Source organism: Giraffa tippelskirchi, chromosome 2, assembly GCF_054371585.1.
Source record: "Giraffa tippelskirchi isolate mGirTip1 chromosome 2, T2T-mGirTip1v1.2.pri, whole genome shotgun sequence".
In the NCBI taxonomy this organism is placed as follows: Eukaryota; Metazoa; Chordata; class Mammalia; order Artiodactyla; family Giraffidae; genus Giraffa; species Giraffa tippelskirchi.
In genome coordinates this window covers 147,725,378-147,788,524 of record NC_137276.1, presented here as the reverse complement: position 1 = coordinate 147,788,524, position 63,147 = coordinate 147,725,378, and the positions used below count along the sequence as shown (strand labels likewise).

The 63,147-nt window shown below is 39.1% G+C and overlaps 1 protein-coding gene across 11 annotated transcripts; it reads left to right on the top strand.

The window, feature by feature from the left end:
* Positions 1-2,883: 2,883 nt before the first annotated feature.
* On the top strand, positions 2,884-36,391 carry ZMAT3 (zinc finger matrin-type 3). Of its 11 annotated transcripts, XM_081570986.1 has the most exons (8): positions 3,764-3,925; positions 4,407-4,495; positions 6,699-6,800; positions 7,441-7,767; positions 27,223-27,342; positions 30,622-30,788; positions 30,911-31,011; positions 33,072-36,297. In XM_081570986.1, exons 4-8 carry the CDS (start codon positions 7,498-7,500, stop codon positions 33,278-33,280), a joined length of 867 nt encoding a protein of 288 aa, XP_081427112.1. In that variant the 5' UTR covers positions 3,764-3,925; positions 4,407-4,495; positions 6,699-6,800; positions 7,441-7,497; the 3' UTR covers positions 33,281-36,297. The 11 variants fall into 11 exon arrangements, with proteins under 11 accessions (XP_081427109.1, XP_081427104.1, XP_081427108.1 ...); XM_081570983.1 differs by lacking the exons at positions 3,764-3,925; positions 4,407-4,495; positions 6,699-6,800 and adding exons at positions 2,884-3,239; positions 3,415-3,504 and having other exon boundaries at positions 33,072-36,391; XM_081570978.1 differs by lacking the exons at positions 3,764-3,925; positions 4,407-4,495; positions 6,699-6,800 and adding exons at positions 2,884-3,239; positions 3,415-3,504 and having other exon boundaries at positions 33,069-36,297.
* The last annotated feature ends 26,756 nt before the right edge of the window (positions 36,392-63,147 follow it).

Here is a 63,147-nt window from a genome sequence, read left to right as displayed (position 1 = left end):
CTCCTCCGTCCATGGGATTCTCCAGGCAAGAGTACTGGAGTGGGGTGCCATTGCCTTCTCCTCACCTGTAAAAACAATTGCCTTTTTGCTTAGTATGTTTAACAGGATGGTAAAAATGACCACTTGTGAATGTTTTTACTGAAAAAAATACTATAAAATGCTTAGTTATAAACCAACCTAATGAAGTAAAAGACTTGTTTGTACTCAGAAAACTATGATGCTGATGGAAGAAATTGAAGACAACACAAACAGATGGAAAGATATACTGTGTCCATGGATTGGAAGAATCAATATTGTTAAAATGGCAACACTACCCTATGCAATCTACAGATTTAATGGAATCTTTATCGTGGGATTCGCCAGGCGAGAATACTGGAGTGGATTGCCATGCCCACGTCTCCTGCATTGCAGGCAGATTCTTCACTGCTGAGCCACTGGAGAAGCTCAAAGTATGTATGCATAAACAGAAAATTAATTCAGAAAAACTGTTAGTTGTCTACCTAGGCATGATGAATTATTCTCCTCAAAGGGTCTGCATACACTAGCTTTGGGTGATTGCTAAGCAACCATTGTATTTATTAAGTCATTTCTAGAAAATAGTCAATTTTGTTTGTCCTTGGTAGTATTGGATGGTGTGTTTCAGCCAAAGAAACTGCCTTAATTTCCTGCAGTTATTTGCTTACTACTAGGGTACATCTTCTTTCCAGCCCAGAACGCTGGGCTGGAAGAAACACAAGCTGGAATCAAGATTGCCAGGAGAAATATCAATAACCTCAGATATGCAGATGACACCAGCCTTATGGCAGAAAGTGAAGAAGAACTAAAGAGCCTCTTGATGAAAGTGAAAGAGGAGAGTGAAAAAGTTGGCTTAAAGCTCAGCGTTCAGAAAACTAAGATCATGGCATCTGGTCCCATCACTTCATGGCAAATAGATGGGGAAACAGTGGAAACAGTGTCAGACTTTATTTTTTTGGGCTCCAAAATCACTGCTGATGGTGATTGCAGCCATGAAATAAAAAGACGCTTACTCCTTGGAAAGAAGGTTATGGCCAACCTAGATAGCATATTTAAAAGCAGAGACATTACTTTGCCAACAAAAGTGTGTCTAGTCAAGGCTATGGTTTTTCCAGTGGTCATGTATGGATGTGAGAGTTGGATGGTGAAGAAAGCTGAGCGCCGCAGAATTGATGCTTTTGAACTGTGGTGTTGGAGAAGACTCTTGAGAGTCCCTTGGACTGCAAGGAGATCCAGTCAATCCATCCTAAAGGAGATCAGTCCTGGGTGTTCACTGGAAGGACTGATGTTGAAGCTGAAACTCCAATACTTTGGCCACCTCATGCAAAGAGTTGACTCATTGGAAAAGACCCTAATGCTGGGAAGGATTGGGGGCAGGAGGAGAAGGGGAAGACGGAGGATGAGATGGTTGGTTGGCATCACTGACTCGATGGACATGGGTTTGGGTAAACTCCGGGAGTTGGTGATGGACAGGGAGGCCTGGCATGCTGCGATTCATGGGGTGGCAAAGAGTCGGACACAACTGAGCGACTGAACTGAACTGAACTGAGGGTACATCTTGCTATAAATAGGTCTCCTTGACATTTTAATTACAGTAAATCCCCTACATATGAACAAGTTCCATCCTGACAGCAAGTTTGTAAGTCCAACAAAGTTAGCCTAGGTACCCAAAGAACACGATCAGCTATATAATACTGTACTGTAATGGGTTTGTAATACTTTTCTAATAATACATAAAAATAAACAAACACAAAGAATAAAGAAAACATTTTAAATCTTACAGTACAGAACCTTGAAAAGTAAGGTAATACACTATAATAGCAGCCATACAGGGCCTGGCATCCAGTGAACAGACAAGAAGAGTTACTGACTAAAGGAGGGAGAGGAGGTGGGAGATGGAAGAGCTGAAAGATCCTCAGCAATAGGAGATGGAGCACAAGCTACAATTTCACCCAAACCTGAGGCTGATGGAACCCATGTTGGCATCTTTGAAAGCTCTCAACTTGAATGTTCATATATAGAGGACTTACTGTAATGATTAAAAAATAAGCACACAATGTTGTGAATGTACTTAATGGTACTGAACTAAACACTTAAAAATGGTCAAAAAGGTCAATTTATGTTACGAATATTTTACCCCCAAATATTCCTATGGAAAAATTTACAAGTTAACAGAATTTTAATGTTAATACTTGGCTCAGCTCATCTCTCAATGTCAACCCTGAATGTGCTGAGGTTGACTATGAGAGGATGTGACATTATAGTCTTAGCCAATCTCTTCCTAGTCTTTCCTGTCATGCAGGTGAAATTGAGGGTGGGGTGGGGAGTGGTGGTGTGCCAGAGAAGGTCTCTGCTGCTGCTGCTGAGTCGCTTCAGTCGTGTCCGACTCTGTGCGACCCCATAGACGGCAGCCCACCAGGCTCCCCCGTCCCTGGGATTCTCCAGGCAAGAATACTGGAGTGGGTTGCCATTTCCTCTTGCCAATTCTGATGTTGTGTAGAGGGCAAGTCTTGTGTGATTGGAGACCTCTGAGTTGGCAGCCCCGCGTTATTCTTCCTTCATCCCGGAGAAAGGAGCAGTTTAAAGGTTCTGTCGCAGCAGGTGGGACGATCCTGGATATTCTGGCAGCTCCACTCAGCCACTCATAGCAGGCAATCAGCGGACAGAGGGCAGGGCTGGAATGAAAAAGGGTTTGGATCTCAGCGACAGGAGATGAAAGTTGCGAAAACTCTGCCCAGGTTTCTGCTCTGGATCAACGTTCCAGGTTATAGGATGAACAAACTCTTAGGACCGGCGGTGGTGCGTCCTCCCTGTGACTCGTGCCTTTGTTCCCCACGCCGGCTCAGAGCCGCTGCGCTCACAGTCCCCGCACCTGCCGGGTGCGCACCCCACCCTCCCGGCGTGCTGGAGCCGCCTCCGCCGCCGCGGGCCCTGCTCCACCAAGCACATGCGCACTGGCGACGCCGAGCCGGCGCCTTCAGTCTCCTCCTCCGCCGCCTCCCGATTCCGCAGTCACTTCCTGCAGCTGTTTCCCTGTGGGTCCGGTTGGACTGACTTTTGACAGTCAGCCTTCAGCTGTGGAGGGGGCTCTGCCGGGCCAGCCGAGAAAGTTGCGCGGAGGGAGGCGGAGTAGAATCGGGCTGAGCCGGTCGCGGAGGACGGACGGCGGCGGGCGTCCGGGGTAGGCGCGGCGCCCAGACTCACGGCGCGTCCCGGGGGTTCCGGTAAGTGCGGGCGATCGCGAGCCTCTGGGCATTTAGGGCGAGCACCGGAGCGACCAGGCTAGCAGTTCTTTTCTGGTGCGGTCTTTCCACCTGCCCTCCACGTGACCGGCTTGCGGTGCTTTTATTTATCTGTTTGTTTTTAAAGCATTTCACGTGTACTGTTTGGATCCTCTAGGCGTGCGGCTGCCTTGGCCCTAGCGCTTGCCCCGGCCCCGTGGGAGACCCGGGATTCCATCTTTCGTGATGGCATCCTCACGGGATTGAGGTGCGTGCGTGTGTGTGTGTGTGTATGTGTGTGTGTGTGCGTGCGTGCATGTGTATGTGTGTATGTATGTATGTATATGTGAGTGCGCGCTCTTGTGTATGCATGCACGTTTTAGAAATGTAAGATATATGTGGGCGATGCTGAAGTATATGTAGCTCTGATTCAAATACGTGAAAGGTTTCCTAGGATTCGGACCCGTCATAACTGAGACTAGAGAACATTCGCCAATTCACCAAGGCCTCTTCTTCCCCGGGTTCTTGCGTTCTTTTGGGTCCTCCTTCTGTGATATACCTTACAACTGACAATTTCCTATTTTCCTCTCTCATTCCTTCTCGCTGCGTTCTGATGACCTCTGAATAATGCCCACCGTCTTTCCCTCATTTTCGGAATTCCCAGTTACAGACTTCCCTCGATTCCTGAGGTGCCAGTAACCTGTTCCCTTACTGTGTTTCCTTTCCTCCGAAGATTTCTCCAAATGAGAAACTGGTTGTCTTTAATGCAGTATGTGAAGAGTAGGCCCCAGTTCGATCATGAAAACTATGCTATATGATCATTCCTTTTCTTTAAACAGAGTAGACTGAGAAGCTTTTCTTTTCTTTATTGTCCCCTCAACCCCTTCCATACCAGGACATTAATCACCATAAATCCTTCATTTATGCTACTTCAAGCATCAAATTGAATGGCTTTTATGATCTGAGGAATATTTTATTTACATCAGGCATCAAGTTAGTTTCTTTTAATCTAAATGCAGTAGTTGAACAGACCTGAGTTCTTTATGCTTTGAATCTCTTTATATTCCACCATACGTGCTTTCACTGAAGGCTTCCTTTTTAGATTTTTATTTTATGCTAGTTTTTTTTTTTTCCAAGTATAGTAATACCCGATGTAATTGTCTTGGATAGATACTTTTGGGGGAGTTGACATCATTTTGAATGTTAAATATTACAAGAAAGAATTTTGGACTATCTAGCTATTCTTTAGACATTAAAAGGTAAAATGTGATAATGGGTAAGTCTGTACTGTATGAGAATTTTTTCTTCAATTCAGGAGATTTTATCAGGCCTTTATTTTGATGGAAGCCTGTAGACAGCGCTGGGGGAGACATGCTGGTATTTCCTCAAGTGGGAGTGAACTTTTATAAAACAAGTCCAGACATGTCTAGGCCGTTGGTAGCACTTGATTTTCTCTTTATATTGCTTATTTCCTTTATCTAGATGTTTTAACATCCTCCTCCACCATTTCTCTATGAGCTGGCAGCTTGTCATTGGCACTTTGGTATCCTTTTGTCTCTGTACAGGTGGTATATGTAGTCTTTTAATATTACTAATTGTTATGATTAGGTAGTTAGACTTTTTAAAAAGGGGTCTTTGTCCCCATAGTTTTCTTTTTTAAAATATCCGTATTTGCCTTTGCTTTCTGAATGTCTTCACTTGGTTTAATTGAGAGGAATAATGTGATTATAGAGAAGCTGCCTTTTTAAATGTTCTAAATCTGTATTGCTTTTTAAAAAATATTCTCAGAGGTATGGACAGCATACTTCTGCTTGAGAATAAAATAGCATTATTGTTTTTCTAAATATTATGCTTAATGAGAAATATTGTTGAATACTATGACTAATGATGTATGTACTTTGCCATTTAGTACATTATTTTCCCATTGCACTGATAACCTCTGCTGCTCTATGAGCCTGAATTTAGTACAAAAACCGTTATTTGGTTGCAATTTACAGGTGTAGATACTTATCAAATGTGGTCTGCTGCTGCTAAGTCACTTCAGTCGTGTCCGACTCTGTGCGACCCCATAGACGGCAGCCCACCAGGCTCCCCCACTCTGGGATTCTCCAGGCAAGAACACTGGAGTGGGTCGCCATTTCCTTCTCCAGTGCATGAAAGTGAAAAGTGAAAGTGAAGTTGCTCAGTCGTGTCCGACTCTTAGCGACCCCATGGACTGCAGCCTGCCAGGCCTCTCCGTCCATGGGATTTTCCAGGCAAAAGTACTGGAGTGGGGTGCCATTGTCTTCTCCGATTAAATGTGGTAAAAGAGACTTAACTTTTCAAAATTGTTCTTGGTTGGTTTTAGTAAATCTATTACTGTCATAAAACCTACACTTTTCTATTGCAGATGGAAAATTTCGGCACTTATAATAGCTATATTCTATTGACCAAAAAGAAGTTTTAATAGTACTGAAAGTGGAAGGAATAGAGGATTTTGAGATAAGGATTTTAATTTGGGTTAATTAGAATCGTGGGAACTCAAAGCACATAGTATGGTTCATTTTGAGATACTCAGGGTTAGGGGCTTCCCTCATAGCTCAGTTGGTAAAGAAATCACCTGCAATGCAGGAGACCCCATTTCGATTCCTGGGTCAGGAAGATCTGCTGGAGAAGGAATAGGTTATGCACTCCAGTATTCTTGGGCTTCCCTTGTGGCTCGGCTGGTAGAGAATCCGCCCCCAGTGCAGGAGACCTGGGTTTGATCCCTGGGTTGGGAAGATCCCCTGGAGAAGGGAAAGGCTACCCACTCCAGGATTCTGGCCTGGAGAATTACCTACATCAAATAGTGCATGAAGTAAGCATCCAGTGGGGTACTGGATCATACTGCCAGGGCCCCAGTATAATTCTAGTTCCTCAGTCTTTCAACTATTTCCTTTCCCTTATAGTCTCTACTGTTTCCCTCAGAAAAGACCCAATATGTTCCAATCCCACTTCAGTTTTACCCATTTCACCTGCCTCCGGCCCAGATGACAACTTCTAATCCTGGGTATCTCAAAATGAACCACATTGTGCGCTTTGAGTTCCCACAATTCCAATTAACCCAAATTAAAATCCTTATCTCAAAATTTACCTCTAGAGAGAGAAAGAAAATACTCTGATTTTATAGGAGACTAATGAATACAATCTACGGCTACATGAAGTGGGGTCTTAAACTCAAGCCTGTAGGGCACAGGCACATAATATGAATAGAAGCAGCAGGCTGAGTGGGGACTTGAGGTGGCCTAGAGAAGACAAGCTTGAGTACCCAGGACAGTGCCTCTCAATACTAATTAACTGTTGTTGCCCATGTGGGACTATGGGCCAAGTGTTGTCAGATCCCCCTTTTATCAAGAGGAGCCACAAATCTTTTGATTTTAAAATGTTGACAACCAATTCAATTTAAAAATGAAAGCAAAATGAAACACTCTATATTCTAAACAGAGCACCTCTGTGGCTGCATGTGGCCTTCAGGTTGTTTGTTTGCAACTTCCACTTTGAAGATTCACTGGATCAATTATTTCAGTACTACTAGTTGATCAGAAGGTACACGTTTATTTATTTTTGTCACATAATGACTCAAGAGTTTTTCCAAGATATTAGAGTGTATGTCTAATATTAGCTATTAGATATATAGAGTTCCTGGATAGTTAAGCTCATTCTAGAAGTGTTTGCAGTAGTTTGAGCAGTGACACTCTTGATTTCACTGTTTTTGATATTAATTGGATGGAAAGACTAGTTTGCATGGAAAGGGGATATTTGCTAAGGTTCTCTGCTGGTGTTTTTTTTTTTTTGTCTATGCATGATTATTATCAAGAGTGTTTAAGTGTGCCTGAGGGAAGGGGTCTGGACTGGGTGACCTTTGATGTTCATTTCAGTCATGTGACTTTTAGATTTAATTAGCCATGGATACAATGCTATTAATGTTCATGGGCCAGAGGGACTGCAGTTGGAGCTGTGCCAGGCAAAATCAAGCCAAATCCATAAAGCTCTTCTCAGTGGAAGAGCGTTGTGTCAATGTGGATTAACAGACGGGGGAAGTGTGCTGGATGAGGGAAAGGAAAGAGAGTCCCAAAGATGGTTTGGAGAAGTAGAGGAAGGAACCCATGATGTGGTCATTTACGTGTCATATTGCTGATAATACATTTTTAAGTTTTTTATTTTTCAATTTTTGCTATTGATTCAGATTTGAAGACCCGACTTCTCCTCATCCTTTGGATGATGCCCAAGGCTTTCCTACCCAATGATTCTCTTGCAACACGCCGGGCTTCCTCTGCCTAAGCGGCCCTCATCCTCTCCTCCTATGTCAGTGGCCGCCAGGTCTACAGGAGCCTTGAAGCTTCCGCCGCAGAAGCCTTTTGGGCAGGAGGCTTCCTTGCCTTTGGCTGGCGAAGAAGAGCCACCTAAGGGAGGGGAACAAGACACTGCCCTGGAGGAGCTATGTAAGCCTCTGTACTGCAAGCTCTGCAATGTCACCTTGAACTCAGCGCAGCAAGCCCAGGCTCATTATCAGGTAAGGGAAGAAAAGAAAAATCAAGCATCTAGTGGGAGAACATTTCAGGGCTCTGCTCAATTCACAGGTGTCTCTGAAATGACCATTTGTGCCTGGAATAATAGGGTGGCTAAGTGTCTGTTTGGCTAAAAGCACGGTGTTGCAGCTTTAAAAGAAAACATCACTTTTAGTGGAATGGGATTTCTTTCAACTTCCTACGCTTAGCTGTGTGGCATCAGTTTACCTTGGGTTTTGTGTGCACGTGTGCTAAGTTGCTTCAGTCACGTCTGACTCTTTGTGACCCTGTGGACTGTAGCCCTCCAGGCTCCTCTGTCCAGGGGATTTTCCAGGCAAGAATACCAGAGTGAGTAGTCATTCCTTTCTCCAGGGGATCTTCCTAACCCAGGGATGGAACCCACGTCTTTCACATTTCCTGCATCGGCAGACAGATTCTTTACCACTGGTGCCACCCAGGAAGCCATCTGTTGTTTTAGCTATGCGTGTTTGAACCTGTGGTCCTAAGGAGAACAGGTGTTTGAAATATGGTGTACCATACTCAGTGTCAAAATTGTCTGAAAGAATTAGTTTTATAAATATTCTCTTCCAGCTAATGCAGATTGTATCAGTTCAGAATATTCTTTGTCTATGAATCTTAAGCTTTTCCTTTTGACCTCTGTCACTGCTAAGGAAAGCACAGGTATGTTTCTTGATTGTTTTCTGTATATAAAATTATATCCTTTTTTTTTTTTTTTTTGAGAAAAGAGATCCAAGAAGCAATTGAGGCCAAATGCCATGGAATGAAAGTGTGTTTTCTGGGTCATCATTGATTTGACTGTTTATTCTCTGCATGAATATCTGAAATAATAGGACAATATGGTAGAAGGATGACTGTTAGGAAGATGTTTCTCCTGTTGTGCCTCTGTAGCTTCCTTCAAGTTTTTATTTACTCTGGGTGTAAGTCTTTCCTGTTTTGTTTAGGGTTGATCTTCAAGGTGGCTAATTGCATCACTTTGTGATTGTACATCAGAAACATTTTAATGGTGAATTGTTTTCTTTGGGATTTAGGGAAAGACATGTTACTTTTATGGAGTTCCTGTTGTTTGGGTTTGTTTTGCCCTCCCGACGCAAAGAGTTGAGTCAATTATATGATCCAGATCTTGGCGAGTGTCGCTGTTGGTGATTGACCAGTGTGTTAGTCGCCTGTCATGTCCGACTCTTTGATCATTATTGGTTCATAAAGGCCTCTTCTGGTTTTATTTTATGTTTCTTTCTTTTCCCCCACCCCCTACTCTCATTCCCTCTGTGTGTCACTTCCCATGACAATGGTTTGACATGGGTTCTTCTTTTGCCTGTTTTACTTTTCAGTTGTGGTCTGTTAGGATGATCCATGTCAAATTCAACACACAGTGCTATTAATAGCTTTTGTCTTCATTTGTTTCTATGGAATGTTTGGTTTTATGGCTTATGACTCATGAAGATCAAGCCTGGTTTCTAAAGTTTTGATTTTTAGCTGTTTAAACCATTAACTTGGGAGCAAGTTAATTGTGTGTCATACACACATGTAAGTACCATTTACAGAAAAGTTGTTTACTTTTATGAGGGAAACCTCTTGGGCAATATGTAATTTTAATATATGTGCGTGGATTGTACATACACCTCCTGCCTTTTTTCCTCCTGATATCTCTTTGTGACTTTGTAGACAGTGATGGATGCTTCTGGTTATGTATAGAGAGAGTTCAATTTGAACACAGTCATTGGATTATAAGGCTTAAACTAGATAAGAAAGAGAACCAGCATTTATTTAGGTTTTTTCTTTTCTTCTACACTTGTGTGTATGTGTGCTCTGAACTTTTTAGCTGATGAGTAATATATACTTAATTTCAGCTTCCTCAGTGATACAGTGAATATATGAATTAGAAAATATAAGAAAATGGAATTAAATTTTAGATAATCAAAATTTTTAAGTGGAAAAGTTGGAGAAGGACAGCCTGTTCTAGAAACAATTTAATCAGCCAAGAACTGAGGTAAAGTAGAGTAGAGAAGAAGCAAACTGGTATCTAGAGAGTGGAACTAATAGAAAACAAAAAGTTTGAGTGTAATAAAAGCCAGTTCTTAAGAGCTCAGAAGCAAAGATTTGAATGAAAACAGTGTTACTGGTAATTCTTAGGGGAAGAAGTTTTCTTCCTCTAAGAAACAAAGCAAGCAGTTCATGTATAAAAGTACAGAGCAGTTTCATTAGGATAGCATAGAAGAAAGCTAATCCAGAAGTGAAATCTGGATTTCAACCTGAGAGAAATGTCAGCATGTGAGAGTGTGGATCAAAGAGTAGATCAGAATGATAAATAATCAGGGTGTGAACACAACATATGTGGGTGCACCAACATAGGAAAAAAAGCATGGAAATGTTGTCCCAAAGATTCATCGAAGACTATACCAAGGGTACATGAATAAGCTGTGATTTAGGAAGTCTACTAGAGACAAGGGTATGACTAATGAGTAAGGCTTACTGAGGACCAGAAATAGGCAGAATGGCAATGATTGTAGACTGATACAGCAAGGTGGCTGATGAGATGATGGAAATAAAGTTTTATTTCAACTCTAAAACATGCTTTGTAATTTTTAATACTGACTGATACCAAGACCATAGATTGATTATTTTAATTATGTGTGAGATAAAAGAGATCAGTGGTAGCCTATTTATAAGCTAGAAACACATTCATGTGAGGTAATAAATCACAGTTGATTACATTACTCAAAACGTTTTAGTCAGTTGATGCCATTGTTGAAATCTCAAAGTTTCAAATTGCCCAGGGTATTGTAAACAACCTTCAGTCTGGTTTGCGTGGTGTTATAGTAGAGACTGACCATATCATGTTCCAGTAATCCAGAACACACAATGGAAACTGCTCAACAAATACTTCCCTTTAAGCTCACTGAGATTTTTCCCTGCCATCCTCGTGTTCCTAAGCTGGGGCTGCCTTAGTGATGACCCATGCATGTCAGTGGTCATCACAGATTTAGTTCTATTCCCAGGACTTTTTAACCCAGTCAGCTTGATTCAAAATACCCTTTGCTGTTGTTTCATTTTTTAATGATGGTACATATTTTTGTGATCTCAAAATGATGACTTTAGTTATAAGTTAAAGTAAAACCTTTGGAGGAAGAATATGTATTCATTTTATTAAAATCTGTCTGTAGGCTTCAGGTTACTTAGGGTAAGCCAGACATGGAGTAACATAATACTGTTTCAGCAGCATAATTGCCCAGAGGAAGAATCACTTTAGGATAGGTCATTAATAGAAATTTAAAAAGCAAAAAACATGGATAAATTTTGCTAAGGCCTCTACATTTTGAAATAATGTCAACCATTTTTTCCTGTTAATTCATGTAACTCATTTGAAAAAGAACTAGTTATTCAAGGTACATTTAAAAAATCTGTCATCAACATAGATTTCTATTTGTAATATTTAGTAGCCAAAAAACAACCTACTATAGTAAGTAGATTAATTTGAAAAACACAGAATACAGGGGAGAAAAGTAGTTCTAGAATTGAAATACAGAAGGTAGTGGCCTTAATTCATAATTCAGAGGATACAGCTGATGTTATCCCCAAATTTAAGGTACTGATTTTGGCACATACATTTTCATATTGGTCACTCAGCTTTGGATGGGATAATCTCTAATGCCAGCTAATTTTTATGGTTTTTTTTTCCCCCCAAAATTTCCCATTTGATTGTTTTCCAGTTGAACTTGCAGTGTGCTGAGAGTGGTCAAAATAAACTTTGTTGGTGGATAGAAGCTCTCTGTGACCCTGTTAGCTGGATCTCACCACCTTTCTGCTTCCCTGTCTCATCCTGCCTACCTCTTGCACACTTAGTCACTCAGTCATGTCTGACTCTTTGTGACACAGGGCAGGCGGGTTCTTGACTGCTGAGCCACCAGGGAAGCCCCCTCCCTACCTGGTTTCTTTGCATTTCACAATAGATATCCTTTCTTCTCTACAAGGTTGATTCCTCACCCTGTACTCTGGATTTCATCACCTGTCATCCCTTCTTCACCTCAATCAGATTAAAAACATGCTCAGGTTTTTTTCCCATGTCAATAAAAATAGCAACAACAACCTTCCCTTTCCTTTTAATTCCTCTTGTTAGCAATCTTTCTTTTCTTCTGTCCTTAGAGTTCTGCTGGATATACTTGTCCTCTTCAGGTTTTCATTTCCCAAACCACTATACTCTGGTTTCCATTCTGGTATTCTAGTGAAATGGTCCTTTTCAAGGCTCTCTGTGACATTAGAGGTCAAATCGAGCTCCTTCTCACTTAGCCTCTTTGTAGCATTTGCTAAGTCGCTTCAGTCGTGTCCGACTCTGTGCGACCCCATAGACGGCAGCCCACCAGGCTCCGCCGTCCCTGGGATTTTCCAGGCAAGAACACTGGAGTGGGTTGCCATTTCCTTCTCCAATGCATGAAAGTGAAAAATGAAAGTGAAGTCGCTCAGTCGTGTCCGACTCTTAGCGACCCCATGAACTGCAGCCTACCAGGCTCCGTCCATGGGATTCTCCAGGCAAGAGTACTGGAGTGGGGTGCCATTGCCTTCTCCGAGCATTTGCACTGGTAACAGTTTACTCCTTAAAACATTCGAAGATATTTTTCTCAAAATAATGCTTATAGAATAAAAGATTTATCATGAAGAGCAGTAATCACCTGTTCTCACTTCCACAGCTATGCCCTACCTTCTCTTCTCTATTCTTCTTTCTGCCTCCCATCTTGGGTTGGCTCTAGTTTTATTTTGACAACATCAAGTTTTATAGCATTTTTGTTTATTCTATAATCAGATTAAGTTTCCTGTGCTTGATATTTGCAAATTGACTTGAATTGTTAAAAATTTTTATTTAGCTTTTGTATTATTAGTAGGGAAATGTTGTTCAGTGCAAAGCTTTTTCTTTCTTTCTGTTTCCAATGTCATGGTTCCATGCTACTTAAAAGAGATGTTCAAATGGATAGCTCTTTCTTGAAAGTCACCAGTTCCTCAAAATCATTCCCTTTTAGTTTTCTTCAGATGTGTATTATAACTTTGAAATAGATTTTTGTTTCTCCTTGAGTTTCTCACATTTTCTTAAAAAAAAAATAGAAGATTCTTATGCCTTAAAAAAATCTACTAGCTTGTTAATCTTTCTTTTTATTGTTTATAATCCATTTCACTTATCTTCATAAAACCCACTGATTTCTTGTTCTGATTTGAACCAGATACTTTACATTTGGATCATGACTTCATTGTGTAGCTTTTTTTGTTTCCAGTAGTTTTTCATTGCGTTCATTTTTCCCCTTCTTTTTCTTACATGATATATCTTTATCATATCCTCATTTTCCCCTCCAAACTCTTGATCACTCTATGTATTGTGTGGAATCCCCTTTATGCCCCCAGATCCTTCTGTCTTCTTGCTCCATGCTCAACTGGTTGCCCTCTGATTTTGCAGCACAGCTGTTAGTTTTGAATTTCTCTTCATTGCTCTATGGCTTAGGTTGTCATTTTCTAAATATGCATGTTTTCTTTTTTTAATCCTGTTTTGTTGGAGCACATCTTCACATTACTTGAAGGAAGAAAGGATAAATATAAATGTATATTACAGCACATTTCTCTCTCTTTAAAGTGAAGTAGTAATGAATGGGAAATAATGTTTTTCTGAGATACCTTAATGTGTCTAAAAATGTCTGTATTATAACTTCATACTTGACAGTTCAGTTCCAGGTTGACTATTGTTTTCCTAAAAGGTTAAAAGCTATACTGCATTGTGTGTGCATGTATACCTATGTGTTTTGTTTTGTTTTTGTCTTCCTAGTGTTGCTGAAGAGAAATCTTATTCAGATTCTTATTCTCTTGTGGGTGACCCACTTTAATTTTGGGCTTTTTTTTCTGAAAGTTTTTAGGCTTTCTTTTTTATCCTTGGTACCTGAAATTTCACAGTGATGGGTGTGTCTTGGTCTAGATCTTTATTCATTTGTCCCTGTCAGCACTGGTAGATCCTTTCAGTTTGCATACTCTCGTTTCTCTTGAGCTCTGGGAAATTTTCTTTGATATGATTTCCTTGATAATATTCTTCTCTTTATTTCTCTTTTTTTCCCCTGGTAATTCTGTTAGCACTATCTTGGATTAGCTGGATTGATTCTTCATATTTCTTATTTCTCTCCTTTATTGAATTTCTGAGAGATATTCTTGAATTCTAATGCTGTGTTGAATTTTTTAATTTTGATAATCATATCTTTAATTTTTAGGGGTATATTGATTTCTTATTATTTTCCTTTCTAGCATCTATTTTATAGGATATTAGTTAACATATCATGGGGTCAGACTAGTGTTCAAGTTCTAGTACAAAATAGTTACTAGATGTATGATATTGAAAATATATCCTAATTTCTCTACGCCTCATGAAGATGATGATGATAATGATGATACTTATCATACCTGCAAGTTAGTAGGTATAAAATATTTAGGACAGCTCCTAGTACTTGAGTGAGTCCTTAATTGTGTTTAGTTGTCCTAAGGTGCAGTGGAGCAGGGTGGCATGGACTCTGGAACAAGAGTGTTCTCAGTTCTGGCATTTACTTGTGGCTTTGGGCAACTTTTATTTTATTTTATTAACTTTTAAATGTGAATAATTTATTGTATAAAACACTTCTTAAAAATTTCTGCATGTATCTCATCAGATTCCCCAAATATTAATATTTTATATAACTATAGTATAGTTATCAAAATCAGGAACTCAATACTGATAACAACAATATTATCTGATCTACAGACTGTTTTGTTGTTGTTCAGTTACTAAATCATGTCTGACCCTTTGCGACCCCATGGACTGTAGCACACCAGGCTTCCCTGTCCTTCACCATCTCTCAGAGTTTGCTCAAACTCATGTCCATTGAGTTGGTGATGCCATCCAGCCATCTCATCCTCTGTCATCCCCTTCTCCTCCTGCCTTCAATCTTTCCCAGCATCAGGGTCTTTTCCAATGAATTGGCTCTTCGCATCAGGGGGCCAGAGCATTAGAGCTTCAGCTTGAGCATTGGTCCTTCCAGTAAATATTCAGGGTTGATTTCTTTTAGGATTGACTGGTTTGATCTCCTTCCATTCCAGAAGAGTATCAAGAGTCTTCGCCAGTGCCATAATTCAAAAGCATCAATTCTTTGGTGCTCAGCCTTCTTTATGGTCCAACTCTCACATCTGTACATGACTACTGGAAAAACCATAGTTTTGGCTATACAGACCTTTTACATTTCATCAGTTGTTTACTAATGTCCTTTCTCTGGTTCAGGGATCCAATCCTAGATAAATTTTTGCATGTAGTGTTATGTGTTCTTTAATGTGGATGGGTTAAATTTTTCTATGCTTTCTACTATCTTGTAATTTTTGAGAAGTTGTTTTGTAGAATGACCCAATTTGGGTTTTTTTGTTGTTTTCTCATGATTGAATTCAGGTTATGTGGGTTTTTTGGACAGGAATACCACAGAACTGATGTTATGTCTTTCCCATTTTTTCATATTGGAAAGGACTTGATGTGAATGTTTCCGTCACTGCTGCTGTTAACTTTTGATCACTGATTAAGCTGGTGCCTGCCGGGGCTCTCCTTTGTAAAATTACTGTTTTTCTTCTTATGTTTAGTAAGTATCATATGGGGAGATACCTTGAGACTATGTGAATATTTCTCATTATATTTTTTACTTAGTGATGTACATAATAGTGATAATAGCATCTATTAATGATTTTTCCCTGCAGTAATTATTACCATGGTGTTTGCCAAATGGTGATTTTTCTGCTTCAATAATTCTTTCTATATTTATAGTTAGAATTTTGCTTTAATGAAGAACTTTCCCAAATAATTAATATCACTATGGATTGTAGATTCTTATATTAATTCAGGGATATAAACACTTACTATCATTTATTTTGATGTTTTAACTGTCTCACATTTGACCAGTGTGTTTCCCTTCAGGCTGGTGCTTATGCTCATATGACATGTCCCCATAATTTTTTGTATAGTTCCTTACTTTCTGACAGTACAAAGTATTCCAAGATTTTTTGGTACCTTCCCCATGTCAACCATTTCTTCAAGGCGCCAGGCTTTTTTTTTTTTTTTTTTATTGGAGAATGGTATTTAGAGACCAAAATCTCAGTGTTGGGTGTGCCTTTTGGTACTCGAGGGTCATTGCTTCTAGATCTTTTCATGACAGAGCTAGTTATATATGTATCATTATTCACAGTACACACATTCACACACACAAACACGTGCACACTCACAGTACACAAAAAATAATTCTGGGATTGATAATCTATGTCCTTTTGAAAATAAGCATACTAATGAGAGGATAATATTTATGTCTTGTTCTTTTGGTATCTAGCATTATAGTATGTAGTCAAAATACTGTTTTACAAAGTTACTTAGGTTACAAAGATGCTGTCTGCTAGTGTTGTCCTTTGTAAAGTTATTGTTTTTCTTTTTGTGCTTAGTAAGTATTATGGGAGAGATACTTTCAGACTGATGATGTGAATAGTTTTTTCCTTCCCTCCTCCTTCAGTGTGGTTATGTTATTTTTTCATACAGTTAGGCTTATTTCTGTTTGTACTTATTTCACTTTGGGTCTTCCCCAATTCTTGTTGACTTTGATTCTTTTTCTAAGCCTGTAGAATGTTAATATAGTTCTAAAAGTCAGAATCATACAAAAAGGTATATTTATTTAGAGTTTTAATTGATTTTTATTGGAGTATAGTTGCTTTACAATGTTGTGTTAAGTTTCCACTGTACAGCAAGGTTAATCAGCTGTATGTGTACATATATCACCTCTCTTTTGATTTCCTTCCCTGTTAGGTCACCACAGAGCACTAGTAGAGTTTCCTGAGCTGTACAATAGGTTCTCATTAGTTATCTCTTTTATACTTAGTATCAATAGTGTATGTATATCAATCCTAATCTCTCAATTCATCCCACATCCCTGCTCCCCACCGTGGTGTCCATATGTTTGTTTTCTACACTTGTGCAAAAAGATATATTTAGAAAGGTGTCACACCATATCATCCTTTGTACTCCTTTTTCATTTTCTTCTTATTTACACTATTTTATATGATTTTACCAACCTGTTCAGTTATTTACTGTTTTACTACCTGATTTGTCAGTTTTTAATGGTATCCCAACTGTTGCCTATTGCAGAATCAATGAGCTTATTCTACTTTCCCTTTCCCATTTTTGTTGCATTATTTCCATTGTGTCATAATGTATAATATTTGAACATTAATCTTTCACTGTCATCTTCACCTTTTATTTAGTGTTTGATACAGTTCAGTTCAGTTCAGTTGCTCAGTCGTGTCCAACTCTTTATGACCCCATGGACTGCAACATGCCAGGCTTCCCTGTCCATCACCAACTCACAGAGCATGCTCAAACTCATGTCCACTGAGTTGGTGATGCCATCCAACCAGCTCATCCTCTGTCGTCCCCTTCTCCTCCTGCCTTCAATCTTTCCCAGCATTGATAGTTTAGACACCTGAAAATACTTAACATCAGTCCTTTTGCTGGTTTCCCCAGTCATTTCTTGGGTGAATGAAGCGTTAATAGATTTTAAAAGAGTGACTTTTAAGTACCAAATTCCTAAGGTCTTATGTATTTAGAAATATTTTTCTATAGTCTTCACATTTGGTACAGGAATAGTTGGCTGGGCATAAAATCCTTGGTTCACACCTTTATTTTTTAAAAAAGGCTGTTCCATTATTGCCTTGCTTTGTGTATTGGGGATGCCATTCTAATTCCTTTGCCTTTGCAAGTTATTTGATCTTTTTGCCTGGAGAGTTTAAGAGGACTTTTTTTTTCTTTTCTTTGAAGTTTCATACAGTTTAAAAGATCTACTGCAGATTTGATTGTTCCAGGTTAATTTTCCCAGATACCTGGCATGCCTCTTCAATATGTAGATTCAGATCTTCATTTACTTTTGGACAATTATAGACACTTTTGAACAATTATAATTTCAAGTATTAGTTCTGTTTGATTGTTTTGCTTTTCTTCTCTGGGGACTCCAGTTTTATGTAAGTCATTCTTTCTTTACTTGTCTTCTACTTCCATTGCTTCCTCTCTTGACCCTTTAAATTTTTTTGTTTTTACTATTTTTATTTTCTTGACTGCTTTTCTGTCTTTCTTCAATGCCTCTTACTACATTTTCATTTGAATCTATTCTTCTTTGACACTTGGATTTACTCCTCATTTTGGATATAATTACCTTTTACTTTCTAGAATTTAATTATCCTTCTTTTCATTTCTCATTATGTTTTGCCTAATTTTTCTTTGTACATTTTGAATTCCTGTTTTAAGGTGATTTTTTTATATCCTCAAGGTTTTGTTTGAATACTATATATTTAATTCTGTTTGGAGTGTTGTTTTCTTTTGTTTCTTTTTGTTTGTTTGTTTTGGAGGTGTGGTTCATTTGCTGAGATGTATTTTTTTTTTTGGTGGTGGTAACTTTGTGTAGAATTGATTTCTTTTTGCCTATTCATTATGTGGGTTTTGGGTAGTTTATGAGAATCATAATGCAATGGCAATCTCTTCTATCACTGTAGCAAAGTCCAGTTCTATAATAATTTTTTTTTATAGTGGTCAGGAGAGTGTTTGTATGTCCTCTGATTTTTTTAAAAAATTCATTTTTGACTGCACTGGGTCATTGTTGCTGTGCAAAGGCTTTCTCTAGTTGTGGTGAGCAGGGGCTACTCTCTAGTTGTGGCACGCAAGCCCTAGAATATGTGGGCTTCAGTAGTTGTGGCTTGTGGGCTCCAGAGTACAGGCTCAGTTGTTGCACATGGGCTTAGCTGCTCTGAGGCATGTGGAATCTTTCTGGATCAAGGATTGAACCTGTGTCTCCTACACTGGTAGGCAGATTCTTTACCACTGGACCACCTGGGATGTCCTGTCTTCTGAATTTTGCTTTTTTCTTTCTTGTACTGAGGATGCTAACTTTTCCCATTTTGCTTCTCTTCCTCTTCACCTGCTTGTTGCCAAAGGGTGCCTCTCCCTTCCTTTTTGCCTTTTTCTCCTCTAAAAGCCACTTTGAAGATAGCCACTTCAGATCACGTGTACATTTAAGTCCCTGTCCAGCAGTCAGTGACTGGATCATGCTTTAGTATTTATAAAATTGGGGGATTAACTTTTTCTGGTGGTGGTTATAAAGCAATCTTAGCTTTATAATCTAGCTGCAAGCTCCTTGTCTCTGTTCTTCAGTTTTTGTTGGACTGCTCTTGCTTACTGTGAAGGCTTGTGGCAGGAGCATGAGTGATTACTCATTGGGATTTGATGTCTTTTCTTTTTTACTTACGGTTATTTTGGAGTCTGGGCATTCTGTGGCTTCTAGTTGTATGGAGGGCATGGGTTTTGTGCAGTTTTGTTTTTCTTATTATTCTGTGTTGTTTGTGGAGGATATATGGAGAAATGCAAATCTAGGCAGCCTCTATGGAGCTATCTGAAAACTCTTGGGTAAATGATTAACTCATTGAACTTAGTTTCCTAATGTGTAAAATGGGGACAATAATTTTACCTACTTGATAGAGATTTCATGATGGTTAAATGAGATAATATTTATAAAGTGTTTGGAACACTACCTGTCACATAAGTGCTCAAAATTGTTAGTTGCCATTATTATCATTAACGTATGGATGCAATATCTGCTCAGATACTACTGTAGATACTGCTTTGGAATTAAAATGCCCGACACTGTCTACGGTTGATCCCTCCTGTAATCCTGTGTACCTCATTTTCTTCTGCCTTTTTATGGACTATGGTTCTGTAACTGTGCTGTAGTTCCTGCATATCTGTTCTTTTGTTTTACTGACTTCCTCCTGTTGCCATGCAAACAAGCCTAAGCCATCTTAAATTTTTTTCCTACTAATTCTTTTCCCCTTCAAACTCTGTACTCTGTTTCTCTGCTCCATGTTGTAGTAGAACTTGTCCGTATAGCTGCCTATATTGGTCGTCTCCATTTTTACCTCTCCTGTTCTTTCCCTTCAGGCGGTCTTTTATCCTCCGCTACTCTACTGAAGTGATTCTTACCAAGGTTATTCTTTATATCTGTTATATCTGTATCTGTTGTATCTATATCTGTTATATCTGTATGTATGTTATATCTGTTATATCTATATCTCTTATATCTGTATCTTTTCAAGTCCAGTATTACTTCTCTGTCCTGACCTGGTAGAACTACTCCTTTTTTTTGTTTTTGGTGTTTTAAAATCATTTTGAAGCCCCCTCAGACATAAAAAATATTTGAAATAATGTAGTGGACGTGTGTATTTGTCATGTAGCTTGTAAAATGAAAAGGTAGAGTCATCTAGCTTCAGTTCAATTGAAGTTATGTCCTTTCTCACCTAAGCTGCCCCTATCTGAAAGGTCAGTTTTCATTCCAATCCCAAAGAAAGGCAATGCCAAAGAATGTTCAAACTACCACACAGTTGCACTCATCTCACATGCTAGCAAAATAATGCTCAAAATTCTCCAAGCTAGGCTTCAACAGTATGTGGATCAAGAACTTCCAGATGTTCAAGCTGGATTTAGAAAAGGCAGAGGAACTAGAGATCAAATTGCCAACATCTGCTAGATCACAGAAAAAGCAAGGGAATTCCAGAAAAACATCTACTTCTGTTTTATTGATTACACTAAAGCCTTTGACTGTGTGAATCACAACAAACTGTGGAAAATTCTTCAAGAGATGGGAATACCAGACCACCTTACCTGCCTCCTGGGAAATCTGTATGCAGGTCAAGAAGAAACAGTTAGAACTGGACATGGAACAACAGACTGGTTCCAAATTGAGAAAGGAGTATGTCAAGACTGTATATTGTTACCCTGCTTATTTAACTTATATGAGGAGTACATCATGTGAAAGGCTGGGCTGGATGAATCACAAGCTGGAATCAAGATTGCAGGGAGAAATAGCAACAACTTCAGATATACAGATGATACCACTCTAATGACAGAAACCAAAGAGGAGCTAAAGGGCCTCTTGATGAAAGTGAAAGAAGAGAGTGAAAAAGCTGGCTTAAAACTCAACATTCAAAAGCAAAGATCATGGCATCCGATCCCATCACTTCATGGCAAATAGATGGGGAAACAATGGAAACAGTGACAGACTTTCTTTTCTTGGGCTCTAAAATCACTGCATATGGTAACTGCAGCCATGAAATTAGAAGACACTTGCTCCTTGGAATGAAAGCTATGACCAGCCTAGACAGCATATTAAAAAGCAGAGACATTACTTTGCCAACAAAGCTCTGAATATTCAAAGATATGCTTTTTCTAGTAATCATGTGTGGATATGAAGGTTGGACCATAAAGAAGGCTGAGTGCCACAGAATTAATGCTTTTGAAGTGTGGTGCTGGAGAAGACTCTTGAGAGTCTCTTGGATGGATAGCAAGGAGATCAAACCAGTCAATCCTAAAGAAAATCAGTCCTGAATATTCATTGGAAGGACTGATGCTGAAGCTCCAATACTTTGGTCACTTGATGCAAAGAACTGACTCATTGGAAAAGACCCTGATCCTGGGAAAGATTGAAGGCAGGAGGAGAAGGAGATGACAGAGGACAAGATGGTTGGATGGGATTACTGACTCTTGGTTGGATGGCATCACTAATGCTAAATGGACATGAGTTTGAGCCAGCTCTGGAAGTTGGTGATGGAGAGAGAAGCCTGGCGTGCTGCAGTCCATGGGGTTGCAGAGTTGGACACGACTGACTGAACTGAACTGAACTGAGCTGCTCCTATGCTCCCAGATGTAGCCACTATACTAAATTGGTATTTTTGTCCTCCACCTCCCCATCCACCACTTTTTTGTATTTTTGCTACATATATATCTTCCTACATAAAATATAGTGGTTTCATATTTTAATGCTCATATTAAAGTGATTATGCTTACATATCTTCTTTTCCAATGTGTTCTTTTTATTCAACATTTTGTTATAAGAATCTTTTTTATTGTCACACAGGGCCTAGGATTTGTACTTTCACCACAGTATAGTGTTACATTGTATAAACAGACTACAGTTTATCCATTATCCTGTAGTTGGACACCTAAGTTGTTTCCACTTTTCAATGGTTACAAACCTTCCTTCTGTGAACAGTTCTTATAGGTCAGTTAGTCAGTTTGGTCAGTCAGTCATGTCGGACTGTCCTGTCTGACATTTGGCAACCCCATGGACTGCAGCATGCCAGGCTTCCCTGTTCGTCACCAACTCCAGGAGCTTGCTCAAACTCATGACCATCGAGTCTGTGATGCCATTGAATCATCTCATCCTCTGTCGTCTCTTTCTTCTCCTGCCTTCAGTCTTTCCCAGCATCAGGGTCTTTTCCAATGAGTCAGTCTTTCTATCAGATGGCCAAAGCATTGGAGCTTCAGCTTCAGCATCAGTCCTTCCAGTGAATTTTCAGGACTGATTTCCTTTAGGATTGACTGGATTGATCTCCTTGCAGTCCAAGGGACTCTCAAGAGTCTTCTCCAACACCACAGTTCAAAAGCATCAATTCTTCAGCACTCAGCTTTCCTTATGGTCCAACTTTCGCATCCATACATAACTATTGGAAAAACCATAGCTTTGATTAGACAGACCTTTGTCGGTAAAGTAATGTCTACTTTTTAATATGCTGTCTAGGTTGGTCATAGGTTTTCTTCTAAGGAGCAAGCATCTTTTAATTTTATGGCTGCAGGCACAATCTGCAGTGATTTTGGAGCCCAAGAAAAGAAAGTCTGTCACTGTTTCCATTGTTTCCCCATCTATTTGCCATGAAGTGATGGGACCGGATGCCATGATCTTTGTTTTCTGAATGTTGAGCTTTAAGCCAACTTTTTCACTCTCCTCTTTCACTTTCATCAGGAGGCTCTTTAGTTCCTCTTCGCTTTCTGCCATATGACTGGTGTCATCGGCATATCTCAGGTTATTGATATTTCTCCTTGCAGTCTTGATTCCAGCTTGTGCTTCATCCAGCCTGGCATTTCGCATGATGTATTCCTCATATAGGTTAAATAAGCAAGGTGGCCATAAACAGCCTTGACGCTCTCCTTTCTCAATTTGGAACCAGTCCGTTGTTCCATGTCCAGTTCTAACTGTTTCTTCTTGACCTGCATACAGATTTCCCAGGAGGCAGGTAAGGTGGTCTGGTATTCCCATCTCTTGAAGAATTTTCCACAGTTTGTTGTGATCCACACAGTCAAAGGCTTTAGTGTAATCAATGAAACAGAAGTAGATGTTTTTCTGGAATTCTCTTGCTTTTTCTGTGATCTCACAGATGTTGGCAATTTGATCTCTGATTTCTCTGCCTTTTCTAAATCCAGCTTGAATATCTGGAAATTCTTGATTCTCATACTGTTGAAGCCTAGCTTGGAGAATTTTGAGCATTACTTTGCTAGCATGTGAGATGAGTGCAACTGTGTGGTAGTTTGAACATTCTTTGGCATTACCTTTCTTTGGGATTGGAATGAAAACTGACTTTTTCCAGTCTTATGGTCACTGCTTAGTTTTCCAAATTTGCTGGCATATTGAGTGCAGCACTTTCACAGCATCATCTTTTAGGATTTGAAATAGCTCAAGTGGAATTCCATCACCTCCATTAGTGTTGTTTGTAGTGATGCTTCCTAGGCCCACTTGACTTCACATTCCAGGATGTCTGGTTCTAGGTGAGTGATCACACGATCGTGGTTATCTGGGTCATTCAGATCTTTTTTAGTATAGATCTTCTACGTATTCTTGCCACTTCTTCTTAATATCTTCTGCTTTTGTTAGCTCCATACCATTTCTGTCCTTTATTGAGCCCATCTTTGCATGAGATGTTCCCTTGGTATCTCTAATTTTCTTGAAGAGATCTCTACTCTTTCCCATTCTATTGTTGTTATAGGTAGATCCTTATATGTATGTTTTCTTGAAGAGATCTCTAGTGTTTCCCATTCTTTTGTTCTTATACGTAGCTCCTCATATGTATGCTTTTGTTTGAAATACCTGGAAGTAAATATCCTGGGTTATAATGTATCTAATTAGACTCTTTTTTTGAAACACCTTGTTCTAGACTTCCATAATGCCACAGTTGTCTGGTTTCCATTTTATTTCATTAACCAGACATTCTCAATCTCTTTTTCTGGACCCTCATTCCCTAGGCTCTTTTTTCTGTCTTCCCATTTCTTATGATCTTTATCAAATGCAATTCAGTCATGTCACTGCTGTGCTTAAAGCCCGTCAGAGCCGCCTGCTGCCTCTAAAGTCCAAAGTCTATGTCATCGACAAAACCATACACAATTAGCTCCCTGTGTGTATCAGCTCCTACCTCTTTTTCAAAGGATCCTGGAGACCATCTCAAGCAGACTGGCCTTTCCTTACACTGTTCCTCTGTTAACAGATATCTTTCCCCTAATTCCTTACCTGCCTAATAAACTTGCTCATTTTAAAAGATAACTCATATGTCCCCCTTTCAGGAAAGCTTTCCCTGGTACTCTCAGGCAGAAGTAAGCCTTCCCTTCTCTTTGTTCTCTTAGCAGTTTGTTCCTTATTTCCACTCTAATAGTGATTCGTTCAGCCAACAAATATATAGTGATTGCCTGCTATGTGTTAGAAATTGTTCTAGAAACTGGGGCTAGAACAGTGCACAAGATGGACAAGGTCCTTATTTTCAAGGAGTCTACATTCCAGAGGGTAGAAGAGAGAAAAAAATAAGCAAAAAAACCCCCACATTATTTCAGTTAGTTATAAGCAGTACTATGATGAAATAAAACCAGACAGTGTGGTAATGTGATTCATTGTGTGTATTTTGGGTGGGGGAGGTGTTGGTCGATTGGGGTGACACCTCAGATTGAGTGAGATGCTGTTTGATGTTGTTTGAATTGAGACTTGAAAGGTAAGAAGGAGCCAGCCATGTAGAGATTGGAAAGAAGAACATTTTAAGCAGAAAGAATAGCAAGTGCAGTGGCCTTAGAGTCGATGTGTTTGGCATGTTTTAAGTGTATGTGGTTGGTTGTGAGGCAGGAACATAATGAGGAGGAGCATGGGGGGCTGTGTGAAATCAAATCTGAGAAGTAGACAGGGCCAGATCAAAAAGGGCTTACAGGAAAGATTTGCTGATTGTAGTTTAAGTGTAGTAGGAGGCCATTGGAAAATTTTAAGTAAGACAGTGACTTATCAGTTTGTCTGATAAGAGGAGAATAGTAGGAGGATGAGAGGGATACCAGAGACCATTAGGAGTTGTTGCCTACCACAAGTGAAAAGAGTTGGTAGCTTGGAATACTGTGGTTTTTCAGTGTCCATGGAAGGAAATGGAATGACTTAGAATACATTTTAGAGGTAGGCTGACAGGACTTGCTGATGGATTGAATGTGTTGGTTTAAGGAGGGATGGCATCAAGGAAAGGACTCCTCGGCTTTTCTTGAGTAACTAGGTGGAGAGTAATGTCATTTACTGACATGTGGATGAATGGTGCTGGTGGCAGTGATGAGATCGTTCTGTGGTGGGGAGGGAATTAAAATTTATGTTTTAGATGTTTTAAGTTGGATATGCCTCTTAAGGGGCTTCCCATGTGGCACAATGGTAAAGAATCTGCCTGCCAGTGCAGGAGATACAAGAGATGTGGGTTCGATCCCTGGGTCAGGAAGATCCCCTGGAGGAGGAAACAGCAACCCATTCCAGTATTATTGCTTGGAAAATCCCATGGACAGAAGAGCCTGGCGGGCTACAGTCCATGGCGTCGCAGAGTCGGATACAGGTCAGCACAGCGCGCGCACACACACACACACACACACACACACGCCTCTTAAGGCTGCAATGTATGGACAGCAAGGAGGCAGTTGGCTATATGGCTCTGAAGGTCAGGGATTGTCTTAGTCTGTCTTAGGCTGGGTGACTCAAACAACAAACATCTATTTCTCACAGTTGCAGAGGCTGGAAGTCTGAGATCAGGGATCTAGCATGGATGGGTTCTGAGGTCCTCTTCCAGATTGCAGATAGCCAATTTCTCCTAAATCCTTACATGGTGGAAAGTGGGCAAGAGAGCTCTCTGATATCTTCTTTTAAAGGCACTAATTAGACTCTACCCTTGTGACCTCATTACCTCCCAAAGGTCCCACTTCCAACTACCATCCCATTGGGATTTGATTTCAAAATAGGAATTTTGGAGGGACATAAGCAATCAGTCTATAACAGGAATAGTGATAGGTAATTTCGGGAATCACCAGCTTACTGATTGTATTTTAAAGCTATGAGACTGAGTAAAATAACCTAGGGTTTGTATATGGATGGAGAGAAAAGAGGCTGAGGGTAGTGCATTGGACACTGCAGCCTTTAGAGAATGAGAGGCTTGGAGGTAAGAGGGAGTCATAGATGATAGAAGGAGGGAGTATCAATAGTATCGTGCTTCTTAGAGTTACAGTATAATGAAGGCACAGATGTGACCACTGGATTTGACTCCCTGGATGTCACTGTGATAATGGTAAGAGCACCTTTATGGCATTTCAGGGGCCATAAGGTGGAATTTCACTCATTCCTTTAACTGCTTGCATATTTGTCTCCTCCTCTAGACCATATGCTAGCTAGTCCTTTTTATTTCTAGGGTTTAGCATATAGTAGATGGTATATAAACATTTGCCTACATGTTTGGTTTTTACAGTGCAGTTTAAAGAATAATATACAGTTTAACCCTCATTTAGGATGTTTTTGGACTGCCCCATCCCACCAGTTTTTATCAGCTCAGCCATAAACTTGAGAATGATAAATTAAAGGAAACATAATGAGAGAGGCAAATCCATTTTGATAGAGGTTCACAATGTATCCTGAAGCCATCATGCTGTATGAAAAAGGGCCTTGCTTTGGATTCAGAAGGCTTGCCTCAAGCTGCGACCCCACTGCTAGGCCTCCTGAAGATGTCGGAGGCAAGTTCTCTATGCTGCCTGGATTGCAGTGTCTCAGCTGTCATATATGGATAACATTAACAAATTCCTCTTTCAGGATTTTTGTGAGTGGCAAATGAACTAATGCCCAGGAGAGTTCTTTGTAAGTAAAAAGATACTCTGTAAGTGCTATTTTTGTAAAAGTAACTGGATTATCCATTTCATTACTGACTTATAAAGTAGATTAGATCAGAGTGTGATAAAATTCATATTTAGGCAGTGGCATATGAATGGCAACAAGTTGGGAGGGGACACAGATCACTAGAAAATGGTTGTTTTCCAGAAATATATAGGAAATTAATGTCTTTTGACTTTGTTCGCTTATCTCTCCCAGATAAATTTAATCATTCTGTTAGAATCAAAGAGTAGAGTCTTCTACTTTAAGATGTAATAATCAAACCTCCCTACTGTTTACCCCACTGTTGCATATCTCTGAAAGAATAACATGTATTTTTTTCTCTTTTCTTTTTTAGTAAATACGTTAACTCAATTTGATACATCTTCCTCACAGTAATTACTCGTTTCATTTTACTTTTAGGGTAAAAATCATGGTAAGAAACTCCGAAATTACTATGCAGCAAATAGCTGTCCTCCTCCTGCCAGAATGAGCAGTGCAGTGGAAGCTGTGGCTGCTCCAGCTGTTTCAGTCTCTCCGCAGGTGAGACTCGAGTTTCAGGGTGGGAGCTGTCCCGTGCACAGGTGTTGTGGATGAAATTTGTCCTCTGTGTGTCCATCGAGGTACAGCTGAGCCAATACTCCTAAAACGCCCTTCTTGGTGCTTTTAGCTCATTGATAACTGGATTTAATGCAAAAATTCATGAATCCTGAGACTTCTCATTGGATTTTGTTATGGTTCTTGAAATGATGAAACGAAATTATTTCATGAGGCTTTCTGTATGCATATTTGAAAATTCTGGGTTAAATGGCCCTAAATGTCTACAGAAAGCCCTGAATGAAAAGAAAGATTTTTAAACATTTATCCCGATTGTGATCAATCCTACTGACTTTTTTTTTTTTAAGATTTTTTTTTTTTGATGCGGACCATTTTTTAAAGTCTTTATTGAACTTGTTGCAATATTGCTTCTGTTTTATAAAATTTTTTTGGCTATGAGGAATGTGGGATCTTAGCTTCCCAACCAGGGATCAAGCCTGTGCTTCCTATATTGGAAGGCAAAGTCTTAACCGCTGGACCACCAGAAAGAAAAGGTCTCCCATCGACTTTACATATTGCCTTCCAGCAAGATCAGTTTCTTGAAGCTGCCCCTTTCTTACTTCTATACAGAGAGCCTGTATACACTCTTCCTGGAATTTGGTATCATGACCCACACTTGAGAGCCAAGTTCCGTTTACTCTTTGGGAGATAGGTGTTTGAGGCAAGATATTCCTGTACTTAAGTACTTTCTGAAATATGGATTCTAATCTGTCTTTGAAGTATTATTTTTTTTATAGGTCATAAATGAGTGTGCTCAGTACTCAGTCTCTAAGTTGTGTCTGACTCTTTGAGACCTCATGGATTATAGCCTTCCAGGCCCCTCTGTCCATGGCATTTTCCAGGCAAGAGTACTGGGATGGGTTGCCATTTACTTCTCCAGGTGATCTTCCCAACCCAGGGATTGAACCCATATCTCCTGCATTGGCGGGCAGGTTCTTCACCACTGAGCCATCAGGGAAGCCTCTTAGGTCATAAATAATAATAACTAATAATCCCTTTGATCTCTTACTATGCCAGGTACTCTGCTAAGCACTTTTCAGACATTACTTCATTCAGCCCTGGGACGAGGGTGAGATGAGGGCTGTACTTGTCTTAGGCATAGAATTTAAGAGGGAGCTAAAATACTCAGTAATCAAGATAAATAATGTGATATTTTTAAAATGCAAAATTAATGTGAAAAAGTCAGTGGTGAACAAAATGGCAAAAACTTAAAGATAGGATAAGTGTTATTGATTTTCCTTTTGCCTTAGGCTGCAATATGGTTTGGCATGACACTGTTGCTGATCCTGTCTTTATTTAAAATTTTGATATTTTGTTCCTCATTGATTTTTTTGGCTGTGGGTTTGATTTGTGAAAATATTCCACTAAGTATTTTTTCATCCTGATTGCTAAGTTTTCTGATGCTCCCTTATATTGGGTGCCCATGGCTCCTTCCTTGCCTCTTTCTTGGCTTGGGTCCTAACTTCATTTAATGCTTGCAACAGCTCAGAGGTATTGACTTATTTCTCAAAGTGTGATCCATGGGCCAGCAGCATCAATCTCACTTGGAAGTTTATTATAAGCCCAGGTAAGCCAAATAACAGAGAAGGCAATGGCAACCCACTCCAGTACTCTTACCTGGAAAATCCCATGGACGGAGGAGCCTGGTAGGCTGCAGTCCATGGGGTCGCTAGGAATTGGACACGACTGAGCGACTTCACTTTCACTTTTCACTTTCACGCTTTGGAGAAGGAAATGGCAACCCCCTCCAGTATTCTTGCTTGGAGAATCCCAGGGACGGGGGAGCCTGGTGGGCTGCCGTCTATGGGGTCGCACAGAGTCGGACATGACTGAAGCGACTTAGCAGCAGCAGCAGCAAGCCAAATAACTTGTCCATGGTGTTACAAATTTTGTAAAGTGGGGCAATGATTCTTCTTGACCTTAGACCTCTACTCCTAAACACCATGGTATAATTTTACTTTTCTGATTGTCAGTCCTTACGATCTGGATAGCAGTATCTGCTGTTCTTCTATCCTCCCGAATTTGTGGGGTAAATGAGATATGTTAAAAACAGAATCAGAGAACAGCGGAATACCCAGAGAGATCTTCAGTCTGAGGAGTTGTCCCAGTGCTAGTTCTTGAAGGCTGCTCTAGAATTGGATGGCTCCTTCCTGTTAGAGACTGTTTTCAGCTGGTTCCACCCTCCTGGGCAAACAGCTGTGGGCTTCTTTCATAGCACAAACCTTTATGATTTTTGAAAACAGTTATTCTGTCCCCAGAAAATCTTCTCTTCCAGGTGAAACAATGCTGTTTGCTTCAGCTGGTCCTGATATGATACACTTTCCAGATTTTTTATTGTATATTTAATTCTTCTTTAGTCAAAATCTAGTTTGGCGTGTTTTGTTAACCCAGTAGTAGTTAACTGAGTGCATACTATTTTCCAGGGACTGTGTTTGGTTTCCCTTAACTCATTGTTTCCCAGCCTGAATACAGTTGTCTGGACCTGCTGGTTATTTCCCCCGAATTATACTGTGTCTGTGGGTTTCCCTATTGACTCAGGTGGTAAAGAATCTGCCTGAAATGCAGGAGACCAGGGTTTGATCCCTGGGTCAGGAAGATCCCGAAGGGAACGGTAACCACTCCAGTATTCTTGCCTGGAGAATTCCATCAACAGAGGAGCCTGGCAAACTACAGTCCTTGGAGTCCCAAAGAATTGGACACGATTGAGCAACTAACACACACACACACACACATGCACACACATACTATATCTGTAGCTAATTTATAGGCTCTGAGGATAGAGGTTTAGTTTTTAATATATGTCTGTGTGTCACTTTTGCATTAGGTTGCAAGCTATAAATAGTAGGTATTTAGTACATGCTTATTAATGGATTCTGGGAAGACTTTTTCTCTCTGGTAATGTGAGTTTAGACCTTACCTGTGCTGCCCTAAATTTTCCTTGCTGGATTTTTAAACTTCTTTTCTGAAATTTCTTCAATGAAAATAGCAATGAGGCATTCATCGGCTTGATACACAGGTGATTGTAATGCAAAACCATGATTAAGTGTCTCCCAGCCTTTTTTTCCTCTTTCTTTTTGAAACAAATAATTTTCTGTCCTTATAAAGCTGAGTGCTCATGGTCATGCCATAATGGGTTATTTTTCAGCTCTTAGAAGGAAGGAACTTTGAGGAGAAGAGAACAGAGTCCACACTTTAAAACCTTGTTTATTGTGTCTTTGCTGTCAGATGGGCTCCTTTAAGCCAGGAGGCAGAGTGATCCTGGCCACAGAAAATGATTACTGTAAGCTCTGTGATGCCTCCTTCAGCTCTCCGGCTGTGGCCCAGGCTCACTATCAAGGGAAGAATCATGCCAAGAGGCTGCGGCTGGCGGAAGCTCAGAGTAACTCATTCTCGTAGGTATTGCCGTTTTCTCTTAGGCCAGAGTGTTATGTGAGACTCACTGTCTCTAGAGAAAAAAGAGTTGAAAGGGAGCCTTGTTTAGAAGTCTCACTCTTTTAAAATGTCTCTTCTCCAGAGACTCCTCAGAGGTCGGTCAACGGCGGACCCGGAAAGAAGGGAATGAATATAAGATGATGCCTAATAGGAGAAATATGTATGCAGTACAGAATAATTCAGGTATTCTGTGGCTTTTCACATACCTTGGCTATGTTTTGCAAATGGTGTCTTCTATTTTTATTTCCTTTAATGGTAATAGATAGCCTTGAGAATTTGGGATTAGCTTTTGTTTTGTGGAATTGGTCTAGTGGCTTTTCAAGCTGGTGTTTATTTCAGGTCTTATTTATTTATTTCCTATTTAGTGTATTATTTATTTTGATTTTATTTAATTTTTTTTACATCAAGAATACGACTTTATTTCAAAGAACCAAGAATAAGAAATGAGTTAAATGGAAAGGTGATACATCCTTGGGTTCTAAGACCCCAAATGCAACTTTTTAAAAAGTTGAACTATACTTGATTTGTAAGAATTTCACATAACCATCTATGTTTGAAAGTGTCTTATCATAGTGCCTTTATGTTACGTCTGGTATTTGCCAGCTGAGACATTTAAATGTAGTATAAAAATGAAATATTTGGTTTCAAGCTGCACCACATTAAATCCCCAGTTATTAGGGAAGATAAATATGATAGCAGTGGTGTTTAACCAGGGGAGTGACTCAGATTGTCTGGGGAGTTTTTATAAAATACGCATAGTTGAACCATGACTTAGAGATTTTCAATCAGTAAATTTGGAGTGGGACTCAGACGTGTATGTGTTTTGAAGATACTTCCTCAGTGATTGATACATACTTTTAGTTCAGAATTACTAGTTGATAGGAATATTTTCTGCATTTTCTGATCATCTTCAGTAGGGAGAGTAGTCCTTCATCCTTTCCCTACCACAGCCTCCAGTGCACACACATATGAGCAGAGGTCACTCCTCTGAACAGTAAAACAAACAACAACAAATTGATTGGAAAGGCAAAAGAAACATAGAAAAAAGGGATATATAGAACACAATGTAATAAGTCTCATGAAAGTCTGAAACATATATCATTGTTGCAGTAAATAGTAAACTTAAAGTCCCAGTGAAAAAGAAAATTGTAAGATTAGATAGAAGATATTCAGTTGAAATGAAGGAAGCTAAGATAGCTGTCTTAGCATTAGATTAAAAAAAGAAACAAAAACTTTTAGGACAGAAGGCCATTTATACTTATGTTCTTGGATCAGAGTACAAGTAAATGAGATGTCAATAATATAAAAACACAAACAAAATTTTTATGTGTTTGGAAGTTTTTTAACATTTCTAAATAACTCTCTGGCCAAAGGAAAAATCATACTGGTGATTGAACATTCTTAGAATCAAATTGTAATAAAAATGTATCAAAATTTGTAGCATGTAGTCAAAGTAACATTTTGAGAAAAGCCTTAAATGTTGATTATTATAGTAGAAAAGCAGAAAAGTATTGAGCTAATGGTCCAACTTAAGTCAGTTATATAAAAAAAGAAAATAAAATTATCAATAATTCCACTAACATTTTTGTGTATATTACTTCTATAAAATGGAAATGTGGTCATATTTTGTGATATTTTTATTTACCGTAGTGGCATATTATAATCAAATATTGTAATTACAGAGTTTTCTATAACATTTTTTTAGTGACTGTTTAGTTTTTCATTACATTCATTACTATGATTTTTTTGAGTTGTATGTTTGGATCTTTCCTTTCTCCTTACCCTCCCAAAAAACCTTTTATAAACTCTAGTTAAATAAATGTCCTCATTGATAAATCTCTATGTAAAAATTCTCAACATTTTCTTAGTGAAATTCTTAGAAGTAGAATTATTGGATTAAAGTATTAGCATAATGATATAACTTTTGATATAATGCTTAGAAATGAAAGTATTTCTAAAATTATATTCACTTTTTAGAGACATTGCCGTTTAGAGTTTGGGTCTGGCTCTACAGTAACATTTCTGACAATAGTTGGAGGAATCCTTTTAGCTTTTTAGACTGAACTTGTATCAAATTGTAATTTAAAAAACCCATTAACTTCCCATTTTTTTCAAACTAGGAATCTGTGAATTTTATAATTTGAGTTTAGAATTACAAATTACAGTGATAATTGGTCAGACCATCCTTCGCTTAGTGAGTGTTTTGAAGGGAATGTATTACTTCTGTCTCTTTGGTTCAGCAGGTCCTTACTTCAATCCCCGCTCTCGGCAGAGAATCCCACGTGATCTGGCCATGTGTGTTACTCCAAGTGGCCAGTTTTACTGCTCCATGTGTAATGTCGGGGCCGGCGAAGAGGTGGAATTCCGGCAGCATTTAGAGAGCAAGCAACATAAAAGCAAGGTGTCTGAACAGCGGTACAGGAATGAGATGGAGAATCTGGGCTACGTATAGTGATTGTCATATTCAGATAGAGCAGCTTGTCCTGCCTGTTGCTCGCCTTCTGTCAACATGCCCTACTTTGTGGTTCTTTCGATATGAGTACATTCCTCTGCTTGATGTTAATACATGTAACCTGCAGTGGTACCATAAGGTGTCAGAATTGGGGAAGGAAGAGAATGTGCATAAGTCATGATGCTGTTTCAGGTCAGTTGTGTTGAGCTGCTTAAAGCCTGTGACCTACCTACCCCATGAGACATACCTTTTTATCTTGACCAAGTTCTGGTCAACTAGTAGCCTGACCACTTAGAGCTTTAACTATTTAAAAACTTCATATTCTTTTACAGTGTTAGTGTTATGTATTGTTAAATAAATAATTTTATCGAGTTTTTGCTTCAGATCACAGTAAAAGCAGGTAAGCAAAGATTTTAGTTTCCCAAGGTTTCTTTGGAATTACCATCTCAACTCAATGAATTGTCAGTAGGATATACTATGTAAACTGCATTAGAATCTTGCCCAGAACAGTGTTTTCTGTTTATCATGTCCCTTCCTTATTGAAAGGCAGGTTTTCTTGGATTCAGACACTTCTGATGTGTTTGTAAACTTCCAAATAGTGAAACTTGATTTTCAGTTGTGAATTTTGCACATTAATTTCACCTTCTTTTCTCCTTTTTTTTCCCCCTCCAGTTGAATTAGCTTATCCAATTAGCTCATTTTCTTGCCCCAGTTGTGTTGTAGGTTTTCCAAGCCTCATATTTGAATATCCAATGAGTTTAGGATAGATAAGATTTTTTTTAAATATGTTTTTTTCAGCTGGTTTTGGGAAATGAAATGTGTTTGATTTTTCAGTTACTTCATGATAATAACATGCACTTATGTGATGGTCTCTACTGTAAGTTCAGAACCCTTGATGTTTGTTTTGATAGGCTTTTTAGATAAACATATCCTTACATTTTACTTACATTCTTCTTTGTCTTGCTAATTTGTAGACTGTCTTGAAAAATATCACTACTTTACTATTTCCAAGAAAGAAGAGAATTTTTTTAAAACAATTAGTCAAATTTTAGTATCATTTCCAATAGAAAAATACCTGAACTTTGGCATTATTCTTTATAATTCAGCTTCCTTGAAGATATAGATTAATAAAAATATAGATTACTTTCATATCTGATAATTAGAACAGTATTATTTTTTTGCTTTTTGTTTTTAAAATGAGAAGCTCTAGTGTTTTGTTTAGATTAACTAATGGAGGATTCTATGAACTTTCACTAACTGTATTTACTATATTTACATGGATAAGATGGGTGCTCATCCATACTCCTTTTGAAAGGCCATGTTCATAGAAGTTTATATTGAGCAATATCTTTGCACTATGGTAAATTCACTTTTGATTGCTTATATTAAAAGCAATTAAATTAAAAATAAAACTCCTATTTTTCCTTAAAAATTCTATAGGCAAAGAGATAAGGAGAAGGAAAATTATAATCATCATTCCATTCCTTTAGTAGTTCTGAACAATTTTTGAATTATCTAGACCCATGTTTAAAATTAAGTTTTGTGATACTGGTACACTGGTACACTATCAAGTTACCCTTCTGTTGAAGTCATGGTTTTTTGAAAAGTAGAATTTAGTAATTTTATTTTCTCCCAGAAACAGAAGAATGAAATAATGTTCTGTTGAAGTTCTATCTAGACCTGTGAATCAGTATAACAACAATTTTTGCAGTAAGCGCTAAAGTATAATTGATTATTTTAGGGAAATTTAGAGCTTCTCTTATTGGTTAGTAGGTTACTCATTTTGCTGCTAAGTGTAATTTTTTGGTGGATTTTAATATGACACATGGCTCTACGATTATTTAAAAATTCATTTTTTCCCTGTGTGTGACTACATATATGTATACACATGTGTATGTATGTGTATACATATATGTTGTTATATACATACACACACATATAAACCTATGTATATATAGTTTTATGTGACACCATAGAGAAGATTTCATTGCACCCTTAGGTAACAGTAAAAGACTGTGGATAAGAATTTACATTTTATACAAGTGGCATTCATCCACTTTCAGTTTTTTCTTTGCAGATAAAATTAATGGAAAGATCTTCTCTACTCTCCCCACTTAACAGTTTAATTTTATATATGTAATAGCAGTGGACTTAAGGCCTTGGTGTTTTTCCTGGCCTTGCATATTCAGGTTTCTAGTCTCTCAGTGCCCTTAACGGATGTTATGAATGCATAAACGCATTTTCTTTTAAAGAAAAAAGTTAGATTTATAGTGTTGTTTCTTACTTGTTCTATTTCTTTGCACTAAAAAAGACTGATATTTGCTTTGTATGACACCTTAGAAACCATATTGCCTACAATAGCTGGGTTTGCTCCTTACTTTCCAAACTCTAGGCAGTTGATAAATAACTTCCATGATTATAAAGGTTACATACACATTCAAAAAAGGAATCACAAATCTCTGTGACAGTGGGTTGTGTTTTGGGCTTGTAACCTTGCAATATTCTCCTGTGTTCCATAGGTGAAACAAACGGTGACAGAGGTGTCAGAAAGGAAATGCCTAGGTAAATACACCTCTGCATGGTACAGTTTCTCATACTCATGCATTCCTTATGGACAATGGTTTTTTTTCCTGTCAAAGAAGGCTGTTGTTAGTACTGCACTCGGTGATAATGTGATCTGTCAGTTTTGTTTAGTAAAATCAGGTCCTGCTCTGTAACATCCTTTAGAATTTTCACCCTCTGCTCCCCAGGAATCACATTATTGTCTTTTTATGTACTGTATACAAGGATGGACAGAGGCCTAACCAATGGAAAACCTTTAGTCAAATAAGTAGATTCTAGTTCTAGATCTGCAAGAACTCGGAGCATCAAAGTCTCTTCTCTGTGAATATCTTCATGTAAGTTGTCATTCAGAAATCAATGTTGAAGGTAACAACTAGAAACTCTTCTAAAATATTGAGGGCAAGAAGATGTAAAGGAAAAATTTTGGTGTTCCAATTAAAAGATTAGATTGCTTATGTCTTCGAAGTGTTTCTTCAAAAATATTCAGCTACAGAGCTGAGTGTGCCATGTGATCCTTTCAACTCCACATTAAACAGAAAATGTTTTGTTGGTTTTGTCTTTGTATGTCATGTATCACAACTTGTAAATATGTGCATGTTGTTTATGATGTGTGTCTATTTGTCTCTTATTGCACTGAAATCTGCAAGGTAAATAATTGTCCTATACCATTTGCAAAAACTTCCTCCAACTCTTCCTCACTGTTGCCCCTTTTCCTTAGTTGATAAACTTAGAAAACCATTTAGAATTTTTGAAACCCTGAGATTGAATGAAAAATCATGGCTGTCTGAGATCATCTCCATGTCCCTCTAACTTAAACAGCTGAAAGGAAAGCATGAGATCTTCCACCTTATTTTATAGAGCTGTTCTACAATACTGGTGTGCTTGCTTGTATCTATACTTTGAACTAGGATTAAAGATATATATATATATATATAATATATCTGATTAAATCTTCCTCTGTAGATAGACTGGAAGGATTAATGGTGGTTTTAATGATTCCCTCACTCCTGAATCAGTGGGGACTGTGAACGACGACAGTTGGAGGACTGTTCAGTGACCCATGTGAAACGAGTCTCGCTTGTGTCAGGGAGACATGTAACTGTTCTGCATAATGCCCTCTACAGAGAGGCCTAGGAGTGATGGATTTGGAACCTAATCTGTTTTGTTTCCTCAGTGTCAGAACATAGGCTGGAAGGACCTTCCAAAAAACTTGGTGGGGCACAAGCAAAAGACAACAGAGCTGCTTTAGAAGTAGAGAAATGTTTTGTCAGTATAGGTAAAAGTTTAATGCAGGCTTTTGAACAGATACTTTAAAAAGATTCCATCTTGCTGGCTTTTCTTTTTTCAACCAGCCAAATCACCATTTAGAAGTTTCATGCATCATAAAGAATGTCTTGTTGCTTTAATTTTTTTGGTGGTGGACCCCTTTCATTGTGAGCTATTACTGTCAGTCTTACTGAATGGACTAATAGCTATGTAAATAGCTTCTCATACGACATTTCTACTGATAGCTGTTTGACTTTGTCTTCCCGCTATGAATGGGAGGATCATTTATCAACTCCCCTTCTGGGTAGCTACCAAAAAAATACTGGCTTATGGTCCCATGTGACCCTGTCTTTGTTAAGCCCAGATTATGAGTGCCTTTAGCAAGTTTTAGCATTTCACAGAAAGAAGTGATGATAGAATTATTGCCATTAGTCACAATGCATAAAATAGGAGCGTGGAGTAACAAAGCTTTGTGTGAATTCTGTGTTCTACATCTTTTTTTTTTTTTTAATTCATGCAGTCTCAATTTGATATTGAGTGAAACTATAATAATTGATCAGGAACTATATATCCTGAAAATGAATCCAGTTGTCCCAGGCTGGCAATGGTCATTGATTTTTTTTCCACTTTGATCTGCATTGCATTTATATTTAGTGATCGATAGTGTGATGGATTGGGAAGAACTTGATATTGATGTTTGGAAAAACTTTATTCCAGTGTCGTTTTCAAATACTGTCTTATCTAATACTGTAGAGAGGATAGAATTGTGTATTTGCACATGAAGTGTGTGAAGACTGTCATGCATAATACTTATTCGTTGTGCTGTTATAGTTCATCTCTACATTTAAAATAGGTCTTCACAAATCAGGTTCAAGATGTTTTAAAGTAAAAATTTTCTTTACTTCAATGAATTTAAAATTCTACATTGTCTGTACTCTTTGAGTCTCTAAAACGCACTGCTAAATTAATTTTACTGCAGAAATACTAACATTTTTCTTGACAGTTTATTATGAGAAATTTTAAATGTACCTTAAAGTTGACGAATTTTACAGTATATTGGCACTAGATTCTACTATTAACATGTTCCAGTACTTGTATTACCATATATTTGTCTGTCCCTCTGTTTATCCGTTGAACAATGGAGTTTTAAACAAATATACGTTTTAGTGTAAGTTTCAGATACTTCCCTAAACACTTCAGCATAGGCATCATTAACTATAGTTTAATATCTGTTTACATATTAACATCTTTTAACAAGCAGTGTATGAGGTTGATAACCTGAGCCAGTTAATATATGTCTTTTTCTCCTGTGGACTTTAGCCTTCTTCTTTCTGGTTGTGTATATGCTTAGAGTAAGGGAAGACAACTCCTTTTCAAACTGAAGTTTTTTGGTGTTGGTCATTTTAATGCTTAATTGTCACACATTTTAAAGCTTCACGATGAGAATTTTTTCTTTATCCCTCTTTTTATGACGTATGTTTGCTCAACTATGCAGCTTCTTTAGAAAACTGTAAATTACTGATTGGGGTTTATTAAATCAGCTTATACCTCATTTCAATCTACTGCTGCTTTTTTCTCCATGGTGTCATTTCTCCCTTTACTACTTTCACCTGTTCTACCAGAGAATAGAGAGGCATAAAGGGTCAACCCCACAGACGATTAAAGCTGTTTAAAACAACTCTAGAAGAACAGATGGAGTAGTTTAGAAAGTTGAAACCATTAGTTTGTCTAGAGCCTTTGAATTCCCTGAGAATTGTAACTGCCCGTGCTTTTTCTTAGCCATAATTAGCAGGATTAAAAATGATTGTACTGTACAATGAGTTGTTGAAATTGTAAGCCTTAGTAACCATCTTTAGCTTTACTCTAGTACTGTTTAGGAAAAAATTACTGACATATGCCTTTATTTTTATGCCAATTATTTTGTGGACAAAATCAGAAGAATTTAAGTGACTTGTTGCAGATTATGAAGATTCAGTAGGTAAGTCAGAACTGAAATTTTGATATTCTGGATTCATATTCTTGTGCTCTTTGATAAAATTCATGGCTTCCAAAATAAAACACTCCCTTTAGGGCGCTTAAAATGAAACTATGTATTTTTACTAATTAGACTTTCATTTTTTTGGACATTTTACAATTCTTTGAACTTAAAAGATTTTTTCCATGGTCATAGTTTCTCATTAAGTCAATACAACTGCTAAAAATCTCACTTTGCTGTTGAATACTAATAATTCAGGTTTTATCAGATTTCCTTTCACATTTACATAACCTTCATGATTCACTCATAACTTTCTATGTAAGTGCTTAAGTGACCCCCTCACTAGTGAAAATAAATGTTCTATATCACTGATTATATGTATATTCTCTACATGATATATTTTTTTAAGGAAAAGTAACCCCATGTGTCCGGATGAACAATATTATCCTAGTGCAAAGCACATATAAAGCGGTTTGTTTCTATTCTGAAAATCTGGCATTTACAGGAACAAAACTTTTAGAGTGGCTGGTCATTGTTTTACCTTCTTTTGGTACTTGAACATCTTTCTGTGATTTTGTAAATGTGTGTCATTTTGTAAGAATTTCATATTGATTCTGTGTTAATTGGTGTCCACTTTGTGCTATCCTCAGCTGACTAATAATTTAGTTTGGGTATGGGGTGTCTGCTTTGAAATGCCTTACTAGAGTGTGGCAGACTCTGCTCTAAAGCATTCTGTGTGTCTGCTAAGACAATAAGTTGCCTCTCTTGGATGTATGCTCTAGATCCAGATGCAAAACTGATTTTGCTTTCACTGTTAATGTTGCATTTTAGCTCATTGTTTTAAATTAGAGAATAAAACCGTGGAGCCAAGGGAAACTTTGCAACCCTTCATTTAATGGCATGGCAAACTTTTAAAACTGCTTTTACTGTTTCCCTAGAACGATGTTTCTGGTAAAGGATATAGCTAAAAAATGCAGGCCAGAACTGCATGAAATTGGGTTTGTTTCCTACAATTTCCCCTAAATGTCATACAGGGATTTAACATCTGTGTATGCTGTTGGGGCTTTGTGCCAGTCACCACTTTGGAAATCTGTGTTCTGAGGCTACGTAAATGACAAAAATGTCTTGGGATTGAAGCCAATCAGCTGTGAACTGTGAAATTGAAATTGCTCTTTTGGTTTTATTTTCTTAAGCATATTGAATAGAGAATCCTGAAAGTTATTTAAAATTTACACTGCTTCTGTTGTTGCCTCATTTTGGCTGTGTATCCTCATTTATGTACTGATTTCTGATAAAGGCTTGACATTATTATAACAGTCATTTTGTGTTCAATTTAATAAAAGAGTTTCTGAGTCTTGTCTGCAAATCATTTGGTTGTGAGTTGGGGATCAAAGAAGGTACATTGTCAGCACTAAGGTGCTGAGGCATTATTTTTGATGCAGATGGTTCATGGCTGAGGATTCACCTTTATCCGTCTGCATGTAATTTGCCACCTGCTTCTGCAGTGGCTCTGTGGTAAAGGGTATGCCTCCAATGCAAGAGACTGGCAGGAGACGCTGGTTTGATCCCTGGGTTGGGAAGATTCCCTGGAGAAGGAAGTGTCAATCCACTCCAGTATTCTTGCCTGGGAAGTCCCATGGACAGAGGAGTCTGGCGGGCTACAGTCTGTGGGGTCTCAAAGAGTCAGCATACACGACTGAGCCACAGGCCACAGCTTTTTTCTTGAACTCACAGAGTATATTGTCACCTACTTGGGCGTGCAGTAGAGTTGACCCTGCTGCCCACAGTACCACATTCTCCCATTGCTGGAGTTCACCTCGCTCAATTGGAGCATGTTCTCAATTTTATTGATAGATTTAATCTTCAGATTTAAGTTTAATCTTTCCTTCAAGTTCTGAGAAAAGTTGCTTAGCAGGACCATAACTGTTGCTTCTGGAAGTAAACACATATTAAGAGGCAAATATGCCCAATAATCTTTTGGGTGTTCATATATAAAATACTCTTGCAAATATAATCAGCTTATATAAACAACGTATTATTGGGGTATGGTCTTTGAAGCACTCAGGTTAACAGGATGCAATGCACTTTTCAATTTAAATGCTCATTTTAAAAAGGTTAGAGCCCTGGAAGATGCTGTTGTGCTTTGTTTAATCGGGATGCAAGACACATACACTTACTGTCGTGGGAAAAATTCTTGTGTCTGCACAAAAAAATGTTTCTGAATGAAGAGAACAGATCTCATTGAATCTCTCTGTGTTATAAAATACTCAAAGCATCAGCACATTTTATTAAATCATCTCCAAGAGATTTTTAGCTTAAAGTCATGATAATGAGCATAAAAATAGTTTTAAACCACTTGAGCTTGTCAGATTTTCTTTCTTCAGGCATTTCTAAGGCTTATTTGTTTGCTGAAAATCTATTCAAGGTCAAGCACTGAGTGTTATCTTTTCAAATTGCCTGTGTGGAAAAGACTGACACTAAACTTTCCTAGTCTATTATGAATTGATATAAGAGTGTTAAGATCAGAAATAAATCTTTTTGTGATAAGTTTTAAGATTTTTATCATCTGAGGTGAGATTGAACCCACTGAGTTTTGTTCCTCTGGTGAGATATTCATAAACTGTTGAAAATTGGGAACTGCAAAAATGATAAAAGCAAGTAACTATTTTGAAGTATAAATATTATTTCATAGAGATATGATTATGAGTTCTTATCAAATTTTTAGGAAAAAATTTACCTGAAAATATACTCTATTGTGTATGTGTGTATGTGTGTGTGTGTGTATGTGAGAGAGAGAGAGAGATGTGTATTAGGGAGGAGTAGATGGAAATATGTTTTAAGATGATCAAATACTTGTAATGAAGTATGTCCAAAGGAACAGATGGAAATTTGCCACTAGAAGAAATACGCTCCTCCATGGGCAGTCTATAACTTCTGCTTGGCATTTTGGATGTCTGTAAGTACATAATTAGAGTTTCAAATGTGTTTTGGCTGGCAGCCATCCCTCCAGACAGAAACAAGATGTCTTTCTGTTAGCTTCAGTTTTTAATCTTTGGTGATGCCGGAGGCTCTTTTCTATCCCTGTTTTCTAGAAATAGCTCACTAGGTTATGGACTTTGACCAAAGGTATCTAGTGCCACCCTGTGGACTCTCTAAATCTTACAGTTAGCCATTTGAATATGGTTGGTACACTACCTTTGAAGAAGGATCTTTGGCTTAAAAACCACCTAGTGGTGGGAAGAAGTTTTTATCCGTAAATAAAGCAAAGGCAGGTATGTCTTTGGGAGATACTGAGTGTATTCTTTTACAGCTTTAGCTGCCAAAGTGTGCAGAGTGAGGAAGGTGGGCAGATCTGCATTCAGGATATATATGTTTGTGTGTATTTGCATATGTGAGAAGTGAAAGTGTTAGTCGCTTAGTTGTGTCCAACTCTTTGTGACCCCATGGAGCCTGCCAGGCTCCTCTGTCCATGGGATTCTCCAGGCAAGAATGCTGGAGTGAGTTGCCATACCTCCTCCAGGGGATCTTCCCAACCCAGGGACTGAAGCTGGGTATCCTGCATTGCAGGCAGATTCTTTACCATCTGAGCCACCAGGGAAGCCCCTGTATGCATATATGTGTATGAATTTATGATGTTTTTAAAAATATCTCTTTTGCTTTAAAGAATCCATCATTCACACGTTTTGGGGTTTGTGAACAACAAGCATGGAAACTGTTAAAATGATAGTCAATGAAAGTCTAGAAGGAAAGGACTAGAAAAACCTCCCATTAAAGATTGTTGAAAAATTTTAAAAATTAGGTACAGGGGCAAATGTTATCAGATGTGTAAATCATGCTGACAATATACAAACTAAACTACATGGTACTAAGGTTTTCCCAAACATAATTTGTTTTGGAGAACATGTTTTCTGCCTCAATAAACTAGCAATACAGAGACATACTTTAAAGTCTTTTATTAAATATTTCGCATCCTTAGAATAAGTGCATGCTAAGATAACTAACCAGTTCTATCACCTGTGTGCTCTGGGGCATGCCACCTAACCTCTCTAAAATTCAGCTACTCAGAGCTGGGGTATTAGGTGTGAATTCCAGTTATTTAATTTCATCCCTCTTGGTTATATGGATAATTCAGAGAATTGATAATTGAAAAACTGGTTTTAAAAAAAGAAAAATCATGAGATGGATGAAACTGGAGCCCATTATACAGAGTGAAGTAAGCCAGAAAGAAAAACAACAATACAGTATACTAATGCATATATATGGAATTTGAAAGATGGTAACGATAACCCTGTATGCGGGACAGAATAAGAGAGACAGATGCATAGAACAGTCTTATGGACTCTGAGGGAGAAGGTGAGGGTGGGACGTTCTGGGAGAATAGCATTGAAACATGTATATTATCATATGTGAAACAGAACACCATTCCATGTTCGATGCATGAGACAAGGGCTCAGGGCCGGGGCAATGGGATGACCCAGAGGGATGGGATGGAGAGGGAGGTGGGTGGGGGGTCCAGGAGGGGGAACACATGTAAACCCATGGCTGATTCATGTCAATGTATGGCAAAAACTATTACAATATTGTAAAGTAATTAGCCCCCAACTAAAATAAATAAATTTATAAAAAAAACAAAAAAGGAAAAAAAAAAAAAGAAAAATCAGTTGAGTTTTTTGAATAGGTTAGTCCTAATCTCACCCCTAAACTCATGCTCCCCTGTTTCTTCCCCAGAGGTGATTGCAGTTACCAGTTTCTTAGATATTTTTTCTAAAGATAAGCTATGGAGTATGAGTGGCGGCATTCCGTACACTTTTCCCAGTGGCCCATTTGCCTTGGCAGTCAGTCTAGGCCAGCATGTATGGATCGCATTCTTTTTGACTATGTGGTGTTCCCTTGAATAATTTCCAAAGTTTCTTTTTTTTTGGTCTTCCATTGATGGACATTCCCGGTAGCTCAGACGGTAAAGAATACTTCTACAATGCAGAAGACCTGGGTTCGATTCCTGGGTTGGGAAGATCCCCTGGAGAAGGGAATGGCAGCCCACTCAAGTATTCTTGCCTGGAGAATCCCATGGACAGAGGAGCCTGGGGGTTGCAAAGAGTCGGACATGACTGAGCGACTAATGCTTTCACTTTTCACTTGTTGATGGACATATATATATATATATATATAGTTGTGATTTGTTTAAATTAAAAGAACTTTAAAAATTGTAAAATATACATAACAAAGTATATCATTTTAACATTTCAAAGTCTACAGTTCAGTGGCATCATTAAGTATATTCATATTGTTGTGCAATTATCACCACCCCCCAACCCCACCCCCCATCTTCCCAAACTGAAACTCCATAGCTCATTAAAAATATGCTCTTCCCTTTGAGCATGACAACCACCATTCTACTTTGTCTTTATGAATTTGACTAGGTTCCACATGTAAGCGAAGTCATATAATATTTGTCTTCTTGTGACTGTCTTATTTCATTTAGCATAATGTCCTCAATGTTTATCCATGTTGTAGTGTATGTCAGAATTTCTTTCCTTTATAGGCTGAATAGTATTTCATTGTATGTGTATGCTACACTTTGTTTGTCATTTATCTATTGATGGACATTGGGCTGCTTCTACCTCTTGGCTATTGTGAATAATGCTGCTATGAACATGAGTGTACAAAAATTAAAAACTTTAAAAATTATTTCACATATACAAAGTATAGCAGATAACCAAACAGACATACATGTACTCATCAACCAGTTCACCAGCACTATCAAATCCTAGCATTTTCCACATTTTATTCTGATATTTTAAAGTACAGATTCAGCTGAAACCCACTGTACCTTTTCCCAATTTTAATTTCATGCCTCCCCAGATAAATCCACATCTTGAATTTATTATTTCATGTACACAATTATATTAATACCATATGTATTGACAAATAATATATAGTATTGTTTATGCTTTCAAAATTAATATAAATAGCATCATAATAGGCAGATATCTCTGTCATTTTCTTTTTTTCTAATCATTGTTTTTGAGATTTATCTATGATGATACATGAGAAAGTTGCTCAGTCATGTCATATTCTTTGTGACCCCATGGGCTATACAGTCCATGGAATTCTCCAGGCCAGAATACTGGAGTGGGTAGCTGTTCCGTTCTCCAGGGGATCTTCTCAACCCAGGGATCAAACCCAGGTCTCCCGCATTGCAGGCGGATTCTTTACCAGCTGAGGTACCAGGGAATGATAATACATGTGGCTATAATTTGCTCATTTTAAATAGTATATAGTGTCCCACTCTCTGAATTCATCCTTCTGTCGATGGATGGTTAGGTGGTTTTTCACCTGACTTATCGCACAAGTAGGTATAACATACATTTTCACCGTCAAATATTCCAACACTTTTGAAAGGGGAAAATGCTCCTTAAAATCCCCATTTCCGCAACCCACTTTTTCCTTCCCAGAGGTAACGGGTACATTAGCATACTGTGCATTCTTCCAAACCGATTTCTCTGTGTCTCTAAATATGTAGCTTTTATGTGTTGCTGGAGAAAATTTTTAAGTCCTTTACTTTCAGTGTCTATTATAGTGCTTCTTATTTAACTATGTATTCTCATCTCTATCCCAGATTTGCTAAATTCTCGCAGGTGTTTCACTAGATATGAATTCATTCACTCCAGATACAGCTTAAAAATATACTTTAGAGAATGAAAACAAAGGACCAAAGTTGAAGAGTTCACTGCTGTAGCAGAATTGTATTTTAAAAGGCAAGCAGTGATACTTTAGTTATATGTGTCTTTTTAGGATGATAAAACTGTGAGGCAAAGCTTTTCCTAGGGATGAGAAATGTGCCTCTACTTTCTCATGAGGTCTCCCTTTTCCTTTTGTCTAGTGCAGTGGGTCGCAGTCAATAGCTTGGGGGATTTTCATTTGCTGATTTTGATGCCCTTCTTCTCTGTCCCCTTCCTCCACTTGTGCAGGAGTAGGATGAATTTTGTTTCATAGGAATTCTCTTGGATTGCTAGCAGGACAGTATCTAGCCAGTGGGTTCATCGTCAGGGGCCTTACGAAATGCTCATTGTGTCCTGAAGGTGGGATCTCTCAGAATGGCTGTTGCCTAATGCCATTCCATATTTCATCCACATGTTCCTCTGCCAAGTCCATCTTAGTGGACCGAGGAAAGAGAATGAGGAGCTTCATGTTTCTTCACACGTGATCATCGTTTTATCACTTAGTAGCTGGTGAGGAAAACAGGAATTCATCTTTGGGCTCAAGGATTCTGCAAAGTCACTGCTAGTTAGGAAAAACTGTGGTCTGTGCTGGATTTCAAGAGAGATTTATATGTTACTTTATAATTGCCCTATCACAAGTGGTTGCCACTTTTGGGAATCATGGATTGATGCACTGAAGAGTAAAAGCGAAGCATCTGAGGATGGGGCCTAAGTAAAACCTGGCCATGATATTCTTTTCCTTTAAAACTTTCACTGGTTCTCCAATGCCTAAAATTTAAGTTCTACTATCATAGAATTAAATCAAAGCCTTAAAGCAGAGCTCACAAACCAGCAGCCTATGACTGAATTTGTCTTGCAGATATGTTTTGTCTGGCTCCACAGTATTTTAGAAAAGTTAGAATTAGTTCTCAAGAGACCAAGATCAAGAGATTTAACATAAAAATTTGGATTTCTGGCCATTTTGTTGTTATTGTTGTTTAGTCTCTCAGTCACGTCCAACTCTTTTGTGACCCCGTGGACTGTAGCCCACCAGGCTCTTCTGTCCATCTAATTTTCCAGGCAAGAGTACTGGAGTGGGTTGCCATGACCTTCTCCAGGGGATCTTCCCAACCCAGGGATTGAACCCGCATCTCCTGCATTGCAGGTGGATTCTTTACTGTCTGAGCCACCAGGAAGCTGGATTTCTGGTTATATTGGTCAGCATTTCTGTAGAAATCAGATGATGTTTTGTGAATTGTGGCTATCCTTTTTGGATGGAGCATGTGATGTGAAAGTCGCTTAGTTGTGTCTGACTCTTTGCGACCCCATGGACTATATAGTCCATGGAATTCTCCATGCCAGAATACTGGAGCGGTTAGCCTTTCCTGTCTCCAGGGGATCTTCCCAACCCAGGGATCAAATCCAGGTCTCCCACATTGCAGGCAGATTCTTTACCACCTGAGCCACTGGATGGAGCATGAGCTCTCCACTTTGCAACAACCACCTATCCCCACCCCCAACCCCACCGTACTGGACTCTTCTGGGGTTCTGGTTCTATAAGCCTGCTTTCTGACTCCCAGCTCCTCTGCTGCTCCAGGAAGGAATTCTCTAACCTTTCTGTTACTGGTGCAAACCTGTGAGTGTCAAGGTGTTAATACTCTACGTGGCAGTCCATTAGTAATGAGGATCAAGAGCCAGTTGATAAATACTCCCTGTTTTTATGTCTCGGAGGGGATAATTCCAAGTTGAATTCTATATAGTAATTGTCTACAGCTCCTGGAGAGGCCCCAGTGGAATAGAACTGCAGTTTTCCACCACAGGAACTAGATCCTCCTGCACCTTGGATTGGCTTTCCCCACTCTCGTTTTTACTTTTTTCCAGTCCCTCACTCTCATTCCTTGGGAACATCTCCTTAAGGTAAACTGCTTGTGCTTAAACCCCTGTTGCAGGCTCTGCTTTTTAAGTGGGTACCAAGGCTAAGACATCCTCCATTCCTGATTTTTTAACCAGCCAGCCCTCTTGATTCATTCAGCTTCCCTTCCTGGTTCTTCAGGCCTTTGCATCTGTGATGCTGCCTTAGAGACTCACCTTTAGGGACTCACTCCATGTATTCTGAGCTTCCCTGGTGGCTCAGATGGTAAAGAATCTTCCTGCAATGCAGGAGACCTGGGTTTGATCCCTGGGTTGGGAAGATCCCTTGGAGAAGGAAATGGCAAGCTGCTCCAATATTCTTGCCTGGGAAATTCCATGGACAGAGGCACCTGGCGGGCCACAGTCCATGAGGTCGCATAAGGGGCGGGCTCAACTGAGTGACTAACACTTTCCAGATATTCTACATCATGACCACCCTGAACAAGTCCTCAGACACCCCATGCAGCAGTAAAGCCCTCTGTAGTGCTGTTTTCCTTTGCTTGAAACCTCACTCCTGCAGCCCTATGCCGATTCCCTGCCCTCCTCCTTCCATCAGCAAATTCCTACTTGGCCTGCAAGGCCAGCTTCAGTTTAGATGCCTCTGTGGACCCTTCCTTAACTACTCCATACTCGAGCATCTTTAAAGCTTGAGGAGAGAGAGCTAGGAGAGAGGGAGAAATTGCAGACAGAGGAAGAAGATACTGATGGAGCCCACTCTTGTTGGAGATGATGGGAAGAGCATTGGGGGTGCAGATGCAGGTGCTTCCTGCGAAAAGGACGATTCTTCATTCTTGGAGATAGGAATCATGCTAGCAAACATGTGCCAGGCACATTCTAAGTGTTTCCAAAATATTTAACAAGCATAAGCCTTTCTTCCTCACAAGGATCCTTGTATCTTGTGAAGTATGTGTTATTATGATCCCCATTTTACAGGCTGGAAAATTGAGGCACAGAAAGGTTAAGTGACTGCCCAAGATCACTCAGCTGGTATGTAGACAGGTTGCCAGGTAGTCTAGTTTCAGAGTTTATGCTCTTGACCATTATGTCTTATTGCTGTTTGCCTTGCTAAGTTGCTTCAGTTGTGTCCAATTCTTTGCAACGCTATGGACTGTAGCCCACCAGGCTCCTTTGTCCATGGGACTCTCCAGGCAAGAATACTAGAGTGGGTTGCCATGCCCTTCTCCAGGGGATCCCAACTCAGGGATCGAACTCAGATCTCTTATCACTAGCTAGCACCACCTGGGAAGCTCTATTGCTTCTTAAGGGAAGGTAATGTAGGAAAAGCATACTGAGGGAAAAGAAAGCTGAGATGGGTGATGTTAGTTGACCCTAATCTTCTCAATGGAGCAGGACACAAAGACAGCCAGTGTGATTGTCAGAGGTGGTGACCCTGTTTAATTTTGACTAGAAAGTGAGAAAAAGAAGGAAGAGCAAATTGGTCTTGGTCTTGTTTTTCAAAAGCTCCTAAAATACCAATAACACTATGCCTGCCTGTTAGCACATTGTCTAGACTTGGCAATTAAGCTTCTACTTTTGCCAAATGGTTGGTTTTTCTTGTGGCACTTCCAAAAAACACAGCACTTGAGATGCTGAGATATTTTGAAAATGAAATAGGAATGGACCTCAGACTGTCCAGAACATGGGGATTATGCTTCTGGAAAAAGGATCTTTGTTTTCCACAGCATTGCTATAAACACCTAGGAAGGATTTGGGAGTACTTTGTAGTTTGGCATAGTCTGTGTGGTTTCCAGAACAGAGGGGCACTAGTTTCCATGAGAATGGAAAAGATGTCTCCAGCTCAGCAAATTCTCACGCCCAAGAGGGTTTATCCAGAGCTGTGCATCTCCCTGTGGAATGTGGGGGAACCTGGGAAGTTTTGCTTCTATTTGTGCTATTGTCTGCTTTATATAGCCATCTTCAAAGTTTTCACGTCCTTGACATTAAAGAAATGTTATATGCTTGATGTCTATGGGAGTCTTTTATCTCATAAACCACCCCATGGGGACATACACAACAAATTCATCACAACATGAGAAGGAATATAGCTGAATGGAGTGATGGAGTGTGCCTGATTCAGGAATGTAGGACTCAACTTACTACATTAACAAATTTAGTCAGGAGCCTAAATCGAAGTAAACAAACAAAACAACCAAAAGTGTGGTTGCACATATGGGGAAGATAATGGGAAAAAATGTCAGAAAGGGAATTTTCATTTTATCCACTGAGGCTGGTTTTTCCCATGTTTAGTTTGGTGAAAATCATGTTTGCATCATCCTCTTTGCGTTATAGACCAAGGCTAAAAGCCCTTTAGTTGTGGCAATTACCTTTCACTCATGGGATGGCAATGAAAGTTAGAACAAGAATGAAGAATAACAAGCAACATTCTGAAAACAGTCAGGCTCTTTTAGCCTTAAAGCTTCTTGAGATGAGCTGGAATTCTCAAGCTTCAGTGTCCAGTGGACTCCCTTCAGGGGTCTGGAGTAGGTAAACCTGGGCTTGAGTCCAGAAATCTGCATTTTTAAATGTGTACCTAAGATGAAGCTGACGGGGATGTTCGTGATGCCCACAGTGTTTTATTTCATTTTTTTTTAATTTTTAAAAAATTAATTATTAAACAAAGGTGGAGGTTGAGGTGACAGAGTTTAAATGTTATATACCTTTATAATGTATACATGGCACAAGTAATAAAAAATGGAAAGGAGAAGGGGTAGAGAAGATGAGAAGCAGGGTAAGTTTGCAGCTTGTTAGATTTGTAATAGGGGAGCCAAAGAATATAGTTCAAAGCTGACAAACCAAGTTAAGGCATATGTGTAAACAGCTTTATAAGACAATGGTAAACACTGAAATTGGGTGATGGAAGAGAGGGTAAGGAATATGAAGCACATTCATACAAAAGAACTAAGCAATTCTGTCTAGAGAAAAAGAGCACTCACAATATTATCAGTTCAGTTCAGTAGCTCAGTCATGTCTCCTCTTGGCGACCCCATAGACTGCAGCACGCCAGGCCTCCCTGTCCATCACCAGCTCCCGGAGTTTACTCAAACTCATGCCCATTGAGTCAGTGATGCCATCCAACCATCTCATCCTCTGTTGTCCCCTTCTCCTCCTGTCTTCAATCTTTCCCAGCATCAGGGTCTTTTCAAATGAGTCAGCTCTTTGCCTCAGCTGGCCAAAGTATCGAGTCCACAGTGTTTTAGAGGGAAGGTTTTTGTTTTAAAACATAAGAAAATGAACAGAAGATATCATTTTAAAGCTTCAGTTAACTTATTGCTGGGATTATTAAGATGAGTAACCTGGCAAAATCTCGATACTTTGGATGAGTTTGTCTAAATTATCAATGTTTCTTATGTGTACTATTCCTAATACATGTTGTTCAGTCGCTAAGTCATGTCTGACTCTTTGTGACCCCATGGACTGCAAGCACATCAGGCCTCCCTGTCCCTCACTCTCTCCTGGAGTTTGTCCAAGTTAAGTTCCGTTGAATCAGTGATGCCATCCAACCATCTCATTCTCTGTCTCTCTCTTCTCCTTTCGCCTTCAATCTTTCCCAATATCATTCCTAATAGATAGTATCCCTTTATTATCCTTTTGTTGGCTGCAGAATCTGTAGTTCTAGGTCCATTTACCTGTAATTGTGTCTTCTCTCTTTTTAATCTTTGTCAGTCTTGCTAGAGGCTCAGTGATCTTATTGATCTTTTCAGAGAACTAGTTCTGTGTTTGATTTTTCTCTATCGTTTTTCTGTTTTCGGCTTCATTGGTTTCTTCTCTTCTCTTTATTATTTCCTTCCTGAATTCAAAGTAAACTTTGGGTTAATTTTTCTTTTCCTAGATGGCTGAGGCGGAGCTGGATTATCAATTTGATATTTTTTTCTTGTATCTAATGTATGCATTTAGTGCTATAAATTTCACTCTCAGCATAGCTCTAGTGCTAATATGTTGTGTTTCCACTTTTGCTCAGTTTAATATATTTTTAAAAATTTCGCCTGAGACTTCCTTTTTGACTCATGGATTATTTAAGAGGAGTGTGTTGCTGAGCTTCCAAGTATTTGGAAATTTTCCTATACTTCTATTTTTTGCTTTCTAGTTGATTCCACTGTGGTCAAAGAATGCTGCCTGATTTAAATTCTTTTAAACTTGGTGAGGTTTGTTTTATAGTCCAGAAAATGGTCTATTTTGGAATATATTTTGGGGGAACTTGAAAAAAAATATGTATTCTATTGTTGCATGGAAAATTCCATGAATGAGTAGATCATGTTGGTCAATAAGTTTTATTTTTTTTAGGTAGATTTTGTTTGTTTCTTTATTTTATTTTTGGCTGTGCTGAGTCCTTGTTGCTGTGTGCAGGATTTTCTTTAGTTGTAGCAAGCCATGGTTACTCTTCATTGCAGTGTAGGCTTCTCATTGCTTTGGCTTCTCTTGTTGTGGAGCAAGGTCTTAATAGTTGAGGCACACAGGCTTAGTTGCCCAGTGGCATGTGGACTCTTCCTAGACCAGGGATCAAACCAGTGTCCCCCGCTATGGCAGGCGGACTCTCAACGACTGGACTACCAGGGAAGTTCCATTGATAAGTTTTTGAGTTCTATATCCTTGCTTATTTTCTATCTAGCTCTTCTAGTAATTGTTGAGAAAAGAGTGTTGAAGTCTCCAGCTGTAATTGTGGATTTGTCTATTTCTCCTTTCAGTTTCATCAGTTTTTGCATCACATATTTTGAGTATCTATATTTAGGACTACTATATCTGCTTGGTGGATTGACCCTTTTATTATTATATAATGTTTCTTTCTGTCTAGTTATTTTCTTTGTTCTAAAAACTTCTTTATCTGATACACATATCGGCACTATTGCTTTTAATGTTTTCATAGCATATTTTTTTCTGACCTTTTACTTTCAACATGTTTACATTTTGCTATATGAGTTTCTTGTAGACAGCACATTAGTTAGGTCATGATTTTTTATCCTCTCTGCCAACCTGTGCCTTTTAATTATTGTATTTAAACCATTTCCATTTAATTACTGAAATGTTAGGATTTAAATCTGCCATTTTATTCTATCTTTTATTTTCTTTTCTCTCTGCTTTTTGTTTCTGTTTTCTTTTTCCTGCCCTCCTGTGGGTTACTTGAACATTGTTTAGACTTCATTTTGATATATCTATAGTTTTGGTGGTATCTCTTTGTTTAACATTTTAAATGTGATGCATATCTAACCACAGTTTACTAATGTTGTTTTTACTACTCCAGGGGCTTCCCCAGTGGCTCAGTGGTAGAGGATCCACCTGCAATGCAGGAGACACAGGAGAATTTGAGTTCAATTCCTGAGTCAGGAATATCACCTGGAGGAGTGCATGGCAGTCCACTCCAGTATTCTTGCTGGAGAATCCCATGGACAGAGGAGCCTGGCGGGCTATAGTCCGTGGAGAGGCAAAGAATTGGATACAACTGAGGTGACTTAGCGCGAACTCTGTCATAACTATTTCCTTCACATACATTTAGAATCATGTCAGACAGTCTAATAGTTTTTGCTTCAACTCACTACCATAATTTAGAATACTGAAGAACAGAAAGAAAGTCTATTATATTTATGCATATTTTGGTTCTTGTATATCCAAGGTTCTTACTTTTATCATTTCATTTTTGTTTAGAGAAGTTTCTTTAGCTATTCTTTTTTTTTTTATTCTTTTTTTTTCAAATTTTCTTTTTTTTTTTTTTTATAAATTTATTTATTTTAGTTGGGGGCTAATTACTTTACAATATTGTAATAGTTTTTGCCATACATTGACATGAATCAGCCATGGGTTTACATGTGTTCCCCTTCCCGGACCCCCCACCCACCTCCCTCCCCATCCCATCCTTCTGGATCATCCCATTGCCCCGGCCCTGAGCCCTTGTCACATGCATCGAACATGGAATGGTGCTCTGTTTCACATATGACAATACACATGTCTCAATGCCATTCTCCCAGAACGTCCCACCCTCACCTTCTCCCTCAGAGTCCATAAAATTGTTCCATGCATCTGTGTCTCTTATTCTGTCTCGCTTATAGGGTTATCGTTACCATCTTTCAAATTCCATATATATGCATTAGTATACTGTATTGTTGTTTTTCTTTCTGGCTTACTTCACTCTGTATAATGGGCTCCAGTTTCATCCATCTCAGTAGAACCGATTCAAATGTATTTTTTTTAATGGCTGAGTAATATTCCATTGTGTATATGTACCACAGCTTCCTTATCCATTCGTCTGCTGATGGACATCTAGGTTGCTTCCATGTCCTGGCTATTGTAAACAGTCTCTTTAGCTATTCTTTTAGAGTAGGTATGTTGGTGACAGATTCTCATAGCTTCTTTTCATATAGGAATATATTGGTTTTCTCTTCCTTCCTAAAGGTTATTTTTGCTAGATGAAGGATTCTGAGTTGACAGTTCTTTCTTTCAGCACTTGGAAAATTAAGTGCCACTTCCTTCTGGCATCTATGGTTTCTAATGAGCAATACACTTTCATTTGAACAGTTTGTTTCTATAGATATGATGTCATTTCTCTCTTACTGCTTTCAGGAGTTTGTCTTTCATTTTCAGAAGTTTAACTATAATATGTTTTGACATGGATTTCTTTGGATAATCTTATTTGGAATTTTCTCCCAAACTGAATCTGTGGGTTTATGTTTTCTGCCAAATTTGGGAAGTTTTCACCATTAATTCTTTGAGTCATTTTTCAGTCCCTCCCTGTCTCTCCTCCCTTTACAGAATTCTGATGACATAAATGTTCAATCTATTGTTTTCTATTGTTATCATCCCACAATATCCCTGAGGCTATGTTCATTTCTTAAAAATACTTATTTTTTTCTGTTTGTTCAGGTTGCATAGTTTCTATTGTTCTATCATCTATTTCACTGATTCTTTTCCCTGTTCCTTTCTGCTCTTGAGCCCATTCACTGAGTTTTTCATTTTGGTTATTGTATTTTTCATTTCTAAAATTTTCATTTCACTCCTCTTTATATCTTCTATTTCTTTGTTGAGGCTTTCAATTTTTTTCATTTGTTTCAAGTCTGTTAATTATTGCCAACATCCGTTGGTTCATAGAAAAAGCAAGAGAATTCTAGAAAAGCATCTACTTCTGCTTCATTGACTATGCTAAAGTTTTTGACTGTGTGGATCACAGCAAACTATGGAAAATTCTCCAAGAGATGGGAATACCAGACTACCTTACCTGCCTCCTGAGAAATGTGTATGCAAGTCGTGAAGCAACAGTTAGAACCAGAACATGGAACAATGGACTGGTTCCAAATTGGGAAAGGAGTACATCAAGGCTGTATATTGTCACTCTGCTTATTTAACTTCTATGCAGAGTACATCATGTGAAATGCCAGGCTGGATGAATCACAAGCTGGCATCAAGATTGCAGGGAGAAATATCAATAACCTCAGATATGCAGATGACACCACCCTTGTGGCAGAAAGTGAAAAGGAACTAAAGAGCCTCTTGATGAAAGTGAAAGAAGAGAGTGAAAAAGCTGGCTTAAAAGTCAACATTCAAAAAGCTAAGATCATGGCATCTGGTCCTGTCAATTCATGGCAAATATATGGGGAAACAATGGAAACAGTGACAGAATTTATTTTTGGGGGCTCCAAAATCACTGCAGATGGTGACTGCAGCCATGAAATTAAAAGACGCTTACTCCTTGGAAGAAAGTTATGACAAATCTAGACAGCATATTAAAAAGCAGAGATAATACTTGGCCAACAAAGATCTGTATAGTTAAAGCTATGGTTTTTCTAGTAGTCATGTGTGGATGTGAGAGTTGGACCATAAAGAAATCTGAATGCCAAAGAAATTCATGCTTTTGAACTGTAGTGTTGGAGAACACTCTTGAGAGTCCCTTGGAGTTCAAGAAGATCAAACCAGTCAATCTTAAAGGAAATCAGTCCTGAATATTCATTGGAAGGACTGATGCTGAAGCTGAAACTCTAATCCTTTGGCCACCTCATGTGAAGAGTTGACTCACTGGAAAAGACCCTAATGCTGGGAAGGATTGGGGGCAGGAGGAAAAGGGGACAACAGAGGATGAGATGGTTGGATGGCATCACCGACTCGATGGACATGGGTTTGGGTAAACTCTGGGGGTTGGTGATGGACAGGGAGGCCTGGCGTGCTGCGATTCATGGGGTCGCAAAGAGTTGGACACGACTGAGCGACTGAACTGAACTGAACATATGTCATAAAATTACATAGAACTGTATACTCACATAGAAACGTATACAGATGAGCACATGTAAAATAGGTAAAATCTGAATAAGGTCTGTGGTTTGTACCAATGTTAATTTGTTGATTTTGATACTGTACTGTGGTTCTGTAAATTGTTACCACTGGAGAAAACTGGTTGATGGGTACTTGGGACCTCTCTGAACTATTTGTAAGTATTGATAATCAGTATCTTGTGTTTTATTTTCATAAACATTTTTTTGGAGTGTCAGAATCAGTCTGGCTCTTAAACTAGTTTCTTTCAAAGTTTCTCTGTTTAGATCAGGGACAAAAGAAGCCTCTATTCTGGTTGTCACACCTGAGTCTGATTTGGAGACTTGTCCTTGGTCAGGAGGAGGCCTCATCCCTATTGGACATATCAGAGGTCTGGCCAGGACATTGCTTCATGACTTGTTCCTGACTCGTACCTGTAACCAGGACTTGCTAGTTTCCACTTCACTCTTCTACTGGGTAGGACATTGTGTCTCCAGTCATTAAACTCTAGCTGAAAATGAAGTCTGTTCTGTCCTTTGTTTTTCCCAGAAGGGGATCTTATAATTATCCACAGACCCTATGACTTTGGGGACTTATGAATAATATTAACAGGGTGGTCTCCAATCAAAAGTAAGAATAGGTATATAAGATGAATGTTTTAAAATAGTAAATAATTCTCCAAAGACTATAATAATGGTAAAAGGAGTTTCTACTAAAAAGAGATCAGTGTGTAAGAGTATTCCTAGGCTGTCAGAATTTTCCCTGTTAGGTGGGACCAGGGTCAGGATTTAAAAGGTTGTTTTTTAATTATATCTGCTACCATCATAATAAAAATCCGAATACAACTTTCACAGTTATGATTTGGGTCATATAAAACATACTCACTTAGACATCAAAGTTAATGTGCCTTGTAGTTATATTATATTCCCAAAGGACAGAATTGACAAAATATTTTATCCAAAAGAGAGTGGGCTTTAGCAATAGGCTTGTGTTAACAGGTCAGAGAAGGTAATTGGTTTCATTGGACCTTGAATTAGTAGGTGGGAGTTTGTAGTGCCACATCCAGTTTGTGACATCACACTTTAATATGGCACGAATATAATAGCATAGTTTCTCTAGTTTGGGTCTCAGGCCACCTGCATCAGGAAGGGAGACATAAACATTCTGATTCAGGTCCAATCCTAGATATTCTGACTACATCAGAACATAGGATCAGGGTGGGTCTGGCAGGCTTCTTATCTTAACAAGCATTCCAGGTGATTCTGAGGCATAGCTGAAGTTTGATGTCAAAACACAGCTCCTAGGGTTTTAAGATACCCTAGAAACCATGTAATCTGAATTTCAAAGGGGACTGTAGCTATTTAGTTTGGACAAGAGTAGGCTTGGGGAGGGATTGATAACTGCCTTCATTCTTCAAGAACTGTCACAGAGACATTCTCACCATTCCTAGGACCAGTAAATGTGAGTTGCGTGCATGCTAAGTTGCTTCAGTCGTTTCCAACTCTTTGCGACCCTGTGGACTGTCCATGGGATTTTCCAGGCAAGAATACTGGAGTGACTTGCCATGCCCTCCTTCAAGGGATCTTCCCAACCCAGGAATTGAACCTGCGTCTCTTATGTCTCCTGCATTGGCAGGCAAGCTTTTTTTTTTTTTTTTTTACTACTAGCGCCACCTGGAAAGCCCAGTAAATGTGAGTTATATGGAGACAAGTTTCATCTCAATGGGCTTCCCTTGTGGTTCAGCTGGTAAAGAATCCACCTGCAATGTGGGAGACCTGTATTCAATCCCTGGCTTGGGAAGATCCCCTGGAGAAGGGAAAGGTTACCCACTCCAGTATTCTGGCCTGGAGAATTCCATGGACTGTATAGTCCATGGGGTTGCAAAGAGTCAGACATGACTGAGTGACTTTCACTTTTCATCCCAGTGGACAAAGAAAATATTTCAGTCAAAGGCTACAGAATCATGGGGAATGGACCAAGGGTCTACGTCTCTAAAACATTTCCCAAGAATCTGTGATCCTATGTCATTTAATTGGTTCTTCTTCCTTCAGAAGAATGTATTTTCCAAAAATCGACAGAATTCACATCTTCCCTTGTTAGCCTTTGGTCGCCAGTGTGTTAACTGCTTTCTTTCTCTCTTTTAAAAAAAAATCTGTTGGCCATGCTGTGTGGCAAGTGCGATCCTAGTTCCCTGAGCAGGGATGGAACTCACACTCCCTCCATTGGAAGCACAGAATCTCAACCATGGGACCACCAGGGGAGTCTCTGCTTTCTCTTTTGAGGTGCTTTTTCCGATGAGCCCTAAATCCCTCTCGATAGGCTGATCCTCCTGAACCCCTAAGATATATCCAAAGCTGAATTTGAAAAGTTTCCGGGCATCACAGTGTCGTGGATGTTTTTTTGTAATTCTTCTGCTTCTTAAATGACAGCCCCACTCAGCAGAAGAGCACCACTGACACGAAGCCTCACTCTTCTCCACTTTATAATCACCCACACCTTTCACTTCTCATCATACTTCTGAAAAATAGCTGTAGTTATTTCTGCCTACTCTTTCACATTTCTGCTGCTGCTGCTAAGTCGCTTCAGTCGTGTCCGGCTCCGTGCGACCCCATAGATGGCAGCCCACCAGGCTCCTCCGTCCCTGGGATTCTCCAGGCAAGAACACTGGAGTGGGTTGCCATTTCCTTCTCCAATGCATGCATGCATGCTAAGTCGCCTCAGTTGTGTCCGACTCTGTGCAACCCAATGGACAGCAGCCCACCAGGCTCCTCCATCCACAGGATTCTCCAGGCAAGAATACCGGAGTGGGCTGCCATTTCCTTCTCCACTTTTCTGAGATGATTTTGAATGTGTTGTTTTGAGTAAATGTCTGCACTTGGCGGCTCAGGATTACCCTTATGCTACTTGACTGGCTTCTGCAAACTTAGTGAACCTCTTATCCATTCTATGGGCTTCCCTTCTGGCTCAGCTGGTAAAGAATCCGCCCACAATGCAGGAGACCTGAGTTCGATCCCTGGGTTGGGAAGATCCCCTGGAGAAGGGAAAGGTTACCCACTCCAGTATTCTGGCCTGGAGAACTCCATGAACTGTATAATCCATGGGGTTGCAAAGAGTTGGACATGACTGAGAGATTTTCACTTCACTTCACATTTCACTTATCCATTCCACTTGTGTCTTTGAAGATTACCAACTCTTTCAGGATGGTGTATGTGTACCCACACTCTGTGTGTGTGTGTGTGTGTGTGTGTGTGTGTGTGTGTGTAGTGTGATAGAGAACTGACTGACAACAATGGGCTCTAGGATCCTCCTCTTTCCAGGTGTCCTAGAAGATGGGGCAAAGAGTGTAGTGAGAGAGGGAAGTTGCACTTTCCAAGTGAATACTTTTAATATTTATTAGAAGGGCAGATTATGGGAGAGAACGGAGTCCATACTTAGCCAGCATTTTCAAAAAGGAATTGGCATGTCTAAGTGAAGAAAGTGTACATGTACCCTGGTAGAGGAATCTTTTTCCTGGCAGGTGACTTGTGGCTTCCTATAGAAATGCCTAAATGCCTTGGCTGTGTTTTTACTGTCAACGGTTCTGATACCAAATGTTTAGGTTTTCCACATCAAGCAATTCTCCAATTCTCTGTGGACTCCAATGGGGCTGTCCTACAGTTTAATTCAATTTGACAATAACTACCCAGAGTTAGAGACCCCTGAGGTTAAGGACTCAGTCCCATAAAACAGCCCTTCACTTCAAAAGCAGGTAGTTGGTCCCCAGGTAAACCACTCTTCTCTATGACTTGGCTACAAATCTGAGGCTCCCCTGAACCCTTCCTCAGGTTTGATCATTTGCTGTAATAGCTCACAGGACTAAGGAAAACACTTTACTACTATTACTGTTTTTTTGTAAAGGGTATTATAAATGATGCAAATGGACAGCTGGATGTAGAGGTACCATAGAGTTAGTCTGGAAAGGATGCAGGAGCTTCTGTCCCCATGGAATTAGGGGATGCTGCCTTTCTGGCACAGAAATGCATGCACCAAACCAAAAGCTCTTTAAATGCTGTCGTTTAGGGTTTCTATGGAGGTTCCATCATGTGGGCATGATTGATTAAATCATTGACCATTTGGTGATTAACTCAATTTCCAGCCCCTCTCTTTGTCTTGGAGGTCAGGGTGGAGCTGAAAGTTCCAACCTTCTAACCAGTAACCAGACTGGTTACTCTGGCAACCACCCCATCCTAAAACTATCTAATAGTCCACTGAGAGTCACCTCATAAATTCAGGTGGGGTTGAAACTGACTTATGATGTACAGCAAAAGACACTCCTCTCACCCCAACCACTTAAGAAATTATAATATAAGGGTTTTAGGAACTCTGTTCTAGTCTAGTATCAGAGATGAAATCCAAATGCATATATTTCTTATCGCCTGCCAATGCAGCAGACATAAAGAGATGCAGGTTCGATCCCTGGGTCATGAAGATCCCCTGGAGAAGAAAATGGCAACCCACTCCCGTATTCTTGCCTGGAGAATCCCTTGGACAGAGGAGGCTGGTGGGCTGCTACAGTCCATAGGGTTGCAAAGAGACTGACAGACTGAAGTGACTTAGCAGGCACGGAGTATCAAAATCCTATTTAATCTTGTTTTATTAAAATTTTCACTTTCTTAAAAGCAGAGTAAATAATAGGAATGATAACTTACTACAGGGGCAGGTGATTAACTAATGAAGTTAAACTTATTTGAAGTTCTTAATTATGTTGGAAGAGAAAGACTTATGGGTATTGAAACTATTAGTTATGCTTTTCCTAATGATAATTTTTTTTTCTAGATGATGGTAAGTATCAGTGAATTCTGGGATTTGAATTTCCTTTCCCTAATTTTAAAAATTAAATACTATATGTCTCCTGTATAGACCTACAAATTTTGGAGTTCTTGCTGAGGTGGAGGTCACTCATTACAAGTTGCCTGGTCATTACATCTAACACTGTAGAGCACTTTGTGTCCAGCTAGTGTGTTTGCAGCTCGAATTTTCTCCCCGGATCTTACAGCAGCCAGGTGAGGTAGGCTCATGATCAGATGTTTCAAGCTTTGGGGTTTGCTGTTTAGTGATTCTGCTGTTCAGTGAGCAGGAAATCCTGATTCTGATTTAGCTTGCCTGTTCTTTTGTGGCCTTCCCCTGCCCCCCCGCCCCGGACCTGCTGTGGGCGGGACACCGTGTGCCGTGCATCGTCGCCTCCTGGACCCCAGCTCCTCTTATCAGCAGTCACTGAGTCTGCATCACAGAGGGGTCCTTGCCTCTGAACTGTAGCATCTTAAAGTTCTATGAGTCTATTTTGAATAAAGGTCTCAGTGAAGAGGTCCTTTCTTCTTATATTGTGTTTTGTTCATTTCCTGTAGGATGAAGAAAATAAAAATGAAAAGTAATAAAAAAATCTCATTGTGTGTGCAAATGTGTGTGAATGTGTGTTAGTTGCTCAGTTGTGTCCAACTCTTTGTGACCCCATGGACTATAGCCCACAAGGCTCCTCTGTCCATGGGATTCTCCAGGCAAGAATACTGGAATGGGTTGCCATTTCCTTCTCCAGGAATTTTCCTAACTCAGGGATCAAACTTGGGTCTCCTGCAGACTCTTTACCATCTGATCCATCAGGGAAACCCTAAAAAAAAACATAAAAACTTTCATTGATTTGTTAATTTTTTTTTCAGTTATAAACAAAGAGTGTGTGGCACATAGTAGACAATCAGTCTGATGACAATCATATCTGATGAATAAATGAATGAATGACTACACTTGACATCCATACTAGAGGGTAGTATGTGTGGTTGTAAGAAGTCTGAGCTCCGGAATCAGACTACCTGGGTCTGAGGGTCTGAAATTCTGATATTAGTAGCTGGGAGGTCTTAGACAAATCACTTAATTTCTCTGTTAGTTTTCTTATCTGTAATATAGGCATAAAATAGTCTTTACTTTGTAAAGCTGCTGTGAGGGTTAAATGAGGTAATAAATATAAAGGGCAAAGAATAGTGTTAAGTGCATTTCCATATATAATCTCATTTCATCTTAACAGACACTTGATAGTGTAACAGGAAACAGATCTATTTCTGAATCTTATGGTGGAGGAATCTCAAGTTCAAAGGGCCAGTAAGTAGTAAAGACAGGTCTAAAATTCACTTCTGATTCCAAAGTCTAATTTTCTAGATTAGAGTTATTTGTTCAGTTTTGAAAATGATTAAAAAATAACAAAAAGTCAGATAACTTTGATTTCAGCAAAGGTTACACATCTTTCATAAGGTCAAACTCCCTTTCTGTAGTTGAAGGAGATGGAAAGATGTATGAAGTACCAAGGATGAGAACAGCCACCACCCTTATCAAAACCCTCAGGGCCTCCAGTGAAGAGGGAAAGAAGCAGTTTAGAAGAACCCAGGAAAAGAATCAATCACTTCGATTTAAAACTACATAATACCTTCTTTATTCTTTAGTGTTAGCACTGAGCTTTTGCTGAAAAATGACTTTTCCCTAAAATGGCCTAATTTTTCCTTTTAATTTGCATTTCCTTCCTGCCCAGATGCTACTGGCAGCGGCCCAGAAGTAGTTGCACTAAAACAACTGTGCTCCAAGCACCTCCATGTGGATCTCGGAAGTGTCCTTTTACATTTGGTTCTTTGCAGATTTGTCAAACTTTGCAAGTTGCACAGCAAAGCTCTACCAAGAAAGAACAGGAAGTTTGGGCTGTCCTCCTGGGTTTACTGTTATCTTATTGGTTTTTCAGCAACCGGAATCAAGCCCTGGTGAAAATATTTAACACATTAACAGTTTGGAATTGTGCTCAAGGCTCTAGGCAATAAATTTAAAAAAACCGAGCATCTAGGGGACCTGGGCACATTATTTATACATTTGGTGAGCTCATTCACTCACCCAGGGAAATCAGGCGCAAGACCGCCCGCCCAAGGTTAATTTTATTTTCTTCTCAGCCAGGAACAGGGTGTGCTATGACACAGAGAGAGGAATGAGGACTTTTTAATTGGCAAAGAGGAACTTCTGCTGCATAAGGAGATATTCCAATGGCTGGAGGTCAATAGAGTACTTTAGGATTTTAAAATCCTGCTGTGTTCACAGTTTAATATGAAATCCTTCACGTTGCTAGGAATCAATAACCCTGCACTAACTGCTTAGAAACAGAAGAGGGCATCTCATCATGCCTTTTGTCGAATTTATTTTTTCTTCAGGATGAAAAGGAA

What these genes read in the sequence shown, in the direction of transcription:
- ZMAT3 (XM_081570977.1), top strand. Translation starts at nt 7,498, where the DNA reads ATGATTCTCTTGCAACACGCCGGGCTTCCTCTGCCTAAGCGGCCCTCA. An exon ending in GCTCAGAGTAACTCATTCTC is followed by an intron (nt 30,789 to 30,910) that starts GTAGGTATTGCC and finishes TCTCTTCTCCAG; the next exon opens with AGACTCCTCAGAGGTCGGTC. An exon ending in TGCAGTACAGAATAATTCAG is followed by an intron (nt 31,012 to 33,068) that starts GTATTCTGTGGC and finishes TCTTTGGTTCAG; the next exon opens with CAGGTCCTTACTTCAATCCC.